Below are 70,953 nucleotides of genomic sequence, written 5' to 3'. Positions count from 1 at the left end.
GCTGAGGGGTTTGGTGCCAGCTGGTGGAGAGCAGGGAGGACTGCTGCAATGGAAAACATGAATGCTCTCACTTCAGAACTGCAAAATAAGCAGTAGGAGCCTCTGCCCATGTCTGATGAACCTCTGGGGGTGGAAGGGATGTGATCTGCCCTCCACTGGTCAGAGCTGCCAAAGGGATGGGAGAGATTCGGATTCAAAGCCCCAGGAACTGTGTTGGATTCAATGTGGGACTCAGAGAGCTCAGCCCGTTTTGCCAGCCTGCTGTAAGTGCCACGGGAATGTCTTTTGTGTCTCTTGCATTCTGCTCTCTGTGCTGGCCACTGTGGACATCCTCTAAAGCAAATCCCTGCTGTGGAGCATGACAGCCCCACACAGCCAAACAGCCCTTTCTCTGCAGCTCCAGACCAAGGCTGGCTCCTGTGTCGTCTTGTGAACGTTTAAAGTGTCATAAGAAACCAAACAGTATCCTTTTACAATCCTGGACTTTATTGCCTTAAAACCCCACAGCTGTAGGAGTAAAAGTCCCCTCTCCACCCTCAATACCCCAAACTGACTTAGTGGTTCAAATATTCCTGAGCTATCAGCTCCCTTGATCCTGGCACAGAATTTATGCCAAGCTCCAGCCAGCAAGTGATCACCGAGGGAGGCTTGAACTGAGAAAACAAATAAACCCTGGTGCATTCTGAAGCAATGCAAATTTTCACTGTGTATGAGCCTTGACAACATACATTATGTCTGCATTCAGCAACAAATCTGTTATCTCCTGGCCTCAGAAATATGCCACAGATGCAAGTTACAGAAAAACAGTTGCTACAAAAAGGGGATGTGTAAGTAGTTACCATCAAAAAAATCCGCAAACCTAAACAAATGTGAACTACTATAATGTCTCACTGCTTACCACAACAGAGAAAGCAAGTCTGGTTTAGAGGGGAAATGATGCAAAACACTGCTCTCCAAATCAGAAACATCCCAGCAAGACCTCCCATAGCAACAAAGGATTAAAAATAACAGAGGAAAAACAGGACAGGGCAGCCAGCATTACCTGGGCTGCATATTCAATTCAGAGCCCCTCACTGTCACACTGAAAAGCTTCACTGTTGTGCTGAAAACATTTACTGCTTAAATGACCTCCACCCAGGCACTGCCAGGAGTGGCACTGCAGCTGTGGGGCTCCAGCATCACTGCTGTGCTCATCATGGGGTGGTTGCATCACACAGTGAGGTCTCCTAGGCTGAGTCTGCAGTGCACAACCCCAGTTACTAAAAACCCCCAATTCTAATCAACCATGTAGATATGGTTTAGGAGAAGGAGCTAGATCTGAAACAGAAAAGCTGTGGATTTTGATTTGGCCCCCAGGAATATTGCCTGTGGCAGGGTCAGGCGGGGGTTATTGGGTTATGTGAACTGCCATGTGAATATGGGGCTGGAAATGAAGTGAGCCCTCAAGCACACAGAAATTGGCCATTTCTGAATTACAGGCTCACTCTTTGAGCAGCTTCAATGGATGTGGTCAAGTCTTGATCATGAATTGTTGATGGAAAACAACTGTAGTAAATGAGTTTTTTTACTCTACCTGGTAAATAATAGATCTTCAAAGAGGGATGAGAACTGAACTGTACAGAAATTCATTAAACATCAACATACAACAGATGGTGTATTCTGAGTCTTGGGTCTTAAAATGTAGCCATCTACTTGTACTCTTGGCTTCTATATTTTCTTTAATTACTTCAAACCTTGTCTCTCAATAGTCATCTCTGTTGCCAGCTACTACAATGCCAGCTCGGGCTTCCGAGCTCCATTCCTGGTGTGACAGTAGGGTCTCAGACTATATTTGGATATTGGAATTTCAGGGTGGAAACTATTCACTAATTGTTATTTTAGCCTCTGCAGTAGCATATCAGGCTCCAACATCTTGGTTTCTTCCACTTCAGAAATCAGAGAGTGTCTGCCTCCCAGCCATGTAATGGTTTTGTGTGAAGGAACTTTCTGCCCAAGACTTTGTGTGCACGTGAAGTTTAAAAAATGTAAAGAATAAAATTCCATTTAACATTTTCTTCTTCCTGTCTACCACACTGTGACTCTGCAATTGGTGAGCTCTTTGCCCTATGAAAAGATGAGCTTATGAAAATTCAGAGAAAACCTCCCCAATTCCCTAAAGAACCAAAAATGGGAACAACATATTCTGAAAGCTCATCCTCAGCAGCCAAACTCTGATCCAACACAGATGTAGTTGAATACTGTAGATGGAAAGATTATAATTTTATATATTGTTTCTCTTGCTTTATCATTCTCTACATTTTTATGGGCTGGCCACATCTTGCTTCATGTACAAACATAAATTCACATAATGTATGTGAATAAACACTGTTGAGCAAAGTCTTTTTCTGATACCCATAATGGGAAGTTTTCATCCTGGGGTTAGCTGTACAGCCCACAAAGCTGCACACTTCTGATTCCTGTGTATTATACTGTTTCTTGATAATAAAAGTATGCAACCCCCGTTTATTGCTTTCCATTTAACAAAGGAAACCAATGTTTATTTTGTATGTCTGAAAAGCACAAACTCAATTAAAGGAATGACCGATGAAATACTGGCTCAGGAGCTTGTACACACATTTAATCACACGTGGGGGAGAATCCCCCCTGGAAGACTGATTGTGCTGCCCATTGAGAATGGTGTCAAAATCCATTACCTTCAACAGGAACAAGAACTGGCCAAATCTCCAGTGCCTCTCCAGGCTTATAGTTGGCACAAAAATTCCAGCATCTGCTGCAGGATCCTGACTTGTGCTGTGCACACAGAAATGTCTGTGCAGAAAAGCCCACAGCTACAAGGACCCCCTGCTGCAAAGGGCAGCTGGCTGGATCTGGGTACCCAGCAGAGCATAGCTTGGATCCCACAAAGAATCCATCCATCCCTGTGGTATTCATGTTACTGTCCTTGAGCAATGTACCAGAGTGGGCAAAGGTCACAGCTGGAAATGGCCAGCCCTGCCTTGTAACGCTGACGGGGGGTGGCAATTGGGTTGTGCATTTCCCATGCATAAATATGGCAAGTTACAAAACTCCCTAGTGTCAGTTATTTAAAATATTACTAACAAATTTTAACCAGGCCTCGCTCTAGCAGCTCATGCCTGGTTTTTAACACATGGAAAATAGAAGTTTTTTTGCTGGGACAGTCTGCATCTTCAACATCATCATTGGTAGAGCTGGAGTCACTGATGAAATTTTTCAGTTCTATCATTTTCAGTGTAACTTAGGCACAGCTGCTTTCAGCTGAAAAAGACATTAGGAAGGCAAAAAAAGCCACCCTGGGCGTTGTAAGCATGAGAGTGACCTGCTCACTTCCCTACTACAGATGACTTGCGTAATTTGACAGTCAAACCTATTGAAACTACACAACATACCCTGTTTTTCAATTTCATGAACAGTGATGTAACTCCAAAACAAGCAATGATTAATGAAATATCATTTGTTCCACCCAAAGCAAGAAATGTCACACTGCTCCAAGCTTTGCTATTACACTGAAAATGTCTAATAAAATGTCTCTAGAAGAGTTTCAGCAGCGCTGTTTCTGTCACAGGCCTGGCAGCTGGTCTTCTCTGCCACAGAAGATTCCATGGGATATGGTGGGGATGCTCTAGGTACATCTGGAGAATGGCTCAAGTGGTTACAATTGGGTAAATGGTTCCTTGCTCAATATCCTCAGTCATTATATCTGCTAGCCTTTGTGTTTTCTTTACAAACCAGCAGAATTGGGTTATCTCATGCAAGGCCACAGCTGAAAAGGAAGTAACAGAAGAGAAAATATATTAATTTGGAAATGTCTCGTTTTGTGGAGAGGTGACTGTGTCGTGTCTCATTCATCAAAGGCTTGTCATGCCTGACTGCTGTGGGAGGGATGCATGAACCCCACACCAGGAATTCACATGGAAACCTCAGAATTTCAAATAGACTTGTTCACTGCTCAGCTTCATCATCTCTCATCCTCATTAAAGTAAAAATATCATATAAACCAGGAAATCACTCAGTAAAACATCCTCCACACCAACCCACACTGATGGAGTGAGGGATGAAAAAGAAAAAGAGAAGGCAAAAGAAACTTTGGTGTGCCTCTGCACACCAAATGCAGAGGCAAAGTTGCTGTGTGAAATGTGTGTCTGCCTCCAGAGTCAGGCAAATCAACAGCAGATGTTTGAGATAACCTCTTGTGGCTGGAACCTGACATGTCAAAGAGCAGTTCTGCCCTACAGACCTTCACTTCTTCCCCCCTTAGGAGGGTAACAGGAGATCTTTCTGTCATCCAGAGGAATTTCTCTTCTACCAAGATGCTAACTCTGGTAATTCAATACATATCAGCCTCTGAAACTGATATATATGAGGGGCTGCAGAGGTAGGAATCCCTCCAAGCTCTGATACTATTTTGGGGGTTTATTAGGACACTTCCATGGGACAAAAAACTGTGCTGAAATGTTCACAGCAACCCACACTCCCTGGGGTCTGCAGCAAGTGGGCTCCTGTTGTGCAGGAATTGGGAGCTGGGGTGAGTGGGGTTCACATGCACAAGACTGATCTCTCTGCTGGTGTCCCAGCTCTTCTTGCAGGTAACATAACTACAGAAGTGTTTTTTTGAGCAGGCAGTTGGGCTCTAAGCCTTCACAGCAGAGCAAATGGGACATGAATGAAGCTGGCAAAAAAGCTTTGCAAAAGCTCAGTCACTCAGCAAGTCACTGGGATGAATACTTTTGTCACCAAAAAGTGGCAATTAATTCTTCACCCAAGGGATCTCTGTCCTCTCCTCCTCCAGGCAAAAAAGTTTATGTTCTGGTATTCCTGCAGAGCTCATTGTAGGGACATGGCAGGAACAAGAGCGATATCTTGGACTTGATCAACCCTCATATAATGAAGGCATGGGAAAAATAAAGCCCAAATGAAGGTGAAACTGAAGAGGAATTTCATCAACGCCTTCATCTTTCTAGAAACAATCAATTTCATTTATCATTTTCACCCAGCTGCAAGGGGCAGCCCCAGCGTGGTGGGCTGGCAGGCAGGAATGTTCCCTTGGTAAAATCACCACTGGAAGAAACCAAATCCATTCACCTGAACTTCAGCAGTAACTTGGGCACACCAAAGATCCAAACTGAGTCTTGAGGTCTGTTCTAAACCAACCCTTACTTTATCACATTGCTGCACTATAGACATAGGATAAGGCTTCCAACACCTTCCATCATCACATCTTTAACACCACTGCACACTTATGAGTCTAAAAGACCTTTATTGCCCTCCCCCAGTAATTTTAATCTTTTTTTTTCCTTCAGAGGTTGAGTTTCCTAGTTATTCTCCTCCCTGCATAATGAAAAATACTGTAGTAAGGAAGAAAATGCTCCTGCTTATAATGAAAACCACATTATGACAGAGCCCTGGAGACTGGCTGGGGGAGGTGGAGGCAAGGGGGCTCCCTGGCTCTGCTCAAAGTATGATCCAATAAGTCATTTCCAGGGTAAACACATAAATCTGTCTATGTTGAACAGAATCCAAACAATCAGAAGTATTCCCCTTGCCTTATTCAAAACATCTCTGCTGCTACTGAGGAAATAAAAGGAGTGGATAAAAACAAACACCCTTTAGTGGAGGCTGAAAAAGAAAACATCCAGTGTAAATGTTCAGTTGGCCACTGAGTAACTTTGCTCAGAGGTAAAGTTCTGGCTGCTGCTGATGTCCCCTGTCTCACTGGTGGTGTCATGCATGCCCTGATGTTGTTCAGAGGATGAGATGTTAGGATGGATGCCCCAGAGAAAAGAAAAAAAGGGATGGGAAAGAAAAAAAAAATTAACAGTTCTTCCCCTGCAGCAAATATGGTTTAGCTAATGTGCAAGTCTGGATTTGTACAGAAAGCAGAACCTCCAATAGCAGCCTGTTTTCATCAGTCTGCCCTGCTGGGGAAGTGTAAGACTGCTCAGTTGAATGTAAAGATCAAGGAAAAATTTCTTTTTATGAGGGTCAAAACTGCTTGTAATCTGCAGTGTCAAATTAAAACCCCAAATCTGATAGACTTTGCAGTGCAAATGAAAGCTACTGAGCTGCCCTAATCCAAGCTCTCCCACCCCCAACATCCAGCTCTGTGTGTAATGTCACTGCAGGAGTCACGATCTGCTACAATTAGTGTCAGGTATGGCTCACCCTGATGTAAACCAGTGTCTATGAGGAGCTTTTCAAACCCAGTGCTATTGTCTGCTATCTTGTTTAAAGCATTGTCCTCGTTGTTATCTTAAACACCTTTTTCTGCAAAGGCAGTGATGTTCTCAGAGAGCTGGAGTCACAATGAAGCACCAGGTGCTACAGAGGTGTTTTCATCAGAGTGATTCCAAGTGAGCATTTAAAAATGGTGATACTTGAAATCACCTCTCTAGCTGTCTTCTAGGATTTATTTCTGCTGCAGAATCTTAAAACTAGCCAGTTTCCTACTGAGGTGATACAAACAATTCTATGTTTTCTACTTTAGGTCTTCATTAGGAGCACTGGGAACAAAACACAATATTCAGCTTTAGCTCTTTGCCAAATTGTGCTATTCAGTTATTTTCCTTGGAGGCCCTGTCTTTAACCTCTGCTGTTATTTTAGCCCAGCTACACTTGGAGTTTGTTTGTTTAGACAGGTCTATAACCCAGTAAAAGGTGAGCCAGGTTCTCTGAATTATGGCTGTAGATAGCACAAAGGCAACCAAGTCATGGCCAGTAGAATTCAGGAAGATGCCACCAGTCAGTTCATCCTTTCTGTGTAACCAGCTGGATTCTGCCCTGAGGTTCTACAGGCAGTTCAGCAACACAGCTACAGGTCATTTTTCAGCAAACACACACAAGAGACAATATCTCTGTGGATCTTTAACAATTCTTTCGTAGCAACATGCTTGTATCTTGTCTTTCTACTCATTCTATAATTCTACTCATCAGCCCAAATCCGCCAATTTTAATTTGAATTGGTTAGCTAGAAGATGATTTGGACTTTCTCTGGGTTGTATTTTCCCTGCCTCTTGCTCAGCTGACGCCACTCTTGAGCTTCTGTTTCTTGCAGGAAATTCTGAAATGCGGCTCCCAAGAGTGCGGGTCTGACGCCGCAGTGTGGACGCGTCATTTGTGCCCTGGGCCAGCTCCTTCCTGCATCAGCTCAGGGGATGTGGCACATCAGCCCAGGCCATGTGTCACTGAGACACACATGATCCCCCCACTCCACTGTTTCTACACTCGGGCAGACAGCAGAGTGAGTAGTAAGGAAGGAATTAAAATTTTTATGTCACTCCCTTCACTGGAGAGAACGTTTAGAGACATTACTGGCATAGTCATGTGGAGTGTTTTCCAGACTAGATTTCACCAAAAGACTTCAAAGCCGTTTAAGGAAATAACTTTAATATTTAGATGGTTTTGCAAGAAACAGATTAATTCAGCCTTGCATTTGAGCTGAAGAAACTCCTAGCAAGAGTAGAATAAAGCCCATTTTGTGCAGATGGATCCTCATCATCTGAACTCATGTGGCTCCTGCAGAAGGTGTCAGGGAAATGGTCACTGGTGGGGACCAAAAAAAAGAATCTGTTCTCCTACATCAAGAAGGAAAGAGACAGAGCACCCACAAAAGGAAGAACTGGAGAGCAACTGGGCCCTTGAGGAGGGCATGGGATGGGTTTGGCTGTAGGGGATGGAAATGTCATGTACACACATCTGGGAGAGGGAACTCTTCCTTGTCTCAGATACACATATCAGGTCAGAGAGATACATTGGGCATCTGCTTTATCATCTGACCATCTCCCACATCAGGTCATTCATGGGTAGATTTGATGTTTCAGGGGGGTTTATTTCCCAGAGGACATCTTTTCCTTCTTAACTGTGCTCTTCCCATGTGTCACTTCAAACATGGCTACCAAGGGCTGAAAGTGCTGCTGAGGTGCTTTTAAAGGCTCAGGACTTAAATTCTCATGTTGCCTAAACAAAAGGCATTCTAAAACCAAGGAAAGTGGTACTCAAGTATTTTTAGTGATCTGGACTTTAGTGACTTTGCTATATTTATTTAAAAAATCAATAATGGAGAATGAGATTTAAATAGGATCTGCTAAAGCCCATTTAACCCTTGAGCCATCTTCCCCTGGTCTAACTGGTGTTTAGAGCTAAAGGAAAATACCACAAGTTTATTTCTAGGGTTCACCTTGGAGAAAGCAGAAAGCAGACTCAATCGGTATTTCATGTCCCTCAAGGGGTACATTGTGCTTTCACAGCTCCTTGTGAAGGTCAGGAAATCAGCTGCTCAGAGCCTGTTCTGAGCAGTTTGCAGACTGGCAACTCCAACATCTGGGCTAGGGGGATTGTGCTTCAAAGGAACAGGGTGAGGAGTGGGGGGTCTCTTGTAAAATTGGGCTCCTGCTCTGCATCCATTGATAGTTCTTGTCTCAGTGAAAATTGCTGATGGATTTCTAGGAGCTGACTGCTGAAACTCTGCATGCAGCAGCTAGCAGTGGGATGCTGGGGGACAGAATGCATGTGCTAAGCCATTTTCTTGGAAGCTTTTTAGATATCTACATTCAGTCTGGAGAAGGAAATTATTTCCCCTGAAGATACCTCCCTTTTGATGCCTTCTCTCCCAACAGTGCTCTTCTGATGCTTCACTTTGTGGAAGGAAGCAGAAAGGCTGGTTGCAAACAGTGAAGATATTGCTTTACCACAAAAAACCTGGCAAAATGTCTGTTGGTTTAGTTTCATTTAGAGCAGGATTAAAACCCAGCTTCTTTCTTTTCCTGAATCAAAACATGGAAAGCAGAGGAACCACAACTACTGGAAATAAACATTTTCATAAAATCAGAGTCTGAACTTTGCCTTATAGTGTTACTATTCTAACAATTATGCCCAAATAAAACACAATCTACTGGCAAACAATCCATCAATCTAAAAGAGAAAATGTAACTAATATTGGTTGATAATTTATTTTGTATCTGACTGTTCTACCAGAACCATTAAATCCTGGTTAGTTTAGAATGGTTAATTTGCTTTTGAAAGAAATTTCCATCTGTGTAATATGTTTTGTTAAATCTAAGCCAAATTTAATAGAAAAAAATTTTATTTTTGCATACCAGAAAAGGACACATTTCTTGCTAATTTTGCAGCCATGCCTTTTAATTTTCCACCCAGTAAACAGTGCTCAGATCCATTAAGAGATGGACTGTGTCAGCCACTACTGAAACCTCCTCTAAGCTGTCAGTAAATGCTGTTTGAAAGGTGGTCCTTTAATAAAAATGGAACAAGAACTGGATGTAGCTTACCAGGGGATACTTCTTAGTTCTTCCTGTTGCCAAGAGGCCAAAGCTTTTACTGCATTTTGGCACTGTTTCAGCAGCAATGCACATTACAGTTCATAGGAACAGGTAAAGAAGAAATGGGTACTGGAATTACTCCTTTACTTTTGTTGGCTGCAATAAAAAGCATTCAACCTCCTCTTGGAAGTGTTTTCTCAAGTGTAGAATAACACACCAGCAAGGTAAGAAGAGTCTTCAAAAGGAAAATTTGTAAAGGGCAAGTCCTACCTCACTAGATCATCTGACAGAATTCTTGTATGGAAAAATTAAATATTTAATTATCTTTGGTTTTCAAATGTGATCTGTGAGGTGGGAGAAGGACTCTGGTGACTGGGACAGAGACATTACAGATGCTCCATCCTCAGCATCACACAGTACTCCTGGCTTTCCTTGGGACCTTGGATGAGTCCTTTATTCCATGAGAAGGAATAAAAATATCTATTTATCTCCTCAGTAGGTGTTTTTCCCTTTTAAAACCAAATGCAAATGTTGACTTGTAGGTGCTGTGAATAATCTGTTTTACATACAGCTCTGCTCATCAAAAGCCACAGGCACAGATCTGAGACTGCAGCTGTGAGAGTCAGCCCTTGCCCCAGCCCCTAAGTGCACTTACTGCCCCCAGCATTATCCCTTCTTGGGAACCTCTAGCAATACAGACTTGCTTTCTTAGGAATTCTCCTGGAAGCTGGTTGCTTATCTAAGGAAAAGTGACAGATATGAGCATAAGCAGACACACAGGTACTGGTTGCAATTTATCAGTGGGAAAAGATTCCCTGAAGCCAACAGTCAGGCTTGGCTATAGCCTGGCCCAGAGCTGATAAGAAGCAGTTAAACCCAAGAATGCACCAGTCTGAATAAGAAAGGAAGAAATAGGTTTTATCTATTTATCCTCACTTATTTTAACTCAAGGGATGCTCCAGAGGGTACCCCTGGGGCCAGGCTCAGGACCTGCAGAGCCACACGCAGGCACAGCAGGCACAGCCCTTGTGCCAGGAGTGCTGCTCCTTTCTGAGCCTGTCTGCAGAAGGGCCTGATGGGTCAACACTCACAAATGCAGTTCATGCTTCCAAAAGCTCAGATCTCATCCTAACTCCTCCAACCGTCTCTGTGGAGAATAGAACAAAGGCTCCCAAAGCAGCTGTGTGTTTGGGATCTCTCAGTGGAAGGCTGGCAGTCTCCACCTGGGAATGAACTCAGCTGCTGTAGATCAGGTCAATCACTCTTGTGTGGCTGAACTTCTCTTATTCATGGATAGGCCTTAGCTGTCTTTTATTTATTTATGCAGTCATCACTAATTTTACCTGACTAATTATGCCTATGAAGGACAAATATTTCTTTTGTTGCTTGGTTTTGTGTTTTTTTTTTTTTTTGTTTTTTTGGTATATTTAAAATCCATCAATTTAAAGGATAAGAAAGAAACTTAACTTGGTTAAGTTTCCAGGTTCAGGGCAGTGAATAAGCTGTGGTTTGCACCATGAACAGAGTAGATTTAGTATTTTGCTAGTCAGAAAAATAACCAAAATAATACTTATTTCTGTTCTTGGAAATGTATAGGTGCTGTGTCCCTAAGAGGAAAGATGTGCTTTCAGAGTTGTGCTTTTCCCCAGCCTATCTGGAAAAAATATCTTCATGTAGGCTGTAACAATTGAAGCACAAGCTATTTATGCATTGATGGGTATTTCTGACTTGAAATATTTGACAGGCTCTATGTTAAATATCTGGTTTCAGTTTCTAAATGTCTATCTCAAAGGCTCTCTTTCCCCTGTGCCTTATTTAAAAAAAGGCTGTAAGAAAGGAAGTGAGGAAACTTGAAAGTTAAAAACATTCTAGCAGCATGTAGGAAGCCTTCCAGTGTATTGATCCTCCTTGACCTCTAATTAATGTATTGATTTTGCTGTATTAATTCTATTGATCAATTAGTTTGTGTTTCTTTAAAAATGATAAATGCTTCTAGGACTTTTAAAGGAAGAAGTTGGCATTGAGAATGGAGCTCTCAAAGATATCAGAATCAGACTTGGCTAAAACCTTATTTACTTCACAATATTTGCCTCTGCCGCTGATGAGGATGTGTTTAATGGGCTGTTAAATGTGTTTAAACTAACAAGCAATTGCTTCAACTGTGTCTGTCTGGAGAGAATTTTGTTAGAGACCACTTCCCAAAGGCAAAAATAAACCCCTGGCCTATCAAGAGGAGCACCAGTGCCTGCTGTGGTTTGTGGTGGGAAGTTCTCCTGCAGGAAGGGGCTGGCTCAGCTCGGTGCCTTTGCTGTCAAATGTCACTGATGATGCCCAGTGTGTGAGCAGGACCCCTGTGCTTGTGGAGCTGAAGGTTCTGGTGTCTGCAGGAGGGCACAGAAGGTGGGACTGACCCTCCCAGAGTCTCTGAAGGTCCCACAGTGCCTTCCCAAAGAGAACAGGGCCCAGTGCCAATGCTGAACCAGGTTCTTCCCACCAAATGCTGCAATGGGGCTGAGGCTGATGGCTGCTGCTTTTGCAGGGATGCTCCAGGTGCCAGCAGCACCTTCAGGGAGCTCTCCAAGCTGTTGCCCCTACTCTGCACACAGCCAGCAGCAGGCTTGGGTGTCCTGATGGCAGCAGAGCCGGACAAAAGCATTTGTCTTGTTTGCAGTGTTAATGCAATTATTTGGTTTGAGAGACACCATCAGCTCAATGGACCTTCTAGCTCACACAGTTTCTGTCTCCTTGGAGCTGCTGGGCTGCCTGGACAACAGCAGAAGCTGAGCTATTGAACACCAGCAATGTGCAGCATCCCAACTCCTGCCTCCAGGCTGGGTGGTGAAAGCCCTGCTTGTGTGCTTTGCTCTTCACTGGCTCTTTGCTGTAAGAATTTTCTAAAACAGTGAAAATGGTTCAGCTATGTAACCTGTCTGTTTAATGTGATCAGGGTAATGCTGCTGATTTTTGCTGAGTTAAGGGTAAAGCCTTGCATTGGACCTGGTGGGTTTCTCTGCTGTTCTTCAATAACCCTGCCAGGCTGGGAGTGTAGAAACACAAGTAACTGCAATATTTTCTTACCCTTCATACAGCTGTGCTTAGTTGTTGACAACGTGACTTGGGAGAAAGCAGATGGTTTTGCAGTCCAGAAGTCTGGAATTCATTAGTGGAAATTTTCAGACATGGGTTATTTTTCTGGGTTTTTTCTAAATTATTTTTTGGCTGAGCTACAAAAAGTCAAAACAAACAGAGCTGAAAATTCATCATGAGGGGTGTTAAAGAGTTTCTTTGCTCTCTTTCACCAAAGAAGTGACTGGGCAGGAAAATCACTTGAAAATTACTTTTTCCTGGTTTGCTTTATTTGTGACAGCAAACCCTTTCCTGAGAAGAGGAAGCTCCTCTTCCAGTTCCAGTGCAGAGAAGCTGCTCTGGAATTCAGGTTTATTTGTAGAACACCAACTAATGCCTGCATTTTGTACTAACCTCAGAAAGGAAAAGGGGAGGAGACAGAGAAGTGATGTTAATTTATTCACTGAAGAATTTAAACTGTGCAGTTTTTCCCCTCCAAGGAACTTTTTCTCCTGCTCAGGAACAGAAACTGCACGGCAAATGTTAACCTGTGGCACCCTGACTCGAGACAGGAGGGGATTGGTTTGAGTTTGTTTTCCAGGCACTCAGTGAGAGCAGACTGCAGCATTTCAATACTGCAACTGCCTGGAAGAAGATGGAGGTGGAATTTGCTTGGCAGGAGTGAAAAATTCTTTGCCTGAGTAAAAGCACAGGAGTGTTGAGCCCTGCTGAGGCAGCACCAGCCTGGCTGCTGGTCTAGCAGTGCTCTTGGTTCTGCCTTGAGCTCTCCCCTCTCAGAGTCTCAAACCTGTTTCTTCCACTTTGTAGGTTTTTCCTCCATTCCCACCACCTTGCTGCTGTAGACTCCCCCTCTTCAGGGGGACTATGGCATTGTCTCAGTTTCTGGCAGCTTCTTTCTGGAGTGTTTTCCAAGAGATCCTGTGCTCCAAGGCTGCTCCAGCATCCACCCTTCCCTGCTATTCTACTTCCCATTATCCTTCAGACAGCAAATATTTCCTATCTTGTTACACTCCTCTGATGCTGAGCCCTGGGAGAGCCTGGGCTCTGGTCCAGGGCCAGCAGCTTTCTGACAAGCACAAGCAACAGGGTAACAAATAATGGGGCTTTGGAGAGTCTTTCCATAAGGAAAGGGAGGTGGAGAGAGCAAACAGGCAGGGGAACCTCTCCTGCTCCAATATTTCAGCACACTCTGGGGATCTGCTGCGAAGGATGTTTCAACACCAGCTTCTGGAAGCTGTGCTGCTGGTGAATCACGAGGTGGTTTGCACACACCTTGGTCTGGGAAAGCCTTTAAGCCTTAGGTAAACACAGGTTAACAAAAGTGGTTGCCTGGGACTTCAGAAGTGTTAGGTAAACTTCTCTGCATCTGGGGGAATTGGTTGTTCAAAAAAAAAAAATTTAAAAATCCTGTTTCTGCTTCTCATTTTTGAGCCTGTTGGATTTCCAAGCTGATTTAGGTGTTACCCTCCCATGCAGACAGGGAAGCAGATTTGGTGTGTCACAGCAGCCTTGAAGCACAAGTGATGTCACAAGAAAGTTTTGCCCCAGTCCAGACAGGATGATGACTCTCCCTGGTTGGACTAAGGGTTAGCTAAGCCCCTGGCAGCCCTTCTCTCACATCCAATACATAGAGAAGGTGCTGCAGCTGGTTATTTAACATCTGTGCTCCTTGCACTCAGCCAGTAAACAATGTGACTGAGACACAACGAAATTGAAAATTTTTTTCTGTAAACTGTAATGTGTAATTAGGCAGATGATAATCTCCCATTTCTTGGAAAAGGAAAAGGTTCCTATTTGGATTTTCCTAGTATGACACGGTTCAGGAAGCAAATGACCTTCCACAGAATTCCCTGTAAACCTGAAGTGGCAAATTTCCGGTCCTTGGTGCCAAGGATGGTGCTTCTTGTGAAGTGACATGCTTCCTGCTGCTTTCCAGCTTGGAAATTCTTGTTGCAATTCCAGTGGCAGATGCATGACAGACTGTGAAGCTGTTTCTTCAGCCTTCTTTTACTGCTGCTTTTGGGAAATGAACTCAGAAGATATGTGATATTAAATAAAATGTTTCCTTATTTGATTTTTTTTGTGAAGTTATGATATTTTTAGCACATTCAAGTTAAAACTGCCTTCATTTAGGTTGCTTAGAAGTAATTTCAATTTTTCATGATAGGTGGATTCATAAATGTGCAGGCTAATGTTAAATGTTGGCCATTTAATTCAACACCTATCTGTGTTTAGTTAATTTAAAATGTACTCAAGCTGTACTGTAACAACATATCCAAGCTTTGAGCCTGGATGGACTGGGTTGCATTCAGATCTCCCTTGGGCTGCAGCAAGGCTGTGTCTGCAGCTGTACCAGCACCAGTTTAAACACTGCTGTGGTTAGAAGGCTTTAGCAATGCTTCCTCCAAAGCCTGGGCAGAGCTGCTGCAGGCTGTAAGGACAGGGGGGGTTTGTGACCATTCCAGGTCCTGCTGCAGGACCCGAGGCTGCAGAGTTGATGTCCTGCAACTCGATCATCTGAGGGGGTGGAGGAGAGCCCAGGGCCTGCAGCTGTACAAATAAGGGATTTTGCTGCTTGGGTTTCAAGTTTGCCAGCCAGTTTTGGTCAACTGAGAGGAAAACTGACTGTCTTTGCTGTCAAAATGTACAGCACCAAAAAAAAAAAAAAAAAAAGTTTCAGACTTGAATTGAAACGAGACATTTTGACTAGGGTAAAACATCTTTTAGGAGTAAATCTTTTCATTTTAAGATGTAACTCAAATACAGAAAACAGAAACATCTATTCCTCTTTTTTTTTCCAGCAAATTTCTCTTACTTACTCCCCCAACTCTTCCTTAAATTTTGTCCAAGTTACTAATATACAATACTAAATACAATAAAATGCAGTACTAAAATACTAACTAATGAGTTAGTATTTTTTCTCTTTAAATTGCAGAAACAATAGGAAACTTTTAAGAAGTACAGGCTCAGTTTCAGCACACAACTCACAGAAGCACAGTTAAAAGTGGAGAATCAAAACCATCATCCTGTCTCCCACTTGTCCAGATAAAATGATGTGCAAACTGTAGGTTTACTAAAAGCAGAAAACTCAGTTTTGAAGCAAAACATTGTCCTCAACTTACCCCATCTGGTACGTTCAGACCAGAGTAGCCAGAGCCCCATGACAATACCACAGGAACTTCATTTGCCAAAGGCAACTTTGCAGTGCAAGAGCAGAAACACCCCCACAGGGATGCCATCCTTTCATGCATCTCATGGGATACTCTAAACACAAAGTTCTAAATCCATTTAGTAACTGGAGCTGTTAGGACTAGATAGAGTCCATCTGAGGAAGAGAAACACAAAGAGGATTTCTAATTTTACTGTAACACAAAAGTCCTGTGCTTAATAGAGGAAAACTATATTTAAAACCTAAGAGGAAAAGAAAAAAACCAAAAAAGGAGAAAATACATGGAATTTTTACTGGCAGTAAAACAGTGCAATTCATAGCTTGGTTATGAGAGCTGTTGCATGGTGTGGCTGCAGGAGCTGCCAGGGACAGATTTACTCTGCAGCCCCAGGGGCAGTGGCAGCACAGGAGGTGACACCGTGGGGCAGCTGCCATTTCACTGCACAGCTTTTCCTCCATTCCAGGCTCACTCAAGGAGAACATCCTGCCCACTTTCACAGGTTGTAGAGCGCTCTTTCTGTTAATTATCAGCTTGTGGCTTCTACTCAGTGGTCTCTGTCACCCTGTTCTGCAGCAATGCTGCGTGTGTAGTAAACAAACAGATGCTCTGCAGTTTCTTAAGGTGCTTCCTCATCTCTAGTACAGAGAAACTGCACAAAAACTGAACTGGTTTTGCATATGGCTGGTGATAGGAAAGTTATCTTGGAATCCCCTGGGTGCAATACCTATATTCCTACCAATGCTGATGTGCCCAAAGCTGATTTTGACAACAGGTAGATTATGGCGGGTCTAATAACCCCAAACCCCTGGAAACAGAGATGTAGATGAGTCATTAATTGTCAGTGGAAGAAAATGACTGCTTCTATTTAAGCAGTAAATGCCATTTTTCTTTGAATAAGCTGCCAAAAGAACAAGATCACAAGCTGTTAGAAAAACAACTTGAAGAAGCTGTAGCTATGATTTGTGTCAAGCTCAGAAAGAGAAATATAGAATCTGTAGGCAAGAGCAGACATCATCAGAATAGTTGTGACTCTGGGACAGAAAATAACCCACCTGTGAGAAAAGTTGTGTTCAATATTGTATCAGTTGCTAAACAACAGCATCACGTATCTATCATAATTGGGTTTTATTTATTAAAGCTGGGGAATGCCTGGTTACCTGTGTTTGGACTTAAGGTACTTTACTTTCATCCTCCTCTAAAATAAATAGTAGCACTGAAGTTGTGTTAATACACCAGTCCTAAAAATATTACTGTTGTAGTTTAATCTGGCTCCCCTCATTTATTTATTTCAATCACAAATGGGAGAAAAGGGGGCAGAGGTGGTGTTTTAGTTCCCAGGATGTAATCCTTTGATGCCTATCTCAACTAGAAGGAAGTGATAGGGACAGATTAGGATTTGGGGATAGGGACAGATTAGGATTTGGGGATAAGGATAGATAAAACAAATAGATTTGAATGTGTGAGGTAAAGCCAGATGCCTCTTGTTATATGGGCTGCTTTTAGAAACTTGGATTTGTTTTCTTTCAGCCCGGAGCTGCTGATAACTGGGGCTGTTTGGAGGTGCCTCCCATTGCCAGCACCTTGCCTCCCTCCAGCTCATTCCAGCTGCTGCTGTGGCAGCTTTTGCTGGGCACTGGTGACAGAAACAATGTTAGGGGTGAGACAGGGGAGAAAATTGGACTGTTACTCAGCTTGGCTTTGGGAAGAGTGTAGATATGTGCTCTGCAAAACAACAGGGTTTTGTTCACAAAATCAGAAGCTTCTTGCCAGAGAACTCTTTAAAGGGCAACCCAGAGGGCAGCCAGCAGCAAAACCATTTTCTAGCTTCAGAGGTGTTGTTCTCAAGGGCCAGCATAAATCCTTGAAGCATTAAAGCTGTGAAAACAAATTGAGAGAATAATGGAATGAAATTGTTCTTAGCAAAATAGCAAGCCAGGTTCATATGCTTAGAAATAAACTTCCCCAGAGCAGTGCAGGAGTTACAGCTCACCCTGCTCTGCTCCCTGGTGCTGGGTGAGCCAGAGCAGCTGGGGAGAGCAGAATTATTGCCCACAGGGGGTGGCTGCTGCCAGGAGGGGTCTGCAGGGACTGGGGAAGGAGAGTGAGGCTTTCCTTCAGTGGGGGACAAAGAGGTGATGCTGTGGCCTGTGCAGGGTATGATGGAGGAGCTGCAGCAGCTTTTTGTTTCTCTGACCAGTTCCTTGCTCAAACACTTTCAGCCAAGCCATGTTTGACATCACTGGAGAAAATTCTCTTCTTGCAATGCTTTTTTCATCTTTGGATTTTAAGCTTCTTGACTTCTCACATGGGCATGCTTTCTGCAACTATTGTAAGTAGCTGGCTTTGCTCCCTCCAACTCCATGTTAGCTGAGAGAATCCCAAATTTATGAAAAATAATGAGTAGATGGACCTGATCCCCACAAATGGGGCAGGGGAGGGCAGGTATGCAGATATCTGTTTTAGTCTGTCAGCATTTCTCACTTTTGACCTGAAGGACCACACAATATGCTGAGAAAACTAATCCAGCACTGAAAGCTGGCTTGCTTGAAAAATCTACAGACTTTTCCAAGAATTTATTTTTCTCTCTGACACCATTGATTTATTTGCAGCTCTTGTTATAAGGAATTTACATCAAAACCTCAGGAAACCACTTTTGCTTTTTAAAACACAATGCTTTAGATGAATTATTATTAAATGTGCCTTCATGTTTTTTAAAGTATTTAAGATCCAGTTAAATAGCTGGGCTGGTTTTACATTACACATGCTCCTCATGACATTCAGCTGAAAAGCCACCACTGAATTAAATCATGATTACTTAATCCTCAGTCATAGGTAGGATGTTGATTCATATTTATCAATGTGAATCATTGATTGTGTGTAACTCCTCCTACCACACATAATTTTTATAATTTCAAAGTCAACTGTTTGACAGTGACAAATGACAATTAACTCTCCCTGGTCTCAAATTAAAAGCTCTTGATTACTATTTCGTACTTTTAAACTGAAAATACCAATGCCTTAGCCCTACACAGATCCTAGGTGAGCAGCTAGTTGACACCTCCACTCAGAGAACCATCAAAATTGCAAACATTTTTTTCTTCTCTTTTGAACCTCTCAGCAGAAGAAGGGTGTTGCTGTTTTCACTTCAAAACCGTTGCTGATTGTTTTCCAAACCCACTGTGGAGCTGAGATGGATGCAGAAGGTGTCCTGAAGCTCAGCCTGACCTTCTTCACGTGCCAGCAAGGTCAGCATTTCCTTTTTATATTTTCTGTGGGTGAAATTCAGTGCCACTGGAGTGACTCCTGGTTAACAGCAGTCACTGTTATCAGACTGGGAAGAAATCAGAGAGATCCAGACCAAGCTGTCAGCCCAAATATTCCTGAGAGCCTTGGTAGGGAATAACACTGTCCCACTTTGTTAAAATGAAAGTGATGGTGATGAGAATGTTCAGAATTTGTCCATGTTTTAAATATTTTTTATTTGGAGTAATACATAAAAATGGCAGAAGTGCAGAAGCCTACTTGTGGGGGATGATGATCTGTAATGTACAATCACTGCTTTTAGGCTCTCAAATTCCACATTTTGAAGCAAGAAATCTATAAATAAATAATACATAATTACATGTAATATATAAATACATAACATATTATGTATTTATATATTACATGTAATTATGTCATATGTAATACGTAATATATAAATGTATCTGAAATATATATATATTTAACATACATATATGTTGAATGTATGTATGTTAAATATATTATATATATATATAATATAAACTAAAATAATATATAATATGAACTAAAATAACGGATTTCATTGTTAATATAAGAACTTGTGCTGTGCATTCTAATATGAATCTAGAGACAGGCTATTAGTTCTCAGAAAATGTTGTAGCAGTTCAAAAAGGCAATTTAAAAGGAGTTTTATAACCCAGTCATAATCATGGAAGTGCTGGAGTTGGAAGGGACTGCCATTTGGTCACCCCTTGTCCTTCACACCACACACAGGTCACTCAGTGGTGACCCACAGGACAGGGTCTATTCCAGTGGTGTCACCAGGGAAAGGGCCATAAGCCACCCTCTGGGGCCTGTTCATTGCATGATTGCTCCTCCTAATTTTTTTTTTTTGTATATTTATCACAATTCTTCCCTCTTGCACTTCACATCCACTACATTTTTCCTGCCCCTGATTACTAATGAGAGGGATTTGGTCTTTTCACTCCCTGAGACAAGGGAACCTACTGGAACTCCTCACTAGGAAATTTGGTCCCCATGGGTGTCAAGGGCCAGAACAAGGTATTCAGAGATGTATCTGGGCCTCTTGAGTATGGAAATGCAGTTTGAAATAGGTGTCCTTAAAGTGCTGATGGCTGCTTTTCAGGGCAGATCATAAATGCTGTGAGAACTGGTATCTGCATTAGGCTCAGAGGGAGCCTAAACACAAATCCCTCCTCTTTCCAGCCACATGATTTTCATTGCCCCTCGCCTTTGCCTATTGGTGCTCCAGGCAAATTCCTCCTTACCTGACACTAAAACAGGGATACAGAGATCTCCATCCTGTACCCCATTGTTTCCTACTTCTATTTTTGATCACTTGTGTAAAGACAGAAAAAAAGGAGAAAGATGTAGCTGGGCAAAAATTCCTGATCCTTTGGGTGCCCCTTCAGGTTTGTGTTCAGACCTTAGTGGGAGGTTGCACCCCTTGACCTCCTTATTGCTCATCAGTTGCCTGTCTCTCGTGACAGGAAAATTGCAACCTTCAATTTGCAAACTCTCTGTCAAAACTGCTCTCTTTGGTTTTGGGTTTTTTAATGGTCTCATGAGAAGAGCATTTTTTCCAGAGTATGGCAGAATTTCTGGATCCTTATTGTGCTGAATACAGTAGGTGATACTTCAAAATATTTTGGCTTTTAGAGTTTAAGAAGTTGTGAGATGAGAACAGTTTGATCATCTCATCTAAGTGCCATAAAATGGCACTTGTTCTTCAAAACAAACAAACCCATTAGTAAAAAGAATTAGTGTACACTCTAATGCACTTCCAAAAAGTCATGAAAAAGACAAATGGCATCAGAGAGATGTGTCTGAGAAGTGTTGACTGATAAGTTATCAAGGTGATGCATTAACCACTAATTAATGCAGTTCTTCCCAGCAGTTGAATCTCATTTTGTTTAGTTTTCTCCCTGGGAATGTCACATGGAAACATGAAATGTCTTGCATGAGTGGAATTTTGGGCTCTAACTCGTGATCTTTGGCAATTAGTATTGCAGTGATGTCCAAAAAAAATGGTATCTTTCCTACTGTCTGTGTCCCTCATTAGTTGAAATGCCGCACAAGGAGCAAATAAGAAGTTTTCCTTTATTGTATATAATTTAATATAAATAGCAATGCTATGTAACACACAGAGCTGTGATTAGGAATGTCCCTATTCACTCAGGCTGGGCTGGGGAAACAAGATCAGAGGTTACTTTAGAGGAGGAGCAGTTACCTAAACAGAGAAGAAAAACTGGAATGGAGTGTCAAAATGACTTGCCTGATGTCATGTGGCAGGTCAGTGACAGAGCTGGGACTGCAATGGTGACAAATCACGGGCCTGCTTGGTCTTATTCTGGGAGACTGGGGGAAGGAAAATAATATTGGTTTTTAAGGAACACAGTGTGCATAGCTGTCCACACATTAAGTGAAAAATACACTTAATTTATGCATTTTTATAAACTAATTTTAAAGAGAATTTAAAGGCTTTTAACTTTATGACCCGAAAATATTTTAAACCTAGTTTTTTTTACTTTAAAATTGAAACAAAGTTTCTCTTTCTTAAACTGGCACAAAAAGTTTTTTTTTGTAACTGAAATGTTAATGTTCCAATCTTTATTCATTCAACTTCTCCATCAAACAAAAAGTGACAGTTTGAGGGAATCACTGCTTTAGGTAGAAAATGACCTCCAAAATAAATTCAAGCAGAAAAGAGCCATTAAATTCTAGCTTAAATAAGGCACCTCGCACTTGAATTTCAAGAACTCTATGACATAACTGGGATCATGTCTATAAAATATTTTGGTACTTTTTAATAAGGAAGAAGAAACTATTTAATAAAACTTTGTGTATTTTTAGGTCATGTTTCTTTGAATAATGGCTTCAGCTGCTGTGTTCTGTGTCAATCCAAGTGTGCTGCAAGGCACTCTTTTTGAAAGCCGCCATTCATTCCTTTGGTTTGGAGGAGCTCTCTGAGATGAGTTCCTTTAGAAGAAGATAAAGCTCGAGGCTCTGCATGGGCCATGTTTGCAGACCTGACCCCATGCCAGGGGCTGTGGCCTTCCTGCTCCTTGCAGTGCCTGCCCCAGGAGAGAGCCTGCACCAGGAGGCAGAGCTGGACAAGGCTCCTGAGCAGTTTCTCTCTTGCCAAGTACATGGAAGAGACCACAGGGGCTGAGCAGGAGTTGAAGCTGTCCCTCAGGTGAGGCTGGTGGCCATGTTCAGCACGGAGCAGGTGCTCCCTGTCCTGCCTGTGCAGGTGCAGCTGTGTGTCTGTCCATTCTTGTAGCTGGAGGACAGGGGACACCTTCCCCTGCCCAGCTCCATGAGAGGCTGCCCTGGCAGGATGGACCTGTCCTGTTCCTTCATGGCACTGCGAGGTGGAAAACCAGAATCAGTGCACAAAAACTGCTCCTTGTGCTGCCCATGGTCACACAGCCAGGTCTCTCTGGGGTTCCTGTCACCCTGAAAATCCCTGAGCAGGCCTGAGGTGGACATGGGATTCATCCTGTCTTGACATGACTAGACGATGTAGCCTGGACCTGTGCCAGAGAAGGCTGGAGTTGGACTCCAGGTAGAATTTCTCCAAGGAAAGGATTGCCAAGCATTGGAACAGGCTGCCTGGGAGGTGGTGGAGTCCCCATCCCTGGAGGAGCTGAAGAAATGATTGGACATGTCGTTTAGTGCTCTGTTTGACCAGGTGTGATCGCTCAAAGGCTTGACTTGGTGATCCGGGAGGTCTTTCCCGAGTCTAATGGCTCCGTGACTGATTCCCCGTGCGCGGAGCTCGGCAGGGCCGCCCAGGCCGGGATCCGCCGCGCTCCCGCCGGGCTCTGTCCCTTTCCCGGGTCTCTGTCCCTTCCCCGGGCTCTGTCCCCGCCAGGCTCTGTCCCTTCCCTGGGCTCTGTCCCCGCCAGGCTCTGTCCCTTCCCTGGGCTCTGACCCTTCCCTGGGCTCTGTCCCTGACAGGCTCTGTCCCTTCCATGGGCTTTGTCCCTTCCATGGGCTCTGTCCCCCCCGGGTTCTGTCCCTTCCCCGGGCTCTGCCCCAACCCCGGGCTCTGCCCCCGCGGGGCCCCGGCCAGGGGCGGGCGCAGGCAGGGCCGGCCCGGCCCCGTAACCGGAGCATAAGAGCCGCAGGCGGCGGGGCCGGCCCGGCGTCAGCCGCGCTCGCCGGGAGCGGGAGGGACCGTGCGCTGCCACCATGTGCGGTGAGTGACGGAGCGCGGGCTGAGCCCGGCCAGCAAGGGACAAGGGCGGCTTTGTCCCCGAGCCCAGCAGCGTCGCTCGGGACTGGCCCCGCTGCATCCTTTTGGGGGGGTGGGAAGGACAGGGGGCGCCCGGCAGGTGAAGGTGAAGCCCCTCGGCCCGGCCCTTCTCCCGAGGAGAGGCGATCCCCGTTCCGTTCCTCTCTCCCCGAGCCCCCCGTGCCTGGCGGCGTGTCCTCGGGTTTTGGGATGGTCCCCGGGTCTTGGGATGGAAATGGTCCCGTTCCCGCTGCCCGGGGGTGCCCGGGGTGCCCGGTTAACCTCTGCTCCTGGTCCCTCTGCCTCTGATGCACGGGATGCGCTGGGCTCTGTCTTTCCTAATCCGGGACTAGGGATTGATTAATCGTGACTCACTTCCGAGCTGCAGCGATAAGGGAGAGTTTGTGGCTTTCAAACAAAGGCAGTGAAGGAGCTTAATTCCTAGCTGTTGTGAGTTTATTCACCTCATTTTTTCTAATAAAGATGACATGGAAAGATAATTCCTATAGCGTGTACACAATTGCTTCGATACACTTCAGATCAGATGGAAATCAAAGTGTGGGTTCGGAAGCTGCTAACGCGATTTTATTTGGTTATGGAGGAAAGTTTGGTGAAACTTTGCAAATCTTTCCCTGACATCTCCTCTCAGGTCTGATGAAAGTAGAAAATTTCGCACTTGTACTTAGTCGCCATCAACAAAACCTCTTTTGTGGGACGCAGGCTGATAGTGAGCTGGGTTACTGCTCCCAAAATTGTACTTTCTGAATTAGGTATCTTTTCCTTGCCTGCTCATCCTTTTTAATGGTAACCTCAAAAGGAGCAAGGAGCTCTGGAATCCTCTTTCACTCGAATGGAAAGCCGAGGTGATACTGTTTCAGCTGCTATTGTGTGAGCTCCTACGTGACAGATCACTATCAATGAGACAAACTCGGTGTCTTCTAAACAAAACCCCTCCAGGTGAGAGACCTGGCCCAGTTCCTGAGCCACCCTGGGGTATCCATGGCAAGCCCTGAGACATATCATGGTAATACAAAAAGCTTTGCATGTCTGGGCTGTGTATTGACTGGGACGTGAGGGTGTTAGCAGTGTTCAAGGGGTTCGGTAGAACATCCAGCTTGGGGTGGAGCAAGTGACTCAGTATGAAATGGCAAAGAGCAGCAGTTCATCAAGGGTAAGTGAGAGTAGAGCAAGGGTTTTTCCCATCAGCATTTAGAAACCTTTTATATTACATTTGTTTCCATGAGCAATATTCCCCAGCCCACTATGCTGATCTCTGTAGGAGTTCTAGAGGCTGCAACCAGCAATTTTGAAATTACCTTTTTGTTGTTGTTTTTATTTTTTTCATATCTTTCCAGGTTTAAGTGCTGATAATGGACCCTATTGTGTTTTCTTTGGCTTCAGGTAGCACGTGAAGATTTATAGCCCTTGGTTTATGTTTTGAAAATACACGGGTCATAAATTCTGCTATAAACATGCTCGTAAGGAAGCAAAGTCAAGATGTTATCGTTCTCACATGTAAAACAGTATAGCCAAAGTATTCAAGCAAAAGTATTCAGGGTTTAAAAAAAAAGTCAAGATGCACTTAAACTGATGACCTCTTTTAAATCAAAGTTAGTTTCATCAGGATATGAAGCTGAAACCTTTTCAAAGCTAAGTTTCTGGCATCAACTATGTGCTTAGAGGTATCCTTTTATTTTTCAAAAAGTAAATAATTTTGTTCAAACTTCAAGTATAGGCTGCCCCCTTGTTGATTTTGGTGAAGTCTTGCAATTGCAAGAGTTCTTGTGGAATTTTCCCACAAAAAATACTCAATTTACTTTTCCTTCTGTTGCTCTACTTGTAATCTTGAAAAGGGAAGCTCTAAAATCTTGATACGCATGTAAAGGGAGAGCCTTGCTTTCAGTGTCTGCATGCGATTGAAGCTGGTTTTAATTATGTTTTAGCAACCTTCTCTTTCTGTTTCTAGCATCTGCTTCTATAGGTAAGCCATACACTATTGACCTAGTTCATCCTTCTAAGCAAACTGTGATTATGGAAAGTTATAAACTAGATTTAGCATTCAGATCAAGAGGACAATGCTCTAGTAAAACACTTGGGTGCTTTTCCTGGATTTTATGTTTTTGAGTCTTCTTAAGGAAGCAAGATCTGGTAATGGCATCTAATACCTTGGGGAGGCCATCATAAAGGAACTTGGTTGCATCACAAAACTCTTATCATAAGATGATTCAACTGAGATTCAGTCATACTGGTGTGCTTCCAGAAAGAATTAAGATACAAGGAATCTTTATCACAAGTTGTTTCTACATGAGTTGAGTAATGTGCTTTAAATCTGGCCAAAATGATGACTGAGGAGGGAAAAAATACGTGAGTGGATAAATCATTAAACAGAAACGTACTAGCAAAAGTGTTACTCTCAGTGCTTAGAGTAAGATTTATTTCCCTTAACTGGAAGAGTTTATAACATGTTCTTTGAAGTCAGACTGCAGCTATTGTTTTTATTTTAAATGGCCTCTGGTGACTTCTGCATCTTCTAATGCACGTGTGTGGAAGTGCAGCTCCAATTCCCTGGAAACAAGGATCTTTTTAACAACTGCAGCACACTGGTAGCATTGTAGGGAGGGTCCCAGAGGAAGGTTCTTCCTGGAGCTCTGTGTAGTGAAAGATGCCACATGGAACATACAAGGATGCTGAGGCTCCAATTCATTGTGAAATCTGGCCTAGAAAGTAGAGCTGGATCTGAAATGAGGTGTGGCAATATTTTGGAATGATGTTGAGAAATTCGTATTGAAGAAATTGAATGCTGCTTTTGAGGTCCGTGGTTAGTGCCAGAGAACGGTAAATATCTGTCTGGAAAAATGATCAACAGGCTCTCAGTCTGAAGTGACTGCTTATAACCAGAGGCATTATTTCTCAAAGCATCCATGAAGAACAGTATCAAGCAGTTCAAATTCCCAAATACCTCCTTAAATGCAACTATTGTCTTAATGTCTCCGTTAATGCTGGATGCACTAGAAATAATTAGGCTGAGCTTCTCATAAATCTCACTTCTGAAGCAGAAAAGTATTATCCACCCTTTAATCTTTCCAAAATAAATTCAGAGGCACATGTAATACTCTCTTTGTCTCACTGTCAAATCAACAGTATTAATGTCTTATAAACCAGTGGAGTAACCAAATTCACAGTAATATTTGTAAGGGAGATTTATTGGTATATCATTATAACAGCTTCTTCACCATGGCCATTTACAGTTCAAAAGCCTTAATTGAGGGGGAAGAGGGTGTTAAATTTCAAACAAAGGCCTTCTCTATCTAAAACACTTGTCTGAACTGCTTATCTGTAGAGCTCTTAAAGGCTGGGGTTTTTTCTTACTGTAGTCTCCAGTCCTGACTTGTTGCTCGGAGAAACTGCTGAAATGAGTTGTTTTTGCTTTATTGGGGTACAGATTTGCAAGAGTTAATAAAAGGGCCTAATGTATCCATATAAACACCAGAGTGGCACGAAGAGCAGTAGGCAGAGAAAAGGAATGGCTGTGTTTTATTTTGCAGGTGACTCTTTCATTACACCTTTTTCTAAAGATAAAACGACATCCCAAACACCCTTCTAATAAAAATGCCTGTGTACTTTAAATAATTAATTAAATAAATAAATAAAAATTAGGGTGGGGAACCAAGCCCCAAACTAAAAAAAGAAAAAGCTGCTTCTTGGTCTCTGCCTGGTCTGTTCAAGAGGAGAGGGATCAGGAGTGAGTTCAGGGCTCTGGAGGAGCTGACAGGGGCACGCCCGGGGCTCCTGTGCCCGCCTGGCTTTGGGATTGTGCTGAGGCAGCGCAGGGGGAGTGCTCGTGTTGTGGGTGACCCTGTTTTGTACCTTCTGTTTTGTTCCTTTGTTGTCCTACCCCATTGACTTCTGCCCTTTCCTCGTGTTTGCCTCTCCATTCTCTTTCTGCTGAAGTGGCTGTTGCATACAGGATTAAGCTGGAGCCTTTCAGAAATAGATGTTGTGCCTCGTACCTACCCATGGGTATTTAAGGCCATGACTTGGATTACAAAAGTCTCCTTGTGTTAGTACTGGTGAATATATTCCCTCTTTGAATGCCTGGATATGAAATAGATCACAATGTTCCCATTTTCAGCTGTGGTTTTCGTGAAAAGTAGAAGTTTTTTTTTACCTCTCCTAACTGTTTAACTCTTGGGGGGTAACATGAGGAGAGTGAAACTCGCCAGTGAAGTTTGTGTTGAAATTAGGCTTCTGAGTCCTTTATTGTACTTGAATTCTTTCATTTCAAAATGCATTAGAAGGAATTGTACTAAATGGGAGGTTGGGTGCCCCTAGGACTTCTCCCTGACACTAGTTTGAAAGAGTGACTCTGAAGGGATGCAAATTTTTAAAATAACCTCTCTGCTTCTTTCCCCCCTCCTTCCCCCTTTCTCTTAAAACAGGAATTTTTGCTTATCTAAACTACAGAGTGCCCCGCACTAGGAAGGAAATATATGAAACTCTGATAAAAGGATTACAGAGACTGGAATACAGAGGCTATGACTCTGCAGGTATGTTAACCAACTCAACAAATCAATCTTAGCAACCAATAGCTCATTCCATTTTGGGTTTTTTGGGTACTTTCAGTGTCTGGCCTCTTGGATTTTTCTTTCTTTATTCTACAGATTAACAGATCAGAACTAATTAGCTTGATTCTTGGAGTGCTACAGCTTTCCTTAGAAAAGGACATAGAATTGGGCGTTTAGCTCTGTAATTAGATGGCTGAGGTTGTACATGTAAGCTGATGGTTGAGGTTAGCACATGGAAGCAAAACAAACAGGGTGTGGAAAAAGATCTCTATACAGGGCTGTGTAGTTTGTGCCTCAGCCTTTTTTGTGTATGTGAAGGATGGGGAAGATTAAACTTGTCTTAAATTTGAGTTAGCTCATTTCATCAGGCAAAATATTTCAGTTTGTTGTCAAATACAATTTGAGATGGCTCATGTATGTTTTAATCTGTGCAGTGGATATAGACTTGATGTGGTTTCATTTGAACATGCACAGGTCTAGCAACAGACTTCAACTATATCCCTTTAAAGGGTAATTTTAAAATACTAATTTCAGTGGTGTGTGCCTGTGTGTATTTTCTCAGCCTTTTCCTCATTCTAGTGTATTTCATGCCTTAAGTAACACTTATGACTGTGTCCTCTGCTGTAGGAGTGGCAATTGATGGAAATAATAATGAAGATAAAGAAAGATTCATCAAACTGGTTAAGAAAAGAGGAAAAGTAAAGGCCCTGGAAGAAGAGTTGTACAGTAAGTGTTAAAAATGACTCCTTTACTTTGGCTTCCCAGTCAGATACTATCTGACCATAAAATTGCAGTTATGATTTTGCATCAGCAATAACTGCATTGGGAAATCCTAATTTTTTTGTGTCCCTCAAATCTGCACTTAAAAAGCAAGCTGATTTTCAGATCTAGCACTGTGAAATTGTCAGTCTATGTTCCCTTCTTTTGGTTGCTCCTTTGTTCAAAACCTGGGCTCCTTTGGCTCTTTGCTCATGTGATTTCTGTGCTGCATGGCTGAAATGCTGAAACATGCACTCTGACAAAATTTATGGCCATTTAAGCAGCTGGCTGTCATCACAATCTGCTTTATGCAGTGCTTCCATCTGTGAAAGCCTGAAGTTGTGTTTTAATACGTTTACATTATAATTTGTAGTAATGGGGTCTGTTAGCCTGTCTGTGGCTAAAAATGCTCATGTCTTGGCAAACAAGGTTTTAATCACAGTAGCTTGAACTTTCTGAAGTATAATGTCAAGAAAACAAATGGTTTAAAAAAACCCCCAAAAAACAGAAGATAACTTTTAGATTTTTGCCTGTAGGAATTGTCTTTGTGTTTTACTAATTGTGTGTGTGTGTGAGAGAGAGGGAGAGAGGCAATATTAATTATTCAGTAAACTGAATTTCTCCTGTATAGAACAAGATGACCTGGATTCAAAAACAGATTTTGAAACACATTTTGGAATTGCTCACACTCGCTGGGCGACCCATGGAGCACCAAGTGCAATAAACAGTCACCCTCAGAGATCAGATAAAAGGAATGGTACGTAATCTCTGCAGCACTTGAACCACACAAATCTGAAATGATTCAATCCACAGAGCACAAATGTTCTTCTTATTGTTATGGTATCTATTTTTGATAGTAGGGCTAAGCTGTTGCCATTCTATTTAGCTCAGACACGTTTAAAATGAAATAGCCTCTTCTCAGACACTAAAGCAACACTAAAAATTAATGAGATCTGTTTTCTGAAAATTGCAAGTTAATTGAAGTACAACATTCTTGTTTTGAAAGATAAGACTGAAAATATAAATGTGTCAATATTGCCTGGTCCAGAAAAGGGAGATTTCATAGCATTCTTCACTTTGCCTGGTGCTCTACTAGGTGTAGTTTAGAACTCTCTCAATAATTTGGAACTGCCTTTGTATACTTTCAGAATTTGTAAGCTTCTGCTTGCAGTTGTCCATGTTGTGATAAACTGTAGGTCTGAAAGCTATAGCAGGTGGTTTCAAGTGTCATTCTAAGCTTTTTTTCCCCTTGTAATTTTGCGTTCTGAATTAAATATCTTAATTTTTTGTTGCTCATGAATATATATATATATTTATTTTTTTTTTCTCTTAGAATTTGTTGTCATCCATAATGGAATCATCACAAACTATAAGGACCTGAGAAAATTTCTGGTGAGTCTGTGGCAACTCAATTCTAAAACTAGAAAATTAATACTCCCCCGAACTACCATCATGTTGTTCATGGCTTCAGTGGAAAATGAATTCAAGTTTCTTGATATCATCTATAACAAAGCTGTGTGAAAGGGTCTGCCTAATAATGATACTCAGGAGCTGGTGAAGTGCAATATGTTCCTGTAATCCTAAATGCAAAGTATTTATGAGCAGAGTAGCAGTTTGTGCTGACATTCTCTGAGAGGGTGTGGAGTGGGCTCCTTCCTGTCTCTTGCTGCTTCACAGATGCCAAACAAGTCTTACTATGGGTCCTATTCCAGCATTTCCCAAAGAGTATCTATAACATAAGTCCTTGTATTTTATCTATAGTGATTTATATGCACTGGTCCAATGTAGTGCTTCAAGCTCTGGCTGCAGTTTCTGGTGGGAGGCAGCTGAGAAACTCTTCAGTGTTTGCTGCCCGAGGATGGACACAATTCTTACTCTTCTATATGATATTTCAGGAGAGCAAAGGATATGAATTTGAATCTGAGACAGATACAGAAACAATCCCCAAACTGATCAAGTACATGTATGACAACAGAGAGAGTGAAGACACCAGTTTTTCAGCCTTGGTAGAGAGAGTTATTCAACAGTTGGTAAGTGGGAAATAACTTTTTTTCCCCCTGTACAACAGTATAAGATACTTGTGGGGCTCTTTAGCATTCTACCTTATGCATTGAGGTCCTGTGCAGGAGTTCTTAGAATGATGCTGCAAATAACACTTTTAGGCTTCTAAATAATGCTTAATAGACCAAGAAATGAGATTAAAATTTTGGAGACTTCAAAGGCTTTTCACTGTTAAATCTTTAAATTGCAGTAGCAGTGGGTTTTGTTTGTTCAGTTTTTTCTCTTGTTTTGTTTTTAGCAAGAAGTTAACACAGCTTTTTAATGAAGTGGTTTAATTTAAAAAAAAAGTAATAGGAGCCTCTGGGGTTAAAATCTCTCATAAATGGCAGTGTGTTCCTAAAGGTTATTCTGATCGTGTTGAAACACTGCTGTGATTCAAGTTTGGCCAATGCCTTGGCTCTCCTATTTGGAAATAGATCTAACAAGCTGGACTGGTTTCCAAACTGTGAAGTGGGAATCTACTGTTACTCAGTATGTGAATGCTTAAAAACTTTGATAGATGCATTGCAAACTTGGAGAAAGCTGGCTTTGTTTCCTCCCCCAGTCTCTGGGCAGATGTTTTCCCTCCCCTTCCTGCAGTTTCTGAGTCTCCTCTTTAAAGCAGCTCTGTAGGATTCCTTGCAGCAGGGCTGGAATCCACACCAAGGCAGGGCCTGTGTGGGTCAAGAGGGAGCAGCCCCAGAGCTGAGGGGAAGGGAGGATTCCCCTGCCCCCAGAACAGGGGCAGAGTGCTCTGAGTGCAGCCCTGGGGAGGAGGGGATGTCACCATCTCTGTCCTGCTGGCAGGGTGGGGGGCTTGGGAATGGAGGAGGGGATGTCACCATCTCTGTCCTGCTGGCAGGGTGGGGGGCTTGGCTCCTGCTTTGGGAATCTTCCTCCAGGAGTTTGCCAGCTGTGTTAGTGCTGTAGAGTTGTTTCTATTTTTTTGGGTTTTTTTTTCTGTTGTTGTGGATTTTTTGGTGTTTTGTTTTTGAAATACATTAATGAGAATTTGCTGCTTGAACTAGAAATAGTAACTCCAGGTTTTTAGTTAAACTGCATGGTAATGCACTACAAGTAAAATTCCAATTGAAGGGTCTTACTGAAAGTAAATGTCTAACAATCTTCATGTTGATTATGAGTAGCATCTCTGACATTTTCATAACCTTTGCATTCAAGTTTATTTGTTTTATTGATAAAGAGAGGCTAAGTGCTCACTTCCTGTTGCCCGTTAATGTGCATGTCAGCTTGCTCTGCTCCATGGCCAATTCCTTTAAAGGTGCAGCCTGCCCTCCAGGAAGAGACTCCTGATTGCAGCTCCTTCAGTGCCTCTTCAGAGAGGGGCCTCACTGTAATGAGATGCAACTATTTGAGATAAGTTCTTTAGGATCTTTTTTTTTCTCCTTTGTATTCATGGTTTCCAGGAAGGTGCTTTTGCATTGGTTTTCAAGAGCATCCATTACCCAGGTGAAGCTGTTGCTACCAGGTTAGTAAAAGTCCATTTTATACATAATGCATGCTTTTTATTAGGTTAAAAAAGGCCAGCCTCTTAGAGATACTAAAATATTGATGTTTAAAGTGCTTAATTAACCAAAATCAGTGAGTCAATAAAGAATCTCAGTGTATCTTGTGTTTCTAAATTTGTATTAAGAGCATGCTAACATTTTTCCTCTATCAAAAAGGGGAGAGGGAAGGGATATTGTTCACTTTTAGTTCTCATTGAGTAAAGACTGAGATAAGTATATTCATGTGGGCTGAAAGACCATCATAGTAACAGGTTACACAAATAGAGTTCCATAGCTGTCATAGCATTTATGGTGTCTTTCTGTGTTAAGTTCTACTTTTATTTATGACTTGAAAAACAACTTTCAGGAAATGTAAAGATATTAAAATAGCAAGTGACATAGCAAGTGATTAAAATAGCAAGTGATGGGAATAAAGACTGTTTTATATTACAACCCAAAAGCCCATTGCTTCAGTGGTCTAAAATAAGACTACATTAAAATTTTGAAAAAGCCAGCTGTACCATCACTCCAACTGAAGAACATCTTCTGAAATGAACTATTCTATATGTGGTTCAGGTTTGGGTTTTTAGGGCTGAGGGATTTAAGAGACGCTAATCTTGTAATCTGAGTGTGACTTGTTCTTTTATTCCTGTGATATTTTTTTAATAAGGTCTTCAGTGACATGTAACCCATATAATTAAAAAATATCTTAATATTCTACATTTTCAGAGGTGCAGTAGGGATGGTTGATGTTTCTGAGTTTGAAAGGCTAAAGAGTGTAACAGTACTTCAATTCTAAAGAGCACAGGAGCTTACTGTTGTCTCACTTTAGAGGCAAAGTAAGCTTTGGTTCAAATTGGTCCCTGTACTAAGATGTTTTCTGATTACTGCAAAGAAAACAGCAGGTTCATATTCACATTTATTCACATATATTCACATTTTCCTCTACCTGGATGTTGTTTACAGATATAGAATCACTAAGGCACATGGAAATTACTTATATAATAATGTTTGGTGCATCTTACAGAAGAACCAAGTTTATAGAATTGCTGCCATGTAATGGCCTTAGGATCATGGTTGAAGGAGGCTCTTCCTGTTTAGGAAGCTGGATGGGATATTGTCTTTTCAGCTTCACCGATGTCTGGTAACTTCTTTGTATGCACATTTCTCTTTATAAACTTTGTGTTTTCCTTTCTCTAGGAGAGGGAGTCCTTTGCTCATTGGGGTTAGGAGCAAGTACAAGCTCTCAACTGAACAGATTCCAGTTTTGTATAGAACATGTAAGTGGATGAATCAAAATACGTTATTTTTAAAAACTAAAATTACTGTTACTTTATGATTAGAAATTAGGTTAATTGGTTTTTGTACCATAAAACTACCAGCTGATGCCCCAAATAGCTTTTTGGCTGGGGATATGTTTATACTACTGAATGTGTAGTTCATGTGAAAGTCCCATGCCTCAATCTATTTCTGTAACTGTGATACCCTAAACCTGTATAGTCTGTAATCTTAACTGAACAGAACTGAGTTTGTATTTAGAATGTCTCATTTCTTTAATAGGCAACATTGAGAACGTGAAGAACATCTGCAACTCCCAAATGAAAAGACTGGACAGCTCAACCTGCCTTCATGCTGTTGGGGATAAGGCAGTGGAATTCTTCTTTGCTTCAGATGCAAGGTAGTAAAAGTACTTCAACTTTGCTGAAAATACTGTTTTTTTTTTTTGTTTAAAAGTGAGATAGTTCTGGAAATTTAAGATGCCTTGCTCTTGTACAATGGATTTCTGAAAGAAGAGCTTTTTAATCCAGGTAACATCAGAAAGCCCCCAGGCTCAGGTGCTTGAAAAATGTGAAGGTTTGTCAGCAGCATTTGAACTGCAAATAAGTGCAATATCTGCCATTTGTGACCTCTATGTGAAATACATCCAGTGTAGGAAAGTGATTTGGGTACAAATGGACACTCATCAGCTGAGCATTTGGGCAAAACATGGGTTAGTTGGGGTTGTGATGTTTTCAATTCAGATATTGGAGGAGGAAAATAGTGCTGTGGTTCCAAACTGGGCAGGAACCTGGACATCAGGCACACATTTATCTTGGAAGAGAGAGACCAAGAGTGGGACTGTAGCAGGATCCATCAAGGACACTGGGAGGCATCTTCAGACCAGCAGGAATGGATGCAGTGGTTGCTGAGCCTCCTGCTGTGGGTTGCTGTGAGAGTGCAGGAGCAGCAGCAGATGGAGCCATTGCCTTTAGGATGGCTCTGTCTGCAGTTCTGTCCTAAAGGAAGAGTGAAGCAAGGCTGGAAGAGCTCTTGTGGCACATTTAATTGCTTTGCTATTGCCAATTCTGACATGTCAGGTTTGTCCTGCTTCTGTTTTTCTCTCTGTAGTGCTATCATTGAGCACACCAACAGAGTGATTTTCTTAGAAGACGATGACATTGCAGCTGTAACTGACGGGAAGCTCTCGATTCACCGCCTGGAGCGTTCAGCTAGTGATGATCCTTCCCGGGCCATCCAGACCTTGCAGATGGAATTGCAGCAAATCATGAAGGGTGGGTTGAAACATCTGTAAATGAGTATCATCAAAAATGGAGAGTTACTGTTTGTGTAGTAGACGAGGCAGCAAACTTCTAATTTGATGTGACAATTGCCTTTTATTCAGGCTGTTTGTACTGGGATCTGACAATTTCAAGTTTTGAGACCAAGAGAGAATGGGCAGTCTGGGACCCTATCCATTTTAGCCTTGGAAAAATCATAGATACTTCTATTCATTCCAGTATCTAGTGAAAATGTAACTAGTGTTAACATGTTGTAGTTATTAGCAAAGTTTGACTATAAATTAAGAATTGAAGGGGAGCATTTCCTTATGAAGGAATTTATTTACCTTGTCAATATGGGGAATTGGAACCAACCAAATAAAGTGACCTATCCATCCTTCCTTTCTTCTTGCCTATTCTAAGGTTTTATTTAGGCTAACACAGTCAAGTTAGTCTTAAAAGTTCTCTTTGTAACTGGAATAGACTTAAAATAACAAACCTAAGCATTGCCATGTCATGATTTTATAAACAGGTAACTTCAGTGCCTTCATGCAAAAGGAAATTTTTGAACAACCAGAATCCGTTGTCAACACAATGAGAGGCAGGGTGAACTTTGAGAGCAGCACAGGTAATGGAGAACAGTCCTTCAAACTGCACTAAGTTTGAAATTTGTTAATGTGCTATCTAGAAAATGAAAACCACCATTGTGTGTTTATTTGTTTGCAGTTCTGCTGGGGGGGCTGAAGGATCATTTGAAAGAAATCAGAAGATGCCGAAGACTGATCATTATTGGCTGTGGGACCAGTTACCACGCTGCAGTGGCTGTATGTTCCCAGCCTTGGCTGAAATGCATTTATAACTTACTTGCTCGGGTTTCAGACAACAGCTTTTCATCTGCTTTTTCTTCTGTCTCAGCCTTTGTCTTTCATTGAGGGGTCTCACCCTTTTATTTAGCTTTCCTTAGTGCCACATTCTTTATTAATGCTCCAATGCCATTAAACACCATGCTAGAAGTTAACTTTTTCCACCTTGGCTTTTAAAGCTCTGGTGAGTTGTAATTACCAGCTTTTCTAATAAGAATTCATTTAGATTTTCTCTGATTTGTGCAGTGTCCAAATGTTAGTGGGTGGCAATATTAACAAATACTGTGTTCTGCTTGAATACAGACTCGACAAGTCCTGGAAGAATTAACTGAATTACCAGTGATGGTGGAACTTGCCAGTGACTTCCTGGATAGAAACACACCTGTATTCAGGGATGATGTGTGCTTTTTTATAAGCCAGTCAGGTGAGCTGCATGTGCTGTTGAGTGAGTGCTCTAAGATTGCTTTCCATTGCACTTTGCATCATATATGTGTGAGTACAGATATTTAGAACACACTTGTGTAGAATTTGATGCTTTTCAGGAATCATTATTATCTCTGCCAACCTGAAGTGAAGGTGTGAATGTTTTCCAGGTGAAACTGCAGATACACTGATGGCCTTGAGGTATTGTAAAGAACGCCGTGCTCTGACAGTTGGCATCACAAACACAGTTGGAAGTTCAATATCCAGGGAGACTGACTGTGGTGTGCACATCAATGCAGGGCCTGAGATTGGTGTGGCAAGCACAAAGGTAATTCCTGTTCAGTGTTTGACTTTCCCCCTTCAGCCCTGTGGAACACAACTCAAATTTCAATTGCAGCACTTCAAACTGAGACCATATTCACTCTCTGCAGAATTAGCTGCTAAATGTTTTGTTTTGTCTGCAGGCCTATACCAGCCAATTCGTGTCTCTTGTAATGTTTGGCCTAATGATGTCTGAAGACAGAATTTCCTTGCAGAAAAGGAGACAGGAAATCATAAGTGGACTAAAATCATTGCCAGGTATATTGATATTTTGGGTTTGAGGAGGCGTAGGGGATGTTGGCAGTGTAAAATACTTCTCAGGGATATTTCTTTCTCATTAAAGTTTCACTCTCCCCCTCATCCTGAAAGGCAAACAACATGAGAAAAATGGACTGTTCACTTCTGCACTGTTTGCCAATTTCACAAGTGCTCTTCCAAGAAACTTGGCAGGAAGATCGGAATTTTCAGGGGTTGGGTTTTCTAATTAGAATAAGGTAGTTTTGTATGAGACATATTACTTGATCTCCTAATTTCATGGTTTGAAATTTTTAAAAACTCCCACTTTCAATCAGGATAAAATGAAACTAATTCAAGGTGATTTTTACATGGATATTTCACAACTTCCTTTAGAAATTCAAATGGGATGTATGAGCACTGCTTAAACCAATAGTTGTTTTAAATTTATTACTGTAAGTAAGGCTGGAGAAAATATCCTTAAACTGCAGTCAAATTTGCTAAGTTAATGGCTGAATTACATTAAGTGTATTTGTTCTATTAGATAATTAGAACATTCTAGTACAAATGAACTATTTTTTCCAGTTAAAAAAAAATGATTTTCTTTTCCTGTGCCTCAACAGAAATGATTAAAGAAGTCTTGTCCTTGGATGAGAAGATACATGATTTGGCTCTTGAACTGTACAAACAGAGATCGTTGCTGGTTATGGGCCGTGGGTATAATTACGCTACGTGTCTGGAAGGAGCTTTGGTAGGAACTTCTCAATATTCTTTGATATCATTTAAAATGAGATTTTATGCCTTCTGCAACATGGTTTTTCTAATATTTCATTACAATTTAATTCCACCGCAAAAAAACTATTTATAACTAGAAGCATTTAAACACATACATAAGGTGAACCTGGATCTGATACCACTTTCTTGTTTCTTTCACATCATAAACATAGTGTTTAATTAGTCTATTTAAAACCAAGAAACTAACAATTTAAGTTGCTGACCCATTTGAAAACAACATCAAAAAAATGCAATGTGCTAATGTTGAGAATAGATGCTCATGCATGAAAGTCATTAATTATGTTATGAACATCCTGCTAAAATGGACACGTGCCCATTGCTCAGAGGAGTTGGGTGTGTTAAAGGTAGACTGCAGCCAAGGCTGTGCTGGGTGTTTGGTTCCTAAAATTCCTCTGGTTACTCCATGTGTGGGTGAGCTCTGCTGCTGCCACAGCCTGCTAGAAATCCCAGCAGCCACCTGTGTGTTTTCACTAATACTTGATACTGGGTAGATGTATTGAAGTGGCAGAGGCACAGCCTGGGTGTTTTGATTCTTGTGGCTGTTGCTTCTCAGCTGATTTAGTAATAACTTGAGGCATTTCTTTTTTTTAGAAAATCAAAGAAATCACCTATATGCACTCAGAAGGTATCCTGGCTGGTGAGCTGAAACATGGGCCCTTGGCCCTAATAGATAAACAAATGCCTGTTATCATGGTGATCATGAAGGATCCTTGTTTCACCAAGTGCCAGAATGCCCTGCAACAGGTCACTGCTCGGCAGGTACAGTGTTCAACTGATTCACTTCTCCTGTGTCATAGGAAAAGAGATGGTGCACACTGCACTGCTGCTGGCTGTGCACCTGGAAAGGGATGTACTGCTGATTATTGTTAATTATTAAGTTATAAATAAGATGCTACATCTGCATTGCAGGTTGTTATTACAGGTTAATATCAGTAGTGAAACCTGCTTTCATATGGCTTGTTTGTTTTGGGGTCTTTCTGTTTTGAAGCTAATGGAATAATGTTTAAACTCTACAGGGTGAAAACATTCAAATCTTACAATATAGCAAAAGTCAAGAGCCATTATGCAAGACTGGCATTGCCTTTGTTAGCTACTTGAGTGTGTTCAAACACATACAGACATGCTGTAAACAATATTTCAAAGCAGGTCGAGGCTATCTCTTCACATAACAATGCAAAAATTTATTTTCAGGGTCGTCCAATCATTCTGTGTTCTAAAGAAGACACTGAAAGCTCAAAATTTGCCTACAAAACCATTGAGCTGCCTCATACAGTTGACTGTCTTCAAGGAGTGTTGAGTGTCATTCCTCTTCAGTTACTTTCATTTCACCTGGCTGTTCTCAGAGGATATGATGTAAGTATTTTCTATATTTAACGCTCCTTTTTATGCAGTTTTGAACTTCCTCCTACCAGTGTAAAGTGAGAGACCCAGTTATATGGCATATCTAAACTAGCTATGAAAATAGCCAGTGAATCTCATAGTGAGTGGGATTATAGAGGTGACATTTCAGTGCCAATTCTTCAGTTTTGCATTTTTTAATTAGTATCCTTCTAAAAAAATTATAAAGCTCTTTAGCTGGTTAGTTAAGAGTGCAAATTGGGACTTTTTCAGAGAACCTAATCTCAAAATATGATATTGTACTTAAAATAGGTCAGTGCTTTGTACACCTTGGTTTGTTGATGTATCACTTTGACAATGATGACTGCTTTGGAGATGTATCCTGTGCAGAACAAATATGTATTTGTTAGGAGGGTTTTGGAAGCACAGATGAATTCAGCTGCTATTGGAGTTAAGACCCAACATTGCCGGGTGGAACGTGCCTGGCTCGTCTGGCCTTGCTGCTGGACCAAAGGTGGCAGCTGTGGTGGTCTCAGCCCAGAGACACCCCTGGCTGGCTGGGTACTGCAGCTGGCGCTTGGGACAAGTCCAGGCAAGCAGGAACTCGGGTTTGCCTCTGGTGGAAAGGCTTTAGGCGATGGTGAAGGACAAGGAAAAGGGTCCTGCTGGAGGGTTGGATCCAGAGCTTTATTCCTAGCACAAAGGTTTCTAAATGTTGCAACAGCTCCAGCAGAACCAAGAACCGCCTGGTCCCTGTGTCTTTTAAGCCCGGGGATAGGGGGAGAGAAGGGGTAGGTGTGCCACCAACCAGGTAGGAGGGGGGAAGTCTCAGGGGCCAAGTGACACCTGGATAGGCCAATGGTGCCAGGGCTGAGAGGCATCTTTTGAACTTCATCAATCACACTATGCCCTTGCTGGAATGTTAAGATTGATGGACAGCACTTAGCAAGGGGGCAAAGGGGAGGGGAAGGGGGACGTTGTTGGCACACCTGAGGGAGGAACTGGGATAGCTGAAACAGGGTATTACATCACACTGCAGCAAGCTGCAAGTCATTATCTGCAGATCTACAGCCTGTTGTGTGTGTTAATGTGTCTAGAATCAAGCAGAACTCATTAGGAAGTCAGAAAAAGCACACTAAATGAACTGTCAAATGTAGAATTGTTAGTATTACTCTGCCATACTGAAAGCCTGTCTCTTCATTCTAGGTGGACTTCCCAAGAAATTTGGCCAAATCTGTTACTGTAGAGTAACAGCCATGAACAGCTGATGTCTTTGTCACCAGACTCTGAGTTATACTTGTAGAATGTGTTGTTCTGAATTGATAGGTAAATGTTTTTTCTAAAAAGAATGATAGTGCTAACTGGAAGGTGTCAGAAGGATTTATCTTGCAGCTTTAAAAGCTTTTGATGTGCCTTGTACCCAAGTGCTTTTGCTCACAGCAAATACTCCTCTAAGTCCTGAAATTACCAAAGAAGATAAAAATTGTTTACACGTGGTATACTGAATGAACTTTTTTACTGTGCAATATATATATATATACAGCTCTCTCCAGAGTAACTGTGAACATTTTTTTAGCCTACACTACATAACTAGTTTCAAAGATATAGTATTTATAAGTACAATTTGTATAGCTTTTTTTAAGTTATTTTTTTAGTACATTGCTTATCTGTAACATTGGTAATGCTCAGAATGTAAATACTGAGCGTGTTGATACTTTTGTACAGTCATTAGGGATTTTCCTCCTTCAGCCTCAAACTGGAAATTTGTTGCCCTCTCTTCTTTCCCAGCTTCCCTTCCCCCGTTGCATCTGTGTTTCATATTTAACCAGTCATTTGCAAAGTTCTGCCCTGGCTGTAAATTGCCAGCTATGTTTTCAATTTCTGCTTCTTTTAACTGTTTTGAAAAGCCAGAATGGTATTTGTTTTGTATGCCACCCCAGCTCTTATTTGCATAACATGTATAGTGCAACAGAATAAGGGAACTGGATGTCTTTCAAGTGATATTTTTGTTGAAGAGGGTACAATGAAATGACAATGCAATTAAAAGATTATATAATTCTTCTTATTATGTGGTTTGGTTTTTTGTGTGTGTATGTGTGTTTGGGTTTTTATTTGTTTCATTTTTGTTGTTTTGATTTTTTTTTAACCTGATGACTTCTATGTCAGATCTGAAGAAAGTCCTATTTTAGTACTATATATATTTGCAAAAGCACACACTTTGATAGCTGTGAACCAACTTGCAGTAGGGGAGAATCTATAAACCTGCAAAAAAATAAGCTGGACACACACAAGAAGTTCTGTGCTCATTTGTTTGGTTTTTATTTCCAAATGGCCAGAAAGCATAGGGTTTCTTTTTTCTGCATTTTATTAACCAACTATTTCACTAGTGAAGTTTCTGATATTCCTGTGCAGGCTTGGTTCTAAATGAAGGTGTTTGAATGTTTACTCAGGTTAAGAGCTTGAAAGTGTTACACCAGCTTGTTATAATAGCAGCTACTTACTGGAAACCGCCCTAGTACTTTTTATTACCACATAATAAAACCAAAATTGTAACAAAAAATATAGTACTAATCTGACCTAAATGCCAAGAATGTGTAACTCTGTATCTAACATGTTTTGGAAAGTGATGAAAAGGCCCCTTTTACTCTTGATCTAAAATTAATATTCCCTTCATATTAAAAAGTGGAACTATCAAAGCATATTAAGGTAATCTAGTCTATATGTGACATTAAAGTGATTTATTAAAAAATTACAGATGCATTTTTCTAAATTAATCTGTGAGAACAGAAATCACAGAAATGAAAGCTCTCATCAGTCCTAGGAGAGGTGGCAAATTGAGTTTATTTTTAGGCAGCACCTGTTTTAAAAACAAGCAGTCCTCGTGTCAGGGCGGGGGGTGTGTAATGGAGAGAAGGCTTATGATTTTTGCGTGGGCTTGAAAATAGCTTGGGGAGAGAATAAATCCCTTCCCTCCTGAGCCATCGCTCTGGAAGAGCTGAGGGAAGCCAGGCAGAGGGGCTGCGCAGAACCGGTGGGCTGGGGCCTGCTGTGCTGTGGTGTGTGGTGCTGTGCTGTGCCCTGCTGTGCTGTGGTGTGTGGTGTTGTGCCCTCATGTACTGTGCCATGCTGTGCGGTGTCATGTGGTGTTGTGCTGTGTCCTGCTGTGCTGTGCCATGGCGCCAGGCTGCCCCTGTGTGATGTCACCGTGCCCCTGCAGGGCCTCCTGCCCACGGCGGGCCTTTGCCTCACCGAGGGCTTCTCCCGCCTGCAGGAGCTGTGAGGAGCCGGCAGCAGGACTGGCACCACAGCCCGTCGTGACATGGTACTGCTGTGAGGTGACATCGCGACTATCATGACAGGCTGACGTCAGGCAATGACATAACAACTCCCATGACGTCATGATATCGCACGATGACGTCACACATTCCCGCCACGCTGGGGGCGGGGGCCGAACTGCCCCGTCACTGCGGGCCTTCAGCGCCCTCCCTTATATAGCGGCCAGCAAGTCCCGCCCCCATATTCGATTGGCTGAGCTCCTCCGATGGGGGCTGCGATTGGCCGCGGCGGCTGTCAGACAGGGGCGGCGCCGTGCGGAGCACCGGGAGGCCATTGTGGCTGGGGCAGCGGGAGGCGGTGGCCGGGGCTGGTCCCGCCGCGTCCGACCCAGGTGAGGGGGCGGCCGCGAGGGGCGTGCTGGGGCGGCGGGGCTGGAGCCGGGGCGGGACGGAGTGCTCGGCTCGTCCCGCGGCGCGGGCAGAGCCGGGGCACCCCGCGGGCCGCTGCCCGGGCCCGGCCGCGCCGGGGGGACGCGGGGGAGCGGCGGGGCCGGGCCCTTCCTGCTCCGGCCGAGCCCCCCGCCCTGCCCGTGCCGCAGTGCTGGCCCTGCGGAGCCGCCTCTGCCCGTCCCGCTCCCCTGTCGCCCCGTGCCGGCCCCGCCGGTGCCCGTGTGCGGCCGGCCCGCGCTCGGCGGCCCCAGAGCCCCGTCCCGGGAGGGCAGCGGGACCGAGCGCTGCGGCTGCGGCTGCGGCCGCGGCCAGCTCGGGCTCTCCGGAGCCGAAGCGATTGCTTAGCAGAAGTTTTAGGAAAGATGTGAGAAGACTCTTCTTGCTCGCTTCTTACATGAGCAGCGAAATTGCTTACAGCACATGCATGTTTAAACTTTTTCTCTCTTTACACCAGCTTGCCCTGGCAGAGTTCTGAGATCCTTTCAGTGTTTGCGTTTGTGTGTAATAGCTGAATGAGACTGTAACAGGTAGTGGTGAAATCTTTGTTTGGTCAGTAGTAGTGTGGGTTGCTCAAAGAAAAAAAATCTGCTTTCCAAGAGTTTCCAGTTGTAAACTACCTTTAAACTGCTGTAATCCTTCGGCATTACTCAGCTAGTGCTTTGCTACACTTTCGTTCTAAAGGTTGGCAGTAGAGGAGCGAGGTGTAACTCACTGTGATTTTGTAGTTGGACTCTTTCCTTTTGATATATACTGCTGTAAAGATTAAAAAAAAACCCCTTGATACTATTGGATGATAGTCCTTAAAAGGGCACACCTGAATTACAAATGGTTTTGCAGAGGTGAATAAGAGAATAGGGGGAGATTCGCTGCACGGAATTGCCATATGTTTTCATAAATACGTGTGTGTGTGTGTGTGTATTCACTGCTAATATTGTCAGCAGTAGAATTTTAGCTTAAGACTTAAAAAACAAGCCAAGCTTCGTGCTGTTCTTGTGTTTCATTTTCAGTAATAACATTTCTGTAACCAAAACAACCCTGGGAATGTGTTCCCAATCTGTTTCATAAGCTTTTGACTTGAAGATATCCAGACAAATCTGGTTAATAATAAGTTGCCATTTTAATAAATGTATTTTAGGGAAGTGACTGTTTAATGCAGGATGTATTCTGTAGTGCAGTTGCTTTCAGCTTCTAAAGATTTCTCACTGAAATTGTGTATAAGCCTACTACTGGCAGGCTTGGTGTGTTGATTGTTTTTCTAGTAGGAGAATAACAGGTAAATACTAAGAAACTTATTTCACAGATATACTTCTTACTTGCACAACAGGAAATCTATTTTTATTTGGGGGCTCTTGAAGCCCTAGTGAAAGTCAAGGCTCGTGGAGAGCTGCTTTGCACAGAGAATTGCAAATGTGTTGAAATATATAAAACTTGTGTGTTCTGATAACCCATTTCTCTTTTTGGGGCTTTTCTAAGAAGCTTATGCTCATTTCCAAGTGATTTTTGAAAGGTGGCTTTGTGCAGACAATGATTCTTAAAGGGAGGGGTTTTTCAGGATCAGAATAATTTTGTTTTCCCGTATTTCTTTATCCCTTTTACAGAAAAGTGTTTCATTAACTCCTGAAGAGGTACAGCATTGTTCTTGTGTAGCTAACAAGTTGATATCCTGTAGCTTGATACCTAGTTTATGCAAAATCTGTACTTTTTTTGGTTTTGTCTCTAAGTCCTTGCAGAGGGAGGATCTTGACCTTCCAGCTGTACTTTTCTTAAAATATTGAGGATTCAGTGAAAATACCATAGGTGCTCAGGAGCTGTTCACCAGAACACTTGGTACCTCAGAGTGCATAGCTTTAGAGTAATGAACAGGGCTGGAAAGAAGAGTGGGATGTACTGGGAAAGTCTGGAGCTGCCCTTGAGGCATCCTGTGGTCCCATGTTAGTGCTGGCTGGCTGTGCAGCTGCATCTGACTGCCTTCAATATTATTGTGTAGGAGATACCATTTTCTTCCTTTTTCTCCCTGTGACAGAGCAGAAAGTTGGTAGCAACACATTTTCCCTTTGCTGATCCTTTTCCCCCTGCTTTTTTTCTAAAGCTTCTAAGAGGAAATGTCAAATGAACTCACTGCCTAAATTGCTGCTGGAGATGACCCAGTTGAATGTCTGCCTCTTAAAATGCTGCATAGATTTTGAGAAACTAGAAGGTAAAAGGGACTCTAGACATTTCTTGAGAATCTCTTAAGACTATTACAGTTTGGTTTAAACTCAGCCTTTACTAGGATTTGGAGGTATTCCATTTATTTTATTGCAGATTCCTTGAGTTTGTCAGCTAACTTAAAACATGGAAAAGATGCTGCTCCCTCCTACATGCACTGAGGAAGACAGAAATCCAAATTCTAATTCTTAAAGCAACCAAAAGTTGTGTGGCTTTGTGCCCTTCTAGGGTGGGTGTCTGGGTTGCCCTTGAGGCTTTTCTGTTTTGCATTGGCTCACAGATACTCGGTGGGGCCATTGAAGAGAGAGACAAACTGTGCCTTTAGAAAGCAAAGCAGGCAGCCCAGAGCACAGCTGCTCCGGGGAAGGGGCTGCTTGCATTTCCTGTTTTAAGGAGCAAGTTTGAAGAGATTTGCCTGTGCAAATCACTCGGGGCTCTAATGGCACTATCTGTCATAGTGAATGTGAAATTATGAAGGGGAAAATTTGTTAGAGAGCTCTTCGGTAATTACTGAGGTAATTTACTTGTAAGGTTTGGAAGAGGGATGGACACCCAGGAAAACTGTTGGTCTCTGCTCTTGTTACTGTAGCACTCAGAGCTAAAGAGGTTGAGTCCATTACTCTGCTCTCTGATGTAATTACTTTCCTCTTACTCATTCTTGACAGATGAATTTAACTTACTCTCTATTGTGTCAAGAAAGTCTCTTCTAAACTGTGGCACAAAAGTCTCATTCTGTAGTACTACAAGGACACTGGCTGGTAGTGCAGGGTGTTGTGGTGTGGATAAAATGGGAAGGAGAATGTGTTGTTATAGGTCTGGATTAGGGAAGGGTTGCCTGGCAGAGCTCTCCTTGAAATTTCCTACTGAGCAAGGCTGAAGGGATTGTTGGAGAAATTGCAGCAGCCACAGGGATTTGGGGGTTTGTTTTATTTTAAACTTGTTTTGCTGTTTTAATTAAGTCTTTTATTAAAACCCTGTATCCTTCTGTCCGTGGACTCCATGAATGTATGTTGTAACTTTTATCTTTGTTCCCAGTGTTTGAATAACATACTTTTTGATTTTTTTTTCTGTAATACAGAGATTAGTACAGCCCTAGCACATAGCAGTGGTTCTAAGTTATAGAGTAGCCTTCAAGGAGTAGAGGGTTGTACTTGGGTGGTTTTGTTTTTAGAGATGTTTACTTAGATGCTTTTTGTTTGAGGGATTGGAGTAGGAACGTGCATTCCCTTGAAGCTGTAAAAGCTGTAATTGCTGTCTGTCTGCAAGTATATTTCATTAGCAGTGGTAATGCACAAAACTGAAAGAATGTTTGTTTATGAATGAATGTTTAATGGTGTGCTGTTGAAAAATTCATATGTATTAAAATATGTATAATATTTCCCATCTTGTCTGCTGGAAATTAGTGAGATATTGAACATTTGTTTTTTTTTTCTTTTTTTTAAGATCTTGAAAACTTTGCCAGGTCCCTGAGAGAGAAAACTACATGACACTACACCATGACTGACAGTAAATGTGATAGTCAATTTTACAGTGTTCAAGTTGCAGATTCAACATTCACTGTGCTAAAACGTTACCAGCAATTGAAGCCCATAGGATCAGGGGCACAGGGCATTGTTTGGTGAGTAATAAATACTTTATTTAAATATTAAAAGCTGTAAATATAAAGCAGAGTTTGCATGTGTTTCTGATAGAAGTACCAGAACATAAAACACTGATAATACATTCCTTTGTTACAGGGTTATGGACTAAATAAATTCTAAACCAACTGCTTGCTATAGTTCATGTGCAATTGTATTTTTTTGTTCTGTTTTTAGGGAAAATTAATATTTGGATAACTGCATAAATTAGAATGGTCACCAAATTTCTTCCTTTCTCATTAATCACTTGATTTCTGTTTCTAGTTCTCCCATTGCCCTTGTAGTTGTGATATTGCAGTGTAAGGTATGACAATGGTGAGAGATTCTGGGTTTTACTCGTTTCTTCATCATGGCCCCCTTTCTTCCCCCTCTTTTATTCCCAATCACTCCTGTCCATTTCTAGGAGCCATCAATGCAGTGCCTTGCCATTAACTGGCAGGATGAGGCAAATCAGTGTCATTGTCACTCCATGGATTAACCAGAAAGGGATGCTGTGTGAGGGGCTGGGCTGGCCGGCTCTCCCTTGGTGTGTCACCCCAGCTTTGTGTCCAGCCTCCACTGGCCCAGGACGTGGGAGTCTTTAGGCTGATCCTGAACCTTAGTCTCTTGTATGGCACCACACCTCTGGGCCAGCTAAAGGTAAACACTTTCAAATGTTTTTTAGACTGCAGCAATCCATTCTGCACAATTTAGTGCCAGCCCATATTTTGTTGGGCAAAACTGACTTGGTAACAGCAGAAATGTTTATTGATGTGGGTTTTCATTCCATAAACAGGGGAGCAAACAGATGTACCCAGGAACTCTGTGATATTGACTTCATCACAACACATGGTGGGCTGTTTGTGCTCTGAATCCAGCCTGCAGTTTATCTTCATCTATAAAATCTTCAGAATAAGTGTGATGACTCATGTACTGTGAATAACTCCTTAACAGCACCTGCCCATGTCTTCTTGGCCTTTCCATAACCATAATAAGTTATATAAGTAGAAAAACAGTGCATTTCTGTGAGACCAGGCCTTGATTTTAAAATTTTTAGCTACCCCTCTTGCCTTGCTGATAGGTGACAAACAAAATGAAAACACCATATTTCATTCTTCTTTGGTGGGTTGAGTGATGAGGGGGGTCCTAGGTCTTGGTCATTAGGATTTGGGAAAGATTTAGCATAGTACTGACATTTTCCAGGTGTCTGTGTTCTCAGTGTTATGCTTGGTTGAGATGGCATGCAGGAATTTGGGGTGCTTGGAAGTGTTTCTCCTTTCATTAGAAACAGAGCATTTTTAAGCCAAATTACTTTGGATCTCTGCTTCAGAATGAAATGCAGATAATGTTAAGGTCATCATGTTGGGAGGAAGAGGAAATTATTCCATTTATTCACTTGTTTTGAAACTATTTGATTTATGGAACAACAGAGTGAAACATTGCATGAATTTTCATCTCATTGTGAAATACCTCAAGTTGAACAAGGTGCAACATCTTTGTTTCTCCTAAAATCTTTATGCAAGGGAAAGATACATTTTACTTCCTAGTTTTTTGTAGAAAACTCAGTGTAAGATGAGTGCTGTCCTGCTATGTTTGGCTGAAAAAATTGTCAGGACATTAGGGTAACACACAGATATAATGGCTTTTTTATCATCCTGTGTTTAATATAAAAAATAGGAGAAGTTTTTCTGGAGTTTTCTGTCTGGATTTAATTTATTCTATGAGGAATTTTTAATACCACCTGTGTCACTTTAGCTAGGAGAGGTCTAAATTTCTGCTTTTTTTCTCATGATGTTAATGGGAAACTGCATTGGTATTGCTTCATGTAGTATTAACTTTGATATTAAAATGTAGGATAATAAGTAGTTTTAAAAATATATACTTAGGAAAAATAGTAAATGAGAGGAAGATGAAAAAGTAAGTCAGTTTTTATGTACAGGATATTTCTATCTCACAAGGCCAGGAGAGAAACTGGATAGATCATTTGTAATTTATGTACAAAGTAAACATATTTAACTTACTGCACTTCTGTGTTCCTCAGTATTAATGCATCTGAAGTCTGGTAATCTATTTTGGACTGAATCAAAATAACTTTTGTCTTTAACTTCCTGGCATCTTTTTTTTTTCCTTTCTTGTCCTTGATTTCCTAAATTTTCTAGTCAATCTCCAAAATAAGAGGTTCAGGTGGAGTTCTTCATATGTGCTTAAACTAAGGCTTGTCATACATCTGATTTCTCACATCACACAGGGACACTGGCCCTAAAATTATTCCTCTGTCTGCTGCTGCCCTGTGATTTACAGCTAATTCATGCAGACCCTCTTGGTTACTGATTTGATACTAATTCACAGGTATGATCATCAACATATGGAAGTCATTAAACATTAAAGGCATTAACATATAAAAATTAATTTATATGTAACATCTTTTGGGTGAATACTGAAATATCAGTGCTTTCATGTTTATGTTTAGGAGGAAAATAATTTCTCCAACTGCCTGGCCAGTTGCTTTCCTTCCACTCTGTTTCCTTTTGCACAGGCATACAGGGTTTAAATCAGAGACTTTCTGTAACATTCAGCAATGACTTGTGCACTTCACAGAAGTCAGCTGAAACAAATGCTAGCAAGGCTTTAGTTAAGTGGCACATTGGTTCAAATTGGGAAGCATGTCCCAAGAAAACACATCTCCTGGGTGAACCCTGCTTTGTGGCCTTTTTCCAGGAGGGAAAGCAGTGACTTTATGCTGGGAAACTTGATAGAATTTGAGTATTGTTGTACTTACAGGGAAGCTGTACTTTTTGTTAGAGTACTGTAGTGTGATGGCCCTTTCAAGTCTGATGTCACATAGAACTTGATGAGATAGGAAAGGAGCTCACAAAGAGCTTAAATGTGCTTGCAAAAAATGTGAATGAGAATTCTTTCCTACCCTATGAAAGTAACATCAAATAGAAATAGGGTAATATGGGAATCCTCATTTAAAACTGAAACTGTTTAAGGACTGGAACTCCTGAGTAGCATGTGCTGGGAATTCACATCTATTTTGCCAAATAGTCTGTGTTACTAATGAAGACTATTCCCATTTTAGTCTTGTTTTGTTTATACAGATACTTTAGATTCTTTCAACTATTAAAGCAAGTGTAAATTTGACCTCAAACTGCAGAGGGAATGGAGAAAGGCAAGTGAAAACCAGGGTAAATTTAATGGTGATGATCACTTTTAAATTCTTGTATTCCTCCCTTCAGTCTGAATTTTCCTTAGTTCTCAATTCAATGCATTTTTTTCCATCCAGAAGCAATTATGAATGTAATTTTCTGCTAGGCACTACATCTTTTTATCATTGCAACCTATCCAGGTGCAGGAGAATATTGATCCCTGCAGAAGGGATCGTGGAGACAAGTTTTGTGTCTCCTTTAGCTGAGAGAAATTTCTGCTGCAAATATTAAATGATTGTCAGTCAGCAAAAGTGTCCAAAAAGTATTCCAAATATACAGATTAGGCAGCTGCAATGCTTCTTGATTTTAAACAAGCCTAAAATATTTTTAGATCTTGCAATTTTGGGTGTGAGTCTTGAGTCAGCAGTTTCAAGTGTAAAGACAAAAAGGAGAGCGGGAAGACCTCTGATGAATGTCAGTGCTTCTGTTTGACTTACTTGTATTTATTAAAGGTTGTGTAGTTTTTAAAGGATGCTTCTTTTCTGAATTAAAATTAGGTGTAGTACCAACAGGCTAGCAGATATACTTTGTCTTAAATCTTAATTTCTTTTCCTTCCTCACTTCTGCCTCCCTTTGCCCCCTCCTCTCCCTCAAACAGACTTCAACTTGTTTGTCTTTGAACACTTCTAGTGCTGCATTTGATACAGTGCTTGGAATCAATGTTGCTGTGAAGAAGCTGAGTCGTCCTTTTCAGAACCAAACCCACGCCAAGAGGGCCTACAGAGAGCTCGTTCTTTTAAAGTGCGTCAATCACAAAAATGTGAGTCGGCCTTTGTGTTGCTCTCCTTACTCTGCCTTATCTCACAAGCTCAGCATTTGCTCTCTCACTTGCTGTTAGTAACCATAGGAATGGCAATAGTGAAGGGCTGGAAAGATTTGCTGTGGGCAGTGCAGTTCTCCACAATGTATGGCTCAGTTTTTGGGTGAGCTGCTTGGGGTCTGAAGTACCAAGGGGAGGAGGTTTCTGCTGCCATCAGTGTCAGGGACCGGGCCTTGCTCTGTTGCATTTGCCCTTTCTCAGCCATGTGCAGCACAGCTTGTTGGCACTGGGGTTGTTTGTGGATTTGACCATTGTAACTTCACTGTATTTAAGTCTTCTGAGCTTAGGCAAGATTTTTATTAAATACAGTGTTTAAGTGCTGAAGTTTTCAGGGATACAGCACTGTCTACAAAATTGAAATGCTATGGACCATACTTGTGAATTTTGAAATCTTTAAACTCTCTAAAGTGAGCCATGATGTCAATACTTCATTGTTCAAATACAGGAATATCAGGTTTATGTGACTGCTGTGTGCTGGTACTAACATGAACTGAAACATTGCTGGTCATTGAAGTTGTGCAGTCAAATCTCAAACTTCCTGCTGTCAATTTGCCTTTCAGGGCTGCTTTTTAAGTAAGCTTTTGGTGAGGCCCAGATGTAGCAGAATAAAAGCAAGGTGGTTATTAAAGCTGGCAGTAGAGCAATTTTAGCAGTTCTGGAAATAGTACATCATAATCTAAGTTTAATGGGATGGTGTGGGGCACCTCTGTGCACGTGGTGTTGGATAGCCTTGGTTAAAATTCCTTGCACAGCATGTGATTTAAAATAAGAGATTATTATTTATGGGGGAAAGTGGGATATATTTCAGACACTGGGGAGGGAGCTAGAGAGTGTCATATAACTTTAAAAAAAAGATTTTGTTCTGTCTTGGTTCCCTTGGCACACATGCTGCAGTTTGGAACTATTTCTGAATTGGCAGTTTTTCAGCATATGTGAATTAAGTGCAGCCAAGTAACATTCAAATTGTGTATATAGTGACAGTGTGCACTTTATTTTGCATAGTAACTTCTGCAGTAGTGGAGTTTTGTGAATTAAAGCAGAAGTTTCTCCTAATGTTTTGGTTTTTGTTTTGTAGATTATTAGTTTATTAAATGTATTTACACCACAGAAGTCACTAGAAGAATTTCAGGATGTGTAAGTACTAAATGATTTTTCATTTTCTCTGACAAATACTGGCCTAAGCTTTAGAGTTGGATTTCCAGTATCCTACAGACTTCATGCTTTGAAAATCAAGAGTAGCTAAAAGCTGAAATGGGCGGGGAAAAAGAGATATTTACCTTTTATCATCAGTCTACCACACTTTGCTTGCCCATTGCTCTGGTTTATGTGCATGGTCCTTCAGCAGCTCCATGGATCACCTCAGGATAGTAACTTGGTCTGGATAACATGAGAGCAATTTTTTACTGTACCAGTCACATCAGCACAACAGTATTTTGGCCTCAATTCAGCACTGAATATATTTCTTTTTTATTCAAGCATTATCAATTGGTCTAGAAAGGATTCATGGCCATTTGGTGGGATATCCTAGGTTCCAGTGAATGTGCTGTTGTGGTTTGTGGATAGGCTGCTTGGGCTAATGAGGGAGTGTTTGTGTCTGAAGAGGGTAAGTAGATGACAACTGCAAATTATTTTATCATTCTTAGTTTTCACTGTGGTTATCCTAATTTTCTTAATTTTTAGAGTAAAATACAGTGAAAGAGAGCATTTATGTTGCATTATCTGCAATCTCTACATCAACTTCACTCAGTCTTGGTTTTTCATGATGCATAAATATAGAATTATTCTCTGTATTACTGTTTATAAAACTAGTAGAATTTTAATTTTTGTGATGGAATAATTCAATTAATTAATTGAACAGTTAATTTGTAATGGTAGGACTTTTTTGAATAGATATTTTTACTTTGTAACTATGATCATGCATGGGTTTTTTTATCATTGGTTTTTTGACACTTAGGTTAGCAGAGCTGATTTTTCTTAAATATCTCGTATGCTAAACTTAAACCTATAAAAAATAAGACTTGAGTTCTTTTAATACTTTCTTTTTTGTGCTTTAGATATTTGGTTATGGAGCTGATGGATGCAAATTTGTGCCAGGTTATTCATATGGAATTGGATCATGAAAGAATGTCTTATCTTCTTTACCAAATGTTATGTGGGATCAAGCATCTCCACTCAGCTGGTATCATCCACAGAGTAGGTAGTAGTAGATCATTCACAATACTCTTTGTGAACACAGCTTTTATGAAACAGGGAGGAAGGGAGGGGGTTGTATAAATAAGCACATACACCAGGGCAGGGAAATGCAGTTGTTATTAAAGTTACTTTTTGGCTCATCCTGATTGTGGAGGGGGAGGTGTGTGGGTATTATTCTGTATGTTAATCCTTCCGTAACTGAAGTAATTTCTTGTTAGGATTTGAAACCCAGCAACATAGTAGTAAAATCAGATTGCACACTAAAAATCCTTGATTTTGGACTGGCAAGAACAGCATGTACTAACTTCATGATGACTCCATATGTGGTAACTCGATATTACAGAGCACCAGAGGTTATCCTGGGCATGGGCTACAAAGAGAATGGTAAGCTGCTGGAGTAATGTTTAAATCTCCTGTCTAAAGTATGTCTCTCTTGGAACATAACTACTGTAAAAAGAGGAGGGAGGGCTGCTTTCCCCCTTTCAAGTTTGTTAAACATGGTACTGGAAATGAAAATTATTACAGTGTAATTTTTTTATTGAAAGTATGATAGTTTTCTGGATGCTTTTCCTCATTTAACATTAATTGCTCCCTCTCCCCTGCTCTAGTTATATCTTGTCATATATTCACCATTATCTTTTTGCCATGTTTTTTACTCTAAGAAAAACTGTTGAGGCTGGTATTAAAAAAATCTGAACCCAAAAATCAATATATGAATAATAAACCCTTTAATCAATGTAATTTTAGTCTGAAACATCTTCTTTTAACAATGTGTCCCCTTATGCCTCTCTGATTATTAAAATACATTGCAGATCCCTACCATAAACCATGTCTAATATTCTCTTAAGTCTGCTTGATGCTCAGAGAGGCTGGGTGTTACATTATGAAAACTAGCACAGCTGTAATATACTGAACATTCAGCCAACAAAATTGCTCCCAAGGAATTTCCTTCCATTATTGAGGGATTTACCTGCTGATTTTTACTACCACTGGACTTGTATGCTCTTCATCACAAGGGCTTGTGGATGGTTTTGAGTGTCTGTAATTTTGGGTGTGTAAAATAAGGGACTTGTGGGACCTTGCTGGGCCCTTGATAATGATAAAAACATTTTATTTAGTGCAGAAGGCAGCTTGTTGTACAGCAAGTGCTGATGTGAATCAGAACTTCAGCAAAGCTTGTTCTGGTTGGGACAAAAATAAATTATCTGCAGGACTGTAGGAATACAGTGTGAGCTTTCAAATAAATAATTGTGGTATTAAAAAAAAAAATCTCTTTAATCTTTTGTCCTTGTTGCACCTAACATATGATAGTGGATATCTGGTCTGTTGGGTGCATTATGGCAGAAATGGTCCTCCATAAAGTCCTGTTCCCAGGAAGAGATTGTATCCTTCTTCATGGTGGTTTCCAGAGTGTAAACACTGACTATGTTTTACAAAATATAAAATTCAGGAACACTCGGTGTTGATATGATTGAAAATTCATGTGAACAGTTTGGTTTTCCACATTGTTGTGTTTTACTGTAGATGCAGATGGTTTTGTTTGTTTTCCTCACATTTGTTCATGATACTCCATAATTTGATCATTTCACTTTTATTTTCAGTTGATATCTGGTCAGTTGGGTGCATCATGGGAGAATTGGTGAAAGGTTGTGTGATATTCCAAGGCACTGATCGTATCCTTCCCTAGTCATGCTTGAGTCCCATTCCACTTCAACAGAAACACAATTCTATAGAACTGTATAAAAACATAAACAATTAATAATGTTAGCAAAACATTTAATAATGTTTTACTAGATCCACTGTACTCTCTGAAATTAGTGTCATTAACCAAGTTGTTGAGCTTTCCATTTTATTTTCTTAGTAGAGTATATTTCATGTCATTTATAGTGGTTGAATCCAATGTGTTATGAGCTCCAGCTTTTGTAGTTTAAAAGACAGATACTGCTAGGTTTGAAAAATAGAAAAGAACTTATTTTTTACTCTTGTTCTTTGTAGATAAGTGTTTTAAGCAAAAGCCTACAAAGTTACTTCTTAACTATGCATGGATTTTGCTGATTATTTGTTTGAACAGTAGACTTTTTTTTTTGCACAATTTTTTGAGTTTTAATCAGATTTTTTTCTTGTTTATTATAGGGCTTGCTGGGCAAAGGTGACCTAATGGCCAGCACACTGCATGAGATCTTTTTTTATTATTATTTAGCATAAAATAATAGCATAAAAAGAAAAACTTTCTGGAAGTTCTTTTTTTTTTCCATTTTATGAAAATTTAATTTTGGACTGACTTCTTCTATAAGACAGTTGTTCTTTCATTTCTCCTTCCAATATTTTTAACCAAGATTTCATAGAACCATAATCTGAGAACCATTTGGGTTGGAAGGGGCCTTAAAAACCATCTCATTCCAACCCCCCTACACCTTCCACTATCCCAGGCTGCTTCAAACCCCCTCCAGCCTGGCCTTGAACCCCTCCAGGGATGGGGCACTCTGTCTTCAGAATTGTGCTCCAAGGTTTTGAAGCCAACATAATATTTTTGCTCATCAGCAAGGAGCAACCACCACTAAAACATCAGGTGCCTGTTCACAGATCCTTGTGTATCTTATAGAGGAGGATTTCCAGTTTTAATGCTAACTTTCATGACACTAATCTTCAACAGTTGATCATACATTATTTGGTAGTAAAATGATTAAACATTAAATAAGTCTCTTTTTTTTCTACCTTTCTTCCTTTATATTTATTATTTTACTTTTTGAAGCCTTCAGACCAACCTAACACAATTCTTCATGGATGTTATGTGTGTTTCACCTGCATGTTGTTAGCATGGGCTGTTTTGATTTGTTCATGAATAAATGAAGGAAATTTTGTTCGTGCTTGTTGAATATTCAAGTTATCATTTGTGATTCTCTCAGGGCCACTGAAGCTCTACCAGTCTATGTTTCAAGGAGTCTCCTCCCTGACAGGGAAGTGCATAGCTGTGCTTACAGGGATTTTTCCTTCTTGGAAGAGTTTCAGTTCTCTTTAATGTGAGATACTGAGGCCTTTCCTGGGTGAGTCAGGTTGTCACCTTCAGCTGCAGGATTGTCTTGGCAGGATGATTTCTGGGCAGTGCTGCTGTGCATGGCCATGAAACATTCCTTTTGTTGATTGTGTTTGGGGTTTCTTTTCTTTGGTTGCTTTTTTAAAGTTAAATTTTAAAATGTCTTAGTATTTGGGCATTTAGAGGAGGGAGCCAAGCTCAGCATATTGCCCAATGCTTACCCTTGACTCTCTTCAGGAAAATCTGCTCTTAGATTCAATAATTTGTACTTTCCCAGATGGTGGATGGGAATTTCTGGGATGCTCTGGGTGGAATGAGATGCTCTGTGTTGCCAGGGTGATGGATGCACAGACCCTGCTCCAGGCTCTGCTGGGGAGGCCTGAGTTACTGCCAGCTGCTGTTGGAAATGAGAAATGGAGAGAAACCAGGGAATGCAGGCACCTCAGGTGACATGGTGGAAAAGCCTGGCAGCAGCCATGTGGTTTTGGTGTTCTTTCTGCCCATATGGAGAAGGAAACTGATGGCCTGACCAATGCAAAAAGCACGAGGGGTATTTGTGCTTTCTTGGGAAAAATCATGCTTTGTTGTGATTGTAGGAAGGACTCTGTTTTCAGCTTTTCTTCCAGAGTCCCTCAAGGCAAATAGACTTGGCATGGATTAAATGCCTGCTCCCTTCTGACCCTGAAGTCTCAGGAGTGGGGAGAGTGGCTTTGTGTGAAGGCTGCCAGGTCAGTCACAGAGCTTACTCTGCCTGCTTTATACTGAAATCCCACTTGCATTTCTGCTAAGAGGCTTATTTTAAGTCCATCCTATATTGAGTATTTTTTCAACTTTCACCATCTGTAAAGCACTTTGAAAGTGAAATATTGTTTTTTGCTTGTTTTTGCCTCTAAAGTGGGATAGGTCACTAAGTTTTCTGCCCTTCCCTGCAGTCTTCTGAGGCCTCAATAAACTGGACTCTAATTTGATTATCTGTCTAACTAGGCTGCTGTTACTCAAAGGAAAAGCATCTTCTTGAATCTAGATTGGTGGAGCTCTCACACAAATCAGTTTCTCAGCTAGGAACAAAATTTCCTAATGTATGTTAATTTTCTCTTTGTCTGTGCTTTGTTTTAGCATGACAGTTAACAATATCAGTTCTGAATTTTGATTTTAATATAGCTTTTCCATTGGAATGCATTCAATGAACAAATAAAATTTTCAATCTTTGTATCAGAAGTCTAAAATCTTAGCATGGAGCAGTAACTATACATATATTCATAATTGTATTCTCAACACACTAACTGAAATAGAAGCACCTCAGTGTTTTTTAAATACATCTTAATTCAAAGTACAGCATATTTATTGTTTAGTTGCATAGTCTGTCTATGAGAATGGATAGGTTGAAGTGCTAGATGGTGAATTTAGCTATGAATTTTTTTGCAAGGTCAGTGGACAGGCTCTGCTGGAATTGCACGTTCTTTTTATCAGGAAGAACTGGCAAGTATAGATCTGAGTTGACTTAAATGTTAGGAATATTAATGCAGTGTCTCCTGAGTGTGATAAATGAGCTTTGTTTGTCCAGCTGGGCTGGTTCAGAGCAGGCTCTGGTATCTCTGTAACAAGTGTCACCATGGCTGGGGAAAATGCCTTCACTTGAGATGGGGAGAGGGGACACTCCTGAAGAAACATGAGGCCCAATTTCAATTTGTGGCTTGGAAATGCTATTCTTACAAAATATTTAAATTTTGAATTATAAGAACAGAGTTATCTGTGAGTATGTTGGTTGATGAACAAAGGAACCTGCTATAGAACATTCTGGAATATGGATTTCCTGTTCAGAACTCCTCTGGACCTTTTCTGAAGTTGAAAAAGAAAAAGTAATCAACCCCACCCAAACACCAACCAAAGAAAGCCCCCAACCATCCAACTACAGCCCTGCAAAATGCTCCAACTCAAAGTTTTATTTCCTTAGGAGACAGATACAAAACTCCTCACTTTGGGTGGGATGCAATTGTGCTTTAGGGTTTTCTCTGTTTTTCTCTAGCTTCAAGAATTTTCAGTGTTCCTGATGTTACATTGTACTTCAGAAGATTCCTCAGCAGCCTTTCTTTTCTGGACTTAGAGTTGTTTTGCTATGGCTACCACTGCCAAATAAAGCTTCTTTTGGATTCTAGAAAAATATTATAATTAGAAAAAGATACTTAAGCATAATGCATTGTGCAGCACTTCCAGCCTGTCCTTCAGAATACACTGACACAAAAATAAGGCTCAGATTTTGTAGCTTTTTGCATGGCAGCTCAGAATACTGCTGATGCTGCAGTCAAGTTCTTCTTTGTGTCCTCTGTTCAAGTTCCTGTTAACTTCTCAGATTTTTAAGTGGTATTTTTTTAGAGTGCAGACTTCAAATTCTTCAGCTGATTTTCCTAAAGATATGGTGCAGATATTGATCAATGGAATAAAGTTATTGAACAATTAGGAACACCATCAGCAGACTTCATGAAGAAACTGCAGCCTACAGTGAGGAATTATGTAGAAAACAGGCCAAAATATCCTGGTATTAAGTTTGAAGAGCTCTTCCCAGACTGGATATTTCCATCAGAATCTGATCGGGACAAGTTAAAAAGTAAGGCGAGTTTTTTCTCTCTGTTTTCCTATGAAGTTAATTTAAAATGTCTGCAGCACCCTTAATTTAAAGCCTAATTAAAATACTTATTGCAGTAGGTGTCAACATTAAAAGCTGCATACTTTCTGTTTCTTTCATTTATGACAAGTTTTCAGATCTTAGTAGTAGGTACTAAATATTCTTTCTTTGTCCCAGGATTCTCTTTAATTCTCTTAATTTTAATCCATTGAATAATGTCTGTAATTTAGTGTTCTCCTAAAGTAATACTTTTTATTACTGATCATCTTGTTCTAAGTACATAAAGCTCATGTGGGTTATATTTTATCTTTAGATAATTACTGAGGAAATGTAAAAAAAAACCAAAACCAACAATCCACCTTCCTATATTCTGTAGAACAGAAATGAAATTTTGCAGTGCATGTCCTGTGTTTCCAGTATTTATTTCCTCTGTCAGACATTAAATTCTACAGCTCTTTTACATTTGTGTTCTTTTCACCTTTACTTTCTAGCCAGCCAAGCTAGAGATTTATTGTCAAAAATGCTTGTAGTAGATCCAGACAAGAGAATTTCTGTAGATGAAGCCTTACGTCATCCTTATATTACTGTCTGGTATGATCCAGCTGAAGCAGAAGCTGTAAGTTTGCAATTAAAATAAATTTTCTCAGATTGCAATTCAATAACTTTAAAAATAACTTTAATTTTAGTCAAGAGCATGCTTGAACTCATTGGATAGCAGGAGTCACACAGGAAGCCTTCAGATGAGCATGAGGGGCAGAATCACCTGAAGGACAGTGCTGGTGGGGAGCTGATACAATTCTGAAAGTGGTTGTTAATATTTCATTTTACTTACAGAAAGAGGTGCCTATTTGGTGGCAATACTGGGCTTTTTGAAACAGGGCCTTGCTCTAAGGCCCTGTAAAGCTTTACAATTAATTTAATTTTGGTTGATAATTTTAAACAGCCTTTCAGAGGCAGGACTTAAAAGCAGATTCTGGAGTTGTAAAATGAACGTGTCTTTGATGTATAGGGAATAACCTGCCAAAAGCGAAGGTAAAAAATGATAAAAAATTGTCATTTTTAGATTTTTTCATTAAGATTGGGTGTGTTAACCTGATTTAGTAGGCACTGTAGACTTTTCTTTTCTTTTCTTTGTAGCCTCCACCTCAAATCTATGATGCACAATTGGAAGAAAGAGAACATGCAATTGAAGAATGGAAAGGTGAGGAGTGAGCATGACAAATTACATTTATTGTAGTATCTGGTGTTATTAGTGAGTGGCTGCAGCATGTGCTGGATTGTGTAACAGACTATTCCAAATAATTCCCACTATTCCAGAGAAGCAGTACTGCCTGTGGCAACAGGAAAAGAAATCAGTGATGGAAACAGGTTGTGTGTGGAGTGAATACATACCTAGGTGTGTGAATGCTCATATACACATGGAACATTCTGAAGTCTGTTCAACAAAATGCTGCAGTTGTCTTTTTTTTGGTCCCTTTTTGTTCTTAAGTGCTTGTAATCTATAGAGCTTTTTCCTTGACAGAGAGTTCTCTGAAAAAGAAACATGCCTCTTCTCAGTGTGCATTGTTTAAGCCATATCTCTTGACAATATTTACTAGTTCATTTGTTTTAGAAATCTAAATAGTAGGAGAGTCCTTTGGTGTAGTTTTTTTCTCTAATCTCATTGCTTATTTATTGACCAAATAGATTAAACTGTTGACTTAAACAAAAGAATAAACAGCACTGTAGTATTAAGATCAATTTCACCTTACAGTTTGAGTCAAAACCAATAAATGGTGAGGCAGTTAAAATTTTAACATCTGCCATCACAAGACCAAGGGTAATAGGCATCTTTTATGACTACTTGGAAAGCTGCTTGCTTTTGTAAAACAGCATTATAAATTTCAGATATTGATTCTGGCTGATCTATACATTTGTTATCCTTAGGGCATGCCTACACAGGTAGGTATGCTTCAAATCATCTTTGATTACTGCAAGGTGGAAAAGTAAAATGAATCCACTAAATGTAATTGAATGCATTTGTAAACATTGTTACTCAGAATTGAAGAGTCCTTAACCTACTTAGATATTGTTATCTAAATTGCATTAAGACTGTGGGTGCACACACAAGCTTCTGTGATTTAAGTTACAGCTCTGGATTTTCCTGGGTGTTGTTCAGGTGACTGTATCCTAAGTTGTCCTTGACTAGTAAATGGGGGTCTTCATACAACATTTTAACTGTTTAACCTTCTTCAAAATATCCAGACTTTCCTCAGTTCACCCTTGGAGATGGTTCTTCAAGAATAAGTATTTGTGTATAAGTTTTTGTTATCAAAGTCAAATTTCCAGGGAGGTTTACATAAAATCAGATTTTGAATCCAAATCCAAATGGCAAATAAATACCTCTGTAGTTCTACTTTCAGACTGACCCTGAACCATTTCCTTGTACCTTGATACAAATGAGGCTTGTTCACAAATCCTCTGTGATCTCACAGTGCTTTTTCCTGTCTCTTTTTGCTTTTGTCCACTGTTCTCTTGCAAGAATTAATATACAAAGAAGTTATGGGTTGGGAAGAAAGGAGCAAGAATGGTGTGGTAAAAGATCAGCCCTCAGGTTAGTCATTGTTTCATTAGTTCTGTAACTGTCACACACAGCCCTGTGAATGAGGAAATCTGCTCAGTAATCCAGGTAGGCAAAGCTTTTGTTGTTCGGGGCCCTTGAGACTGATCTGCCTTTGGAGATCCATGTACTCTGCTTTTTAATTGTTCTGAACTTGTAGAAAAACTTCACTGAGCTGCCTTGTCCCCAAAGGGCTCAGTCATCAAATGAAATGATCAGCAGCAGTGAGCTGCCCTGGAGCTCAGGTAACTGTGCTGAGTGCTGCTCCCAGGCTCAGCATGAGCCCCTTTCCTCAGGGTTAAACAGCTGTAGGGCTCCCTCAGGATACTTAACAGTGCTGGGTTTGTGCCCATGATTGAATCCTTGTGCTTGCTGCTGTTCTCACAGCTCAGTAATCAGAATATTGTACTGTCTCTTATTAACTGTATCTGTTAGATTTCTTGACACTCAGGTCACTATTCACACTATGCAGTGTTAGTCTTTTCTTCCTTCCCTCCACAGAGAGGGAGAAAAATAAAAATCTCTTAAAAGGTCACCTTGGCTTTTGAGTGCTAGGGCCCTTACTGCTTGCTTTTCTCCTTTTTTATTAATTCCTTGATTTTCTAAGGATTTCTGTGGGGAAAGTGCTGCTCACAGCCCAGAAGCATGGTTATTTGTGACTGTAATATTGTCTTGCCTCAGATTTTATTATGTTTGGTTTTCTTAGCACAGATGCAGCAGTGAATAGCAACACCAGTCCTTCCCAGTCATCATCTATCAATGACATTTCATCCATGTCAACAGAGCAAACATTGGCCTCAGACACAGACAGCAGCCTGGATGCCTTGACAGGACCCCTGGAAGGATGTCGATGATCAGCTGTGATTGCAGACCTGACTCTGGAAAAGAACTCTTAATTTCCATTGGGCCTGAATTGCTTGTAAGTTAATGGAACCAAGTAGAAAAACTCCATGTTCTGCATGTTCTGCTAAAGTAATGCCTGTTGTTTTTTTTACTCAGTTGTTATGAAATTGCCTGCTTAATGTTGTAGAATGGAAGCAAATCAATGTCTAAAGAACAAAAAAAAAATTAAATTTAGACACTATTACAGGCTTTTCTTTGTTTCAGCCTATTTCAGGTGAGCAGTTATAATAGACTTTTAGCCAATAACTCCTCTTCAGTGGCTTCATCAATCACCAGTCCCAGCTGGCAGGCTTCTGTGACACAGTGGTTGTTTACATTTAGTACAGTATTGCTCATCAGTGGGTTTTTGAATGTATAGTCCCTATGAAGTTTCTTTTACTATGTGACTGTGGCAGTTTGCTTTATTTAACGACCAGAGTGTTGTGTGTAAGTGTGAGCTCACATGTGGAATGCTCTCAGTACTATGTTTAAAGGGCAATTTTTCTTCCACATTGCACTTTTTTTTTTTCTTTTAATCAAACCCTTTCTATCTTCACTTTTCAGTAATTCTCTCTTCTTGTAGAAGAGATAAACATGAAATTTAAAGCATAAAGCCATTACTTTGTATTTCACCTGAGTGTCTTTTTCAGTCTTTTAAATGTGGACAGAAGATACAGTGGCTTAAATAAATCTTGAGGAAGGATGAATGACTTTTCTGTGCAGCAGTGCCTGTTTAAAAGAGGAGAGTGTGCTAAAATGTTCTGTATTTTGTAGCTTGTGATACTCATCCTTTAACAAAGATAAACAGAAAAAGAAGTTTTATCTGTGATGCTCTTCATTCACTGCAAGCTCTGATAAAAGGAGAGATGGCTTGGAGATACTTGCAGCCTCAAAAAGCTGCATAAATGTTTTCCATTTTTTTAATGGGTCCATTCTATCTAGTGGGTAATTAAAGAAATAAAAGTACAGTAGTTCTGAGTCACTTGTAAATTAAGCATTCAGGTAACAGAGTTTAGCTCTATTCTCACCTTAGGAAAGTCTATTTGTAGTGAGAAGAAAGACATATTTAATACAAATTTTCTAAATGCAGTGTCAGACAAGGTGAGGAGGTTATTTGCTGTTTCCATACAGATTTATCAATACAGTTTTCAGGATCAGATAATACAAAATTGCCTGTTACATTGCACAATCTGTTGAATTAGAAAATGCATTTGCAGTAGGGTAGGGCTTAAATTGCTTTGTAACACACACTTGTGACTTGTGCACGGTCACTTTGGGGTGCACAGGTGTGAAATTTGCTAAAGGATCTCTGTGTGCATGTGTGTGACTGAGCTATAGAACTGTAACAGACATGGACAAGTTGAGGTAAAACACCACTTTCATAGAGGCACTATATTTAGCTGTTGATCAGATACTCTTGCCTTGAATATATAAATAGAACCTGTAAAATACACTGCCCAGAGAGGCACTGCATTACTGACATACTTCTCATGTAAAACACAATTGCCCATTGTTCCAAGCCCTATGACTCGAAAAGCAGCACTTTCTCCTTATGCAAACGTTGCTTTTATATTAAAATTTTGCCCCTTTTTAATAGCTTAATTTGCTGTAGTAAAAATACCAAGATTTTAGTATCCCAGAAGATTAAAAAAAATTAACAAGGTAGTTAATATTAACTTCAGAATTGTATTCTGGCACATCTGATTTTTAAAGTTCTCTTAAATTGAATTGCGAGATATTTGTTGCTTGTTTGATTTTCAGCCTATGGATAATTATATCTTTGGATACTGACAGTATATGTGAAATATTTTTAGTGCATTCTTGTCACTGGAAAAACATTTTAAAATACCTATTTACCATATAGCAGAGCAGTACACTTGGCTGTTCTTTTGCTTTTTTTAGTCCATGTTATTTGTGTAAGTTAAAATAGCTGAAGACACCTATTAACAATGAACAATTAGTGATTCATCTGCAAAATTTCATTTTTCAAGACTTAAATTTTTTAGCTGAAATTGCACTGTACTATGTTCATTTTAACAGTTTCTACTTTAGAAGACTTAAAGATATGTTGCTTTTTCCACATGTGATTTAAATACTCACAGAGTTGAATTTTTCCTCTTGGACTTGGGCTGCTCAGCACAACAGAGGGTTGGACCAGATGACTTCCAGGTCTATTCCAACCTAAATTGTTCTGTGATTCAAATTGTCTTTAAATGTTTTTAACAAAACTGTTCTGTCTTCATGACTTGAACTGGTATCTGTCCTTCTCCTAGTGTATACTGTGAGCTTGATAATGTACTCTTGGAACAAGAAAAGAAACCCCAACCTTGAGATTAAATGAGTCTATTTGTAAATCTTGTAGGAAAAGCTGTCTCATACCTAATTTTTTTTTATGTCTTCTTGCTATGGCATACATTGAAGCTTAATTACAGAATGCCTTCAGAGCATGCATGAACTATCTGTGAATATTGTGGGTTTTGACTCCAGTTTAATCCAAAACCATAGTGCAAATGCACATGGATCTCCAGAGGACACCAATGCAGACAATCCCCAGCAGAGCCAGGCAGGTGCATGCTGCAGCTCCCAGGCTGTCCCAGTGTGCTCCTGTGCACTGCATGCAGCTCCTCCCCTGTCCCTGCTCCTCACTGCAGGGGACATTGGTGCCAGGTTGGTGACATGGTGGTCAATGCCACGAGAACCTCCTCACTGATGGAAAACAAAATCCAGTGTCACTTGACAGGGGTTTAAAAAATAGGAGAGTTTGGTGTGCAATATAATCACTTTTACTCCTAATACTAAAATTATGTATGTAAAGTGATGCAATTGACCGTGTTTTTGCACTTTGGCATTTATAAATATTTATATGTATTTAAAAATTAAGAATATGTGTGTGTATACATATATATTAAGAAAACAGCTCAGTTTTGTAAACATGAATGTTACTTTCCTTTGAGAGACTTTGTATAGTGTTAACACTACTGCAGCATACATAGACAATTTATGAACTATGACTAAAGTAAATGTTGGTCAGCATAGATACAATCTGTAATCTTAACTGCTCACCTGAAAAAGAAAGGGATCTTTGGCTGTCAAAAGATACTTTACCAGAAACTTGTTAAACATCTGAACACTGAGTAGCTGAATGGCATTGCAGAAATGGAGTATGTTTTAAACAGTTCATTTCATCTGTGCTCATATCATTTTTCCTCAAAAAAAGCCTTTAGAAAGAGAAGCTTGGCATTTTGCAATCTGGGTAAGCAGCCTGTACTTTGAGGAAATCCTGTGATATGACAAGTCTAGGTCTTTATGGAAAAAGACAAGAAATGAATGTCAAAATTAAGGCTTTGTCTGCATGGATCATACAAACTAAACTAGTCTTAGGACTGGAAACTACAGTTTGCAAACAGCCTTTGAAGTTTTGTAATGTTTCCAGCAAGGGCTTGCATTTTCTTGTCAAAATAATGAAAAACTCAACCTTGACTAGAAATTAACTAGTTGGTTGGAGAGTTTCAAAAGCTGTTAGGAACCAGAGGGCTCTTGAAAGAGGTTTTGTCTTTTTTACATCCTAACAGAGCATATGTGTTTATTCCAAATTAATTAAAAGAAAAAAAAATTATTCCATATGTTTAATTTTTCTTTCTTAAAGGAAGGACCTTAAATGCTAAATCACTTTGCTTAAAATTATAATTTTATGAATGAAGTAGGATTTAGCTATTCCAAACACAGCTGACATGGAGTCTCCAAGGACAGGGTGGGTGAGCCTTGTGTTGTCACAAGGGCCACCCTCCAGCTGGGAGGTCACAGCTCCAGGTGCAGACAGACAGACAGACAGACCTTTGTGGTCCTTGAGGAGCATGGGTTCAGCCTTGCAGCAGCACAGAGTGTTTGGGGTAAGTGCTGAACTGCATTTGTCTGCATGTTCTACATGTGTCACATGGATTCTAGCAGGGCTTGATGCTGAACCTTAGTGAGACCATATTCTGGGAAGCAGATTCTTTCCTGGGATGTGTGTTGTGTCATTCCTGCTCAAAACTGGTTTTGATCCAGGGACACCTGCATCCAGATGCAGAATTTGGACTTGAGTTCTATAATGAATATAGTAATTTCTTTGCTTTTTCAGAGTGTCTTGAATTATTTTTTTTAACCTGTTGAAATATGATAAAAAAGTGTATTCTGGTTCATTATTTTACATATTTTATGGTCTTTTACATGAGTGGTGTTCTAAAAGCTTCTTACACAAGTTGTCAAATCAGTTGTGGTTTTTGCCCACTCTGCATGCTAAAATAATGTCTGGGGCTAAAATAATGTTTTAAGTAAACCATCTTTTGTCATCTTAGCTTTGGAGGAAATTGAAGAGATAACCATTCTTCTTTTGTTTGTGTTTTATAAAATGATTATTTTTGCAGCTAAAATTTCAGTTGTTGGATTTCAATCCCACAGTGTTGCTTTGTGGATATAAATTTCCTGGGTCCTCTATTTCACATGTGTATAAGATGTCCAGTATAAAATTAAACTAATAAAATGCACTCTTCTGCAATTTGTTGTTCAAAACATGGCAAATCATTTTGGTCCAAGAATTCAAAGCAAAACAGAGAAAATACATTTAAATAGTTAAGTTTATTCAGTGATGATGCTGCTTATTTTTTTAAAAGGTGCTTGCAGTTTTGCACAAAAGAAATAAATTTTATTAATTGCTGGGTTTGAAGCACTTTAGGATTCTTCTAAATACAACCATATATGGTGTGAAAAGGAATGACATAACATGCTTAATGTGTTCAAATTTTGGTTGTAGCCTTTGCTATTCTGACAGATTTGATCAGCATGTTTCTTTAAACCTGTTTTCAGAGATTAGAAATCAGAAACCTTTTGGGGGCTGAAATTCAACACATGGTAAGAGATCATTTGAGAAATACCTTCTGGGTGGGTGACTTGATTGGCAATGTGACTACCTGGCCATCTATTAAATAAAGACACAGCAATGTCTGTTCCTGCAGCAAGGGCAGCTCGCTGTGAGCACTGGGATTCTTTTTTTAAACAAAAAAAACCCTTTTCTTAACTCTTGGCTATGCATCATGAAGTTGTACGTGCTGTGCTGAGGCCAGGCCAGCAGATCTCTGTCCCTGCTCTGCAGTGCTCAGACACCAAAGCCCTGGGACGTGTGGGGTGTGCTTGAGCCTGTCCTGTGTTTCTTCCCCTGCTGGGCAGTGGCTCAGCACCCTCAGACTCCTTAGGATAACAACAGAAGCAGGGGAGGAAGGAGGCAGGTGCAAAGAGCATTTGGTGCTGGCTGCCTGAAGCAGAGATGGTGTTTGTGGCTGATCAGAGAGCTCCTTGTACCCCTGAGCGTGTGCTGTTGTCTTGTCTTCTAATGGGGAAAACCTTTTTTTGAAAACCCAAGTGTGTCACATTTTCTATGAATTCAGATGCTTAAATTGGTGCTAATTTTTTAAAAGAAAATGTAACAGATGGTTAGCACTGTATTTGTCTGTTTTTGATACCTATATTTTCTTAACTGGTAGCAAGCCAAACTTTATAAAATGACTAATGTGCATTTTCAGCTCCATCAGATTCCCAGATTTTCCTAAAGTAAAATGTTTAAACTTCCATGGTAGCTACTGCTTCTTTGGAGCCATTGCTTTCAGGTGTTTTATACACTAATCAAATGAACACAATTAGAACAGACAGCAATACCTGACTATCCCTTTCTTAAATCACAACGTGGTTCCCCAGGTGGTTTTAGCAGTTTAAGATGCCTAATTAAGAGCAAATTAGAGATACCTGTGTGCAGTTAACTCAGTACATTGAAGCCTTACCTGGTTGTTAAGATAATTTATAGAGATTATACAAATCTTCATCTATTTTAAAGAGGGAATAACAAGAAGAAATAATTAACTGTTTTCATACAAATTAAATGTAAATTCCAGAAAATATATTATTTAATGTATTACAGAACACAAGCTATTAAAGAGTATAATAGGCTCATGAAGTGATTAGTTATGAAATCCAGTTTTATCCAATGACTCAAAACAAACCCCCTCCAAAATGTAGTTCTTTGAGAATTTCTTTTGAATGCCTTCAAGTTTTACCTCCCCTCAGAATCAGCTGTTGGTTTGGTGTCCTCTTCCCCACCTTCTGTTTACCAAATGTCACCAAAAGTAGCATCAAGCCCTATCATTGTTACAGTGTTCTGGTTTTATGGCCTTAACATTAGTTCTAGTCTGGTATATAATTTCAGAAGAAAGATGTGCTTTGAAGTCTAACTATAGATACATGTGGCCTCTTCTGCCTATGGAATTAGGCTTTGATTGTCATATCTCATTCTCAGTGCTTGTGCAATAGGAACATATTCCTCTCAATGCAGTGGCTATTTTGTCTGATGCTGGACTTTGGTTTCAGGATGATAGAAAGTTTTTTTGGGTTTGTTTGTTTTGGTTTTGTTTTATGGACAGCAGTCATGCTTCATTGGTTTTTTGGACTGTTACTCTTTAGGAAACTAGAATTTCATAAGGAAAACTGTCAATAACTAGTTCTGTAGTTCTAGTTAAAACCTTGTTCTGAAGCTTTTTGGTTGTTTTTTTTTCTTTCCAAAAACGTTATTGTAAAACAGTACTAAAGCCACTGTAAAATTACAAATAAATATGTATACATAAAAGATTTGAGCAGTCTGTCTTATTTACTGTATTTTTCTTCCTTATATTTTACTTACTTACTTGGTTCTTCCTAGGTTGAAGCAGAATGTTTTATGTAACCAATGATGTATATTTGATGTATAGATTACTTCTTTCAAAACATAAAGTTTCAGTTACCACCACGGCTTCCAGTTAATGGGAATGTAGGTGTTGGCATGAAAAGTGAATGAAAAAAACTTGAAATTTATTGGAGTGGAATGGATTTTCCTGAACAACTGGAATGTTTGGACACATAAACAGCACTTGGTTTTACTACCAAGTGTGTTTTGAAACATATTTGGGGGGTTTTGTTGTTGTTGTTCAAATAGCAGAAGCTTGAAAAAAATAGTTCCACTGTGCTTCTTTTGAGGATGATGTGAGTATTTTTGCAATGACAGTGATGAGGTTCCCACCTTGCAGAGCTGTCTGCTCTGACTCCAGGGAATGGGACTAAAACTGAACTGCTGCTTTGATCTACTGGATTTAATGAAGGGTTTCTGATATTAAAGGGGGGATTAACAGCTGCCTTCCCAGATCCAGGGCAAGGGTTCTCAGCCAGCTTTTGGTGTTGTGAAAGCTTCACCTGGGACAGTCTGAAATTACTTTTACAGTTTAATGTTTCTTTCTTGTGTGGAGAACACGGAAGTTTTACCTCTTCTCTACAAGGCTTTGCAACAGAGCATCTGGATAAAGCAGGGATGCCCAGTACATCCCAAAACACCCCTGGATTAGATTATGGGATGTTTGTTACTGTTTGGGCTACAAGGAGGATCTAATCCATTAAATACACACCAACAGCAACAAAAAAAATCAAGCAGGATGCTGATGTGTGAGCAGGGAAGTGCTTTGCAAAGCATTACCCAAGAACATTCCTCACTTATGCAATACCTTGTTTTACATTTCCTGCAAGTTCTTGATGCTGGCAGGACAGTTTTTAAAAAGTAAGGAGGGAGTGATGTGATTAAACAAGACTCAAATATTTTTTGAGGAAAGTGGGACTTCAGAAGCTGATTTTTCTCATAGGAATAAGGTCTAAAAAGGAATGCAAATGCTGGAATTCAAATGAAAAACCTGCTCATTTGTGACTGCTTGGTGTGGAGGTGTCAATGAAACAGGCTCTTGTTCAGTGTTGCACACACATGAGTGCATGGAAGGGGAAGATGCAAAACCCTCTGCATCTTCCTTTGCTCTCTGCATTTCCCATCCCCATCTCCCCCAGCCTGTACCACTTTATTTGGGCTGCTGTCCCAGTTTCCCAAGCATCCCCTGAAACTCCCAACTGCAGCACTGTTCTGCTCCAGGCTGGTAGAAACATAAATACTGTAGAGCACAAGATTAATTTCCCTCTTAGAAAAGCTCTAGTCTTTTAAAGTTAGCCTTTTTAAACATATGTTCCCATAAATACAAGTATTGGCACCCCCAATACGTTTCCAATCTTCAGTGTTATGTATTAAAAGCTGCAATTTTTAGCTACCCTAATTTATAATAAGTATAAATAACCATATGGCCAAAGGAGTCAGTTTGTGGGTTGATTGGTTTGTTTAGGGTTTTGTTTTTGTAGCAGAATACTCCAGTAGTGTAACAGCAAATGGCAATGCAACATATTTTAGGAGACACTGGTGATTCTGCATAAATTGCAGTTCCCTTGTACTGCAGGGGAAAATAGAAGAAGACTACAGCAAAGATATTTTTTTAAAAAAGAGACTAAAATCCTACAGTTACTTTACTAAGAATAAATTGAGGAATACTTCAAGAAATTAAATGTATCTTTTTCTTTACATGAGGCAAAGTGTAATTTGACATTACCCACTTGCCATCTGTTGAAATGCAGCACGTTGAGGTATTTTCTGGTTTATGTCAATTTGCATGACATACTTGTAACTTTTAACTAATTAACAATGTTATATTTAAAACATTCACTCCTTTTAACTACACAATAGCAGAGCAGCACTCTTTGGAAAGTGAAGCCTGGAAATGTTGCTGCCTTTTGGCTTTGATAACAAGCTATGGGTAAATCTCCATTCAATTTCTAATCTTAGAAATTGGGAAAATACTAATGAACACTTTCCTCAGAGTTGTTAAAATTCATGACTTGCAATTTGTAAAGAATAATGACTTACTGCTAATGCTGCTGAGCAGCCTGCACATTATTCCCTGGAGAAATACTTGATATTGGATTAAGGCAAAAGGGAAAATACACAATAGACCAGAGGCTTTTCAAGAGCTCTGTGCAGCCCTGCAAAAAATCTTTTAGATGCTCTGGAGTTCCTCAAGCACCTTACATGAAAATGAGTTTGGATGAGTGAATAATTGCCTGCCTAATCCTGTAATGCTGGATCCTGGTACAGGGAGGCATTGGCTGCAGCAGCATCCACAGACCCTGCTCCTGGTTGCACACAGTGGGAAGGGATGCCTTCCCTGAAGCCTCAGAGTGTTTAAAATCCTTTACCTTGCAATTACAGATTTGTTCTCAGCCTTTTGTGTGCCCATCAGCATCCTCAGAGCTGCCAGGTGGTGCTGGGAGGGTTTGCTGGCAAGTCCCCAGGGCAAGCAAACCTGTCACTGCCATTCCCTGGGACCTGTCCTGTCTTCTGATCCCACAAAACATCACTTAGAGCTGACTTAGTTTCTTGGGAATCTTCTGACCAGGCAAGTTGTGTTAGATATCTTGAGAGTTTTCCTCAGTTGTGGTTCCTCAGGAGGAGCCTGTGAGCTGCCCAGCTGCTGTCACCAGCTCAGTGCCTGTTCTGCTCAAGAAAGGACCCTGTTTGTGTGTGTGCCTTGCTCTCCCTTGCCACAGGTCCTGAGAGTTTTCTTCCTCTCACAGCTGTTTGGAGCTTTTCAAGTACTTGGAAAGGGCCCATTTTGCCAGAGCTGGTATGGCATTCACATTCTCTGAAATAATTCCTTCGCCCAGGATTTTCTCCTGGGAATCTGAGAAGCCT

At 40.6% G+C, this 70,953-nt stretch overlaps 2 protein-coding genes across 5 annotated transcripts; both read left to right on the top strand.

Annotated features, from left to right (window-relative positions):
* Window positions 1-22,824: 22,824 nt before the first annotated feature.
* On the top strand, window positions 22,825-40,491 carry GFPT2 (glutamine-fructose-6-phosphate transaminase 2). The gene is made up of 19 exons (XM_071443299.1): window positions 22,825-23,015; window positions 27,491-27,598; window positions 28,244-28,342; window positions 29,007-29,132; window positions 29,709-29,767; window positions 30,271-30,405; window positions 31,840-31,901; window positions 33,121-33,200; window positions 33,481-33,598; window positions 34,309-34,472; window positions 34,990-35,085; window positions 35,184-35,281; window positions 35,624-35,744; window positions 35,914-36,071; window positions 36,208-36,322; window positions 36,922-37,049; window positions 37,685-37,852; window positions 38,285-38,446; window positions 39,638-40,491. Exons 1-19 carry the CDS (start codon window positions 23,009-23,011, stop codon window positions 39,680-39,682), a joined length of 2,049 nt encoding a protein of 682 aa, XP_071299400.1. The 5' UTR covers window positions 22,825-23,008; the 3' UTR covers window positions 39,683-40,491.
* Window positions 40,492-41,948: 1,457 nt separating this feature from the next.
* MAPK9 (mitogen-activated protein kinase 9) lies at window positions 41,949-67,994 on the top strand. 4 transcript variants are annotated; one of them, XM_071443296.1, is made up of 12 exons: window positions 41,949-42,098; window positions 45,808-45,982; window positions 49,820-49,949; window positions 51,085-51,143; window positions 52,064-52,202; window positions 52,421-52,586; window positions 53,804-53,875; window positions 57,659-57,841; window positions 58,351-58,475; window positions 58,997-59,060; window positions 60,381-60,452; window positions 61,170-67,994. In XM_071443296.1, exons 2-12 carry the CDS (start codon window positions 45,861-45,863, stop codon window positions 61,310-61,312), a joined length of 1,275 nt encoding a protein of 424 aa, XP_071299397.1. In that variant the 5' UTR covers window positions 41,949-42,098; window positions 45,808-45,860; the 3' UTR covers window positions 61,313-67,994. The 4 variants fall into 4 exon arrangements, with proteins under 4 accessions (XP_071299397.1, XP_071299395.1, XP_071299399.1 ...); XM_071443294.1 differs by lacking the exon at window positions 53,804-53,875 and adding an exon at window positions 53,514-53,585; XM_071443298.1 differs by lacking the exon at window positions 53,804-53,875 and adding an exon at window positions 53,514-53,585 and having other exon boundaries at window positions 61,165-61,312.
* The last annotated feature ends 2,959 nt before the right edge of the window (window positions 67,995-70,953 follow it).

The sequence above is a fragment of the Agelaius tricolor genome, unplaced genomic scaffold (assembly GCF_023055355.1).
Source record: "Agelaius tricolor isolate 1412-34295 unplaced genomic scaffold, bAgeTri1.0.p SCAF_18, whole genome shotgun sequence".
In the NCBI taxonomy this organism is placed as follows: domain Eukaryota; kingdom Metazoa; phylum Chordata; class Aves; order Passeriformes; family Icteridae; genus Agelaius; species Agelaius tricolor.
Note: the sequence above shows the minus strand (reverse complement) of the source record. Positions and strands in the feature narration are given on the sequence as shown.

Coding starts and splice junctions, on each gene's coding strand:
- GFPT2 (XM_071443299.1), top strand. Junction 28,343..29,006: donor CCTGGAAGAAGAGTTGTACA/GTAAGTGTTAAA, acceptor TCTCCTGTATAG/AACAAGATGACCTGGATTCA. Junction 33,201..33,480: donor TCCAGTTTTGTATAGAACAT/GTAAGTGGATGA, acceptor TTTCTTTAATAG/GCAACATTGAGAACGTGAAG.
- MAPK9 (XM_071443296.1), top strand. CDS start 45,861: ATGACTGACAGTAAATGTGATAGTCAATTTTACAGTGTTCAAGTTGCA. Junction 45,983..49,819: donor GGGGCACAGGGCATTGTTTG/GTGAGTAATAAA, acceptor GAACACTTCTAG/TGCTGCATTTGATACAGTGC. Junction 49,950..51,084: donor AGTGCGTCAATCACAAAAAT/GTGAGTCGGCCT, acceptor TTTGTTTTGTAG/ATTATTAGTTTATTAAATGT.